This window comes from Quercus robur, chromosome 8 (assembly GCF_932294415.1).
Source record: "Quercus robur chromosome 8, dhQueRobu3.1, whole genome shotgun sequence".
In the NCBI taxonomy this organism is placed as follows: Eukaryota; Viridiplantae; Streptophyta; class Magnoliopsida; order Fagales; family Fagaceae; genus Quercus; species Quercus robur.
In genome coordinates, this window is record NC_065541.1 from 22,574,324 (window position 1) to 22,635,271 (window position 60,948).

Consider the following 60,948-nt stretch of genomic DNA (forward strand, 5'->3'; position numbering starts at 1 on the left):
ATTTGTGTGATTGTACTTGATAAAATGTGTTTTCACATGATCAATCTTTGTTAATTCAAGCACAAAAAGATTTTTGAGTATTTTAGGTGTTTTTGGAAAGTATTTTTATTTGAAAATTCTGAAAATTTCAAAAATCTTGTTTTGCCCTGTTTTGGCGGCTCAGTCGCGGGTATGTCAAGTCGCGAGACTCAGTCGCTTCTTCGCTGGTCATTTTTGGCGACTTGTTCGCGAGTGGAAGGTCCAGTCGCGAGGTTTACTCAGAGATTTTCGCGGCTCAGCTCGCGACTCACTCGCGGGTAGACCTTCCAGTCGCGAAAAACACTTAGAAAATTTTTCAACTTTTTGTTCTTCAGTGTTTTGGCGGCTTGCTCTGGCGACTTTTTGGCGACTCGTTCCAGTCGCGAAAATCGCGTGTTTTGGATAAATAGGGGCAGTTTTTAAACTTTTCATTTTTCCCTCGATCTTTTTGTGACTGTTCATTGTCTTTCTCATTTGCTCTTACACTGTATCACCGTGCCTCCATTTTCGATCTCCCATACTTGTCTCTTTTCAGCTCAAAATCGTCGCCTAACAGGTATGGTTTTCTGTCCTGCACTCTATTTTACTTGTTCTTTTGGTTTTCCCTCTGGCTCTTTCACATTTGTTTGTGATTTTGTGATGGGTTTTTGGCTCAACTATTATTCTTTGTTCTAGCTTCGCTTGGGTGCTTATGTTTCTGTGTTTGAGCTAGTTTATGTTGGTGGTTGTGTTCTTCATCCTGTGCTTAGCTAGGGTTAGCAATTTTTGTCTGATCTGCTGGTGCTATCATGTTTCACTTTGATCCTGTGTGGTATCTTGTTGATGTGGTGTTGATTTTGGTCCTTTTTCAGCTGATTATGTGGTTATATTTGATCTCTCTATACTGTGTAGTTCTAATTTGGGCCTTTGGTGTCCCTCATTGCTACTTTCTGACCATACTCATCCAGCTGTTAGGATTTCTTCATTGTTCCTAAATTTTCACTAACCCACTGCTGATATAGTCTGTTGGATTGTGTTCTGTCATTTCCCTTGTTTATAATACAGACTGGTCATGTCTCCATTCAAAAAGGCTGCTGTGAAAGGAGGTTCTTCCAAAGGGAAGGAACCCGTAATTGATGTTGATGAAGACACACCTCTCCCGAAAGTGACTCGCTCTTCATCACAGCGATTCGATCCCAATAAGTTCAGATCATATGCAGCCTATCAGTCATATGAGAATTTTTTTCTTCATGCCACACCATTACTAGAGAGAGCTGTGGATCTGCCCTCACTTCATAACACTGACATTCCGATATGTTTTGCTCACAAGGATTGGAATTACCTTCTCTCTGATCCGGATATCGTGTATGAAGAGTTGGTTAAAGAATTTTATGTAACGCAATTGTGGAAGGAGATGAACTTAAGTGCTGGGTTCGGCAAAGGAGCTTTTCTGTCTCTCCTACATACCTGGCAGAAATTCTTCACATCAACAGACCCATTTTTCGTCATTCACCGGTTTATGATGATCTATGTCCTGATGAGGAGCTTCTCAAACAAAGTCTTGGTCAAGACTTGGAGTTCTCACCCAATGGCAAATCCATCAGTGTTTCCTCCCTTTCTCCGAAACTGCGAGTGCTTACAATTGTGATGTTTCACAATTTGTACCCTTTATCAAGTACTGGGTATATGAATCTCGGACGTGCTTTGTTTCTTCATGATCTAATCTCTGATGAAGAAATCGACATTTGTGCTCATATCTTTCATGTTCTGCGCAAAACGGTTCTTCGAAGTGAGTCTCGGATATGCATTCCTTTCTGCAGTCTCATTTCACGGATCTTGAAGCTCAAGGGAATTTATCCAACGGCTGATGAGTCTCCTATCCCCAAACCGAGTCCAATCAACATGCGTACATACAATGCAAGTGTTGGACATAGTCGGAAGAGAGCCAAACCAGAAACTTCTGCATCTCACAATGACTCTCAATTCAGCAATCTCTCCCTCGATGAGAAACTTGATCGCATTGTCTCCTCTGTCCACGAGTTGAATACAAAGATGTCTGGACTCACTGCTTCTCTACACCATCAAAGCAACCAATGGGATATGAAGTTTACTTCTCTTCAAACTCAATTGGATCAAATTCAGAGGAAGCTAGAAGAGGATGACTAGCCTATTCCATGACAAAAAGGGGGAGTGATAGGCATAATCAGAGGGGGAGGATATTACCCTAAGGGGGAGTGTCATTATCTATCTAAGGGGGAGTGTCTTTATTTTTTTTCTCTTTAAGTTGATATATTGTGTTTTGTAAAACTGTTATTCAGGTTATTTGTTGTTTTGTACCCATGTGCTTTTGTAAGCTTTTAGGGTTAATGGTTTATGCATAATTTGTAGGCTTTATGGTATGTACCTTGCTTAAGTGCAGCCTTTATGCTATGTTGAAATCAGTACCTTAATCTAAATGTTCTGCATTTTGGTTTATGTACTGTCACACTTGTGCCCTTGTAGGATTGTTCCTAGATGCATATGCCTTGTGTGCTATGCATTGGTTGAGTGTTGAGCATACAAGTGTCTTGCCTTGTGCTTGTTAACTTGTATGTCTTTGTGTTCATTCCAAGTGTGATTGAGCACTGTGATCACTATCTTGTGGTGTTCACTTGGTTGATCAAGCCATGGTTTGTTTATTAACTCCATTTTTGCTTGATCTCATATTGCCTGTTTCATATGCATTTATAATTTTTTTCTTACAATGATCATGGTGTATTGTTGTGTTTCAGGAGTTTATGTTCATATGATTCAAGTGCTTCACAGCTTCTAGAGTTAGGTGTGAGTAAGTTTTGTTCAACTGTTCCCAACTCACATGTTAAGTCTAGAGTCTGTTTTAGGGTTTTGTCACGAAATAGCCAAAGGGGGAGATTGTAAGGTTGAATTTATTCAACCATCTAATTGGCTTTATTCCGTGCCAAATTTGCTTGTAATTCAGCATTTAGTAACCCTGTATTTAGGTGGGTTTGTTGTAAGGGTAGTGAGTGAGATAGAGTGAAGTTTGCTCAAGAGTGTGCAAGAAAACAGAGTGTCGCGGCTGGGACTCGCGGGTGGACTCGCGGCTGCAAGCCGCCAAAAGCTGCACACGTGCCAAGCATGCTGGAAGATGAACAGTCATGCTAGTTGGAGCACTACAGGACAAAACAGGACAACTGGCCATACGGTTATCTCGCGACTGGATCTCGCGACTTGGTCAAGCCGCGAGGTCAAGCCGCGAGCCACCCCTGTTTTGCCAAAACCTGACGTTTCACATTCCTCTCCACTCTAGTATAAATACCCCTTTAACCCACGATTGAAAGAGAGCTTCCAGAGAGAATTTTGAGAGAGAAACCCTAAAGAAAAACAAGATTGTTTCACACACAATCCCTACCTTAGAGTCTAATCAAAATCCCTCACTCTCTTCCTCTCCATTGTCAAAACCTTGAGAGGCATTATACCAAACCTGGTTCTCACCATTATCATCTCTGTGAGACAGTCGTTTGGAGTTCTGGGAAGCAGTTAGGAAGGAGCCAATCTTCATTGGTTGATGCTACGGTGTAGTAGCGGAATCCGGGAAGCTAGAAAAGAAAAAGGTTCGGCGCAACCTCGTTGGAGCAAGAAGCTTGGAGGGCTTAGGTGCACTGGGTAGATTAGGCTTGGAGGGTCTATTGCTGTCCTTGTATCCCAACTGTATTTTCTAGTGGATTGATTACCGCTTGGAGGGCGGCGGAGAGGTTTTTCGCCGAGGTCTTCGGTTTCCTCTTCGATAACACATCGGGTGTTATCTTTGTGTTTGCATCTTCCTTCCTCTCTATCTCTGCCTTTACATTATCTGCTGTGGTTTAATTTTGTTATGGCTTAGATAGTTGTTTAACCAATTTCATATTATAGCATATGTTAAGTTTCCGCACACTAGTTGTTTGACATATTGCTTGTGTTGGTTAAGTTGGTTTTTGGGGGTCTAAACGTTCAAAAGTGTTTTTGTACACGTTTTTGAACTTTCATCATTGGATCAGACAATTCAACCTCCACACCTGTTCAAAAACCAAAGTTGACACACTAAATTATGTACTCTAAATTATATATATATATATAATTTTTAAATGGGTTATGTTAACAGGCGCCCTTAGAACAATGATTAACAATCTATTTTAGGAAATTTTTTACACCACTTTTATAAGAAGTGAAAAAAACTGTCAAAACTTTCATTAAATAGATTATTAACTATTGTCCTAAGAGTATCAGTTAGCATTTCCCTTTTTAAATATACAATAACATCATAGTACCACCATGCCTATTAACTTGTACACTAGTGTTATATGAACTTTTCATTAGAGACTGTTCAACCAATTGACTATTATTAACGTAGAATATGTAATTGCAAGGAGTTCGAAGTTGCCTTGCAAATTATGTGCGAAATGCGAAAATCTTCTGGGTTAAGTTTAAGTTGTATAATAATAATAATAATAATATTAATATTACAAGTATGGGACTCTCCAATTGGTGGTTTAGTGGTTGCCATGTATACAAGTCACATTTCATTATCTTGGATTTCAAGACTGATTGTATGAGGGTCTGTTAGGGGGCATGTTTATTTTGTTGAAATTGAAAACTTTTTTTTTCTGAAAGTACTGTAAATAAATGTAAAAATTAGCTTAAATAATACAGTGAGACCTATGAATAATATCAAAAAGTGCTTTGAGGCCTATAAATAATAGCAAAAATAAGCTAAATAGTGAAATAAGTTGGCAAAAATTATTTTTGCCAAATGGACACTATGTAAAAGTGTTTTTGGCAATGTTAACATTTTTTTAATACTTCACTTGTTTAATAAGTAACCGCAAGTAGTATGAGATTCAGGGGGTTCATAAGTAGGGGTGGCTGTACTTGTAATTCAGGGGTTCATAAGTTATGGGGTAGCGGTGCACTTGTAATTTAAGGGTTCAAATGAACCCTCTAACTTGAAAAAAAAAAAATTTATATATATATATATATATATATATAATTTTATTATTATTATGTATAAATGAGTATGGTTATATGGATCAATAATTAATATAAGGTCAATAATTTATAAAAAGTAATAACAAATATAATGACAACTAAAAATAAAATAAAAATGTATACAAACTTAACAAAATAAAATGGTCACATCTACATTGACAATAGATAATGATGGACGATTTTAAAATATGAAAACTCATAGAAATAAATTGTAAAATTTTATATATTTGTGGTTTTTTGGTTAATTACACTATATTCAAATTCTCATTTTATTAAAATTTGTTTAATTTAAGTTTCTTAACAAACCCTTTCAAGAAAATTCCTTGAGCCACCACTGTTGTGGGGCTGTTTCAAAATTTTCCACCAACCATCACTGATAGTGGTCGATCGTACACCGGTTTAAAGTCCCAGGTTACATTAAACTTTGATCGGAGATCTAGGGCGAAAAATAAAATAAAAGAAGATGAAAGTCAAAGAAGGTGAAAGCTATTGTTTTTGACATCCAACATATTCAACCTCTGAAGCCTCGTCGACTTTTACGCTTGTGTTTGTTTGTTTGGTTATTTATTTATTTTTTTAAATTCAATAATTAGAGAGAAATAAGTATTTTTAAATCTTAAAAACAATAGAAGGCTCTTGAATCTGATTAGTTTGCTCTTTTCATCTTATAAGTGTTGGGTGCACTGCCCCATGGGTCCAGCCCACTTGTAATGGACATGCTCATTTAATGAGCTTGTCTTTCATGTTAATTTTTCTTCATCGATCATGTACAAAAGTCAGCATGAGTTATTGGGATGGTTGGTTTAGGCGTGTTGGACACGCTGAGGAGAGAAAGAGAAAAAGAAAGGGGCTGATGCTGATGCATTAAAGGCTATTCGTCCTAAAGGGAGAGCTGAAGAAAATGGAAATTAGCTGAAGCAAAGTCAAGGCAAATGAGTTGTATTTATTGTGATTTGATATCAAGAGTGTGAAAGGAAGAAAACAAGGGAAAAATGAAGAAATAAAAGGAGAGGTAATTCGACCAGTGAGTAAGAAGAGAAGTCCCAATGAGTGAGACTGAGGACAGTACAGTCTTGAAAAACTGCGTGAGTGAGAGTAAGTAAAAGAGAAGTGAAAAATAGAGAGAGTAAGAGAAAATTGTGAGAGATACACGTTGAGGAAGAGAGTAGTGAGTGAAAGGAAAAAGTGAGTTTTTTCTTTGCTTAAGTTGTATTTTTAAGTGTTGTAATCTTTATTTAATATAGTGAAATTATTCAGAGTTTATCCTGTGGTTTTTCCCTTTAAAAGGAAAGAGTTTTCCACGTAAATCATTGTATTTTTATGTAGTTATATTTTCGTTGTACTTGCTTAGATTTATTCACAATTATATAGAATTTTTCCCAACAATAAGCATGTGTAATCTCCAATGTATATCTGACTGGCCTCGAGACAAATCAGGCGGGTTTGAGCTTTGAAGCTAAGTTATTTTGGTGTATAGGCTATAAAGTATAACTAAACTCGTAAATAAAATAACTGATCACTTAGTGCATGTCTTTTCATCCTTGTCCTGTCCACTGGTACAAATTAGTCTCATTACTATTATTATATTTTCAATTCCTTTACCGTTGGTAATTATAAATAGTAATTAATTTAACCAAAAAACAATTTATATTTGCCACGTACATTATTTCCTTTCAAATTTCATTTCAGGGGCAGTAAATTTCAATGCGTTGACGCTTTTCATTGTACCATACAAAGAACTAAAATAAAATGACTTAGCTTCTTTTTTCTTTTTCTTTTTTTGGTGCTAAAAATAAAATGTCCTAGTTGCTTTAATTGTTTTATTATCACACTTGATTACTTGAAGATCTCATGCATACCCAGCTCAGTTAAAAAGCCCAACAAAAGGAAGAAGTTCGTACATGCCCAGCCCAGCTAAAATGAACCTTCATAGACAAAGCCCAAATCCATTAGCAAAAGATTCACTCATGTATAGAATTCACAAGGGGGCGTGTAAGGTAAGGGTAAAGATGGTGGTAGCGTTGGAGCACAAGCTGCATTAACTGAGACTAAAACTAGCAGAGCAGTATCACTTGAGATCTCTACCTTTGCACATGATCCGTTACCTTTTCCAGCTCTTTGTACGTCTGGTGATCATAATAACGTTGTCAAAAATAAAGCTTAGGCTCAAGCTGCCACAGTTTTTGAAGCAGCAGCTCTTTCACATGCAGATTCTTCTTACTATTGTGGGTGCTCCGAAGGGAGAGCAATTCAGAGGGAAACCATTGGTTCTTCTTGTAGTTCATTTACTAACCATCCCATACCTCTCTAGTCTCTACTACATTCGGCTATTATCCTTCTTACTGCTTCTCCTGTTTACAATTGAGTTTCTTTCAGCCCTTTTTTTTTTTTTCATTAAAAAAAAAAAAAAAAAACGCTGGTATACGGTCTGAAATACATGATAAGAAAGCACAAAAACAAAAAGGAAAAAAACAAAAGAAAAGAAGAAAATAAACAACATTGGAGCTTATGAGAATGAAAGAAATGATGAATTCCACTCAAAAAGACTTCGAAGTAAATATTTCAACTTCATCCCTCTGAGTTCTCGTCCCTCAAAGTATCACACACTGCACTAAAATAAGTCAACTACATCTAGTGTTAATACAACAAAAATAATAAAATGGTATTAGAAACAATATCATGTCTACAAGTTAAAAATCGTTATAATAAAACTTAAAAGTAGTAAATTATTGTATTAACAATAATTTGTTGCAATAACTTATAATCATTGGTTGCAATAAAGGATTTAATACTTTATTGCATTACAAAAAATTGTTGCAATAACATGTGATATTTTGTTGTAATGAATATATAATTGTAATAATTTGATATCAATTATTTTATAATGGGTTGTGTTAATAGTGCTCCTTAACATCCAACTTTATGCCAGTATTTTTGCCAGCCTTATACGCTGCTGTAAGGTCAATTTTCTATAGTGTCCTTTTTTTCTCCTATTTATCCAATTTTATCCTTAACAAGCACCGCACGGTATTTATTAACATTTGCCATTTATTATTTACTTCAATGAAAAACATGAAGTGCATATTGTTGGGTGCAAAACACCCATGCATGGGCAAAGCTCAAATGAGCTTGACTTATCAAACTTCCAAAGTCAACTTTTTGTTTAAGGGTCATGTTAACAAATGCCCTTAATTAGGGCTTGTTAATAAATCATAATAGTAAAGTTTTGACACTACTTTCATGGAAAATATAAAAAGTTGTCAACAATATTTATTATTTTATCATTCTTCCAATAAAATGTTTCTAAAAATAGTTCTTAGGCATTGGTTAACCTTTTCCATTATTTAATGCAAAGTTGAGCAAACATGTTGGACACGCTAAAAAAAAAAAAAAAAAAAAAAAAAAGCCATTCGGCCTTTGGAGAAGCTGAAGCAAAAAGGGTCATTTTTGGCCACTTTGGTGAGGAGAAGTTCCAATGAGTGTTTGAGAGAAACACACAGAGAGCTTCAGTGAGGTGCACCCGTGATAGAGAGAAAATACGGTGAGTATGTTTGAGTGAAAAAGATAAAGAAGGCATTTTAATTTCTTTGCTTAAGCTACACAGACAAGAAGATAAATTGGTGTAGTAATCTTGGAGATTTGAGTGCTACAACCACAAAGTGTTGGAGTGTTTAGAGGAAGATCTTTGCTACTGGTTTTGTGGTGAAATTGTATTTACTCCTTGAGATTAATTTGTTGTATATCGAATTATTGTGAATTCAAGTTTGGCAAAAACTTGAGAGTTGTAGTCTCTATTTTCATAGAAAATATTTTTCGGAGCTGCCTCGTGGTTTTTCTCTCTACACTTGAGGGTTTTCTACGTAAAATTTGGTGTTTTTGTGATTGTGTTTCTATTGGTACTTGCTGAAATTTTTGTTTCCATATATATTGCTATTGCTTGGTAGTCATTTATTTTTGATTCACACGTAGACATTGAGGGGTTTAGGATTCTTTCCAAACAAATATATTATTACAATAACTTGATATCAATTATTTTACAATCTATTACAATGACAAATATGAAACAATCATTAATTCCAATGAATATATCATTGTAATAACTTAACCCGAATTATTTTCAATCTAAATTTGTGAAGTAATAGTCTATTGCTATAAGATATTTGAAATAGTAAATTTTTTATTGCAACAACATTTATATCATTGTATCAAAATTGTCATTAAAATATCTAGAGTTTATTGCAATGAAATTTTTTGTTGTCCAATCTATTACCTCAAATTTTATTGCAACACCTTGCATCAACTATTGCAATGACATAGTTTATTGCAACGATTTTTTTCGTTGTAATAAACATTTTTTCTTGTAGTAATATCATGCGCATGGTGCGTGTATAAATTTTCAAATTAAAATATAGTAGGGATGGAATCGGGATTTAAACCTAGGTGGCTAAGGTATAAAAAAAAAATTTTCCTATGAAAATCTAAGCTAGCATGTATTTAATATTAAAAATTTTAAAAAAAAAAGGAAAGAAAATTATCATTTTGTAATACCTTAAAAGATAGAACTCGATATTCTTTTAAATCACAAAATCACCTAGGATTTATTGTGCACTAAATTTTGATCATGAAATCAAAGATGAAAATCTCTAAATGAATTAATTAGGAGGTTTCATCCTATTTGAATAATTATGTTGATTTGATTACAATTCTAATAGGTTCTTGATTTGTAAGGACATGAGACTTTTTTTTCAATGAATAAAGACATGATACTTTATCTTATAAAAACCTAATGTTTATAATATTACATTCCATTATTTGTTTAATATTTTCAGATACTTCATCATTTCCATATCTTATAATTTTATTGAAATTAAATAGAATATATAGGGGGAAAAGAGGGATTAAAGAAAAACATATACTATTGTAAAAGTTCAACAAAAAAAAAAAAACATAAGTAATGCTACAGAGATAAACTATTTTACAATATTTTTAGAAACTGCTGATGTGGGTTTAGAATTTACCACCTCAGTAGTTTGTGTCTGTAGCGTTATTCAAAAAACATATACTAATATGGTAATAGATGTAATTGGTTCTATTTCAACACAAAGTAAATAAATATTTTAATTACTATTTTATGATTGACAACACATCAATTTGTAATATTTATTTACTAAAATTTATAGTATTCATAGCGTTACTTTGTATATTTAAAAGATAGAAAATTAAATACAATTTTTACTTAGATTATGTCCATTAATGTTTCGTTTGTTTTGAAGTAAAATATTTTAAAATGTAAAATATTTTACAAATAAAAAATTTTACAGTAAAATATTTTCAGTAAAACATTTTCAAGTGTTTGGATTGTCATAGACTTGAAAATGCAAGTACAAATCAGCCACCACCAACCACCACTTGGGTGCATGCACAAACCAGCAACAACAGTACCAAATCCAGATTGGGAAGAAGGAAAATAAAAGGCCATCACTGCTGCTGCCACCAATCGGCCATCATCAACACCGGAACCCACCCCCGACACCATACCCAGCCGCCAAACTCAAAACAAACCCCAGCAAAACCTTACCCAGCCACCAAAACCATACCCATACCCAGCCACCACAACAAACCATTAATCACCCAACACCATACCCAGCCGCCAAACTCAAAACAAAACCCAGCAAAACCATACCCAACCACCACGACAAACCATCGATCACCCAACACCATACCCAGCCGCCAAATCAAAACAAAACCCAGCCACCAAAACCCAAAACTAAACCCACCTACCAAACTCAAAACCAAACCCACTACCGAGAACCCACCTATCCATATTTGAGAGATGCGGCCTGAAAGATAATAGGAACATGAGGAAGAGTGTAGAAGGGAGGAGAGAGAGACACAGCAACCCAGATTGACGATTGGCACTGCACTTACTGCCGCAACCTCTATGCTGGAGACATCGATGCCGACTGCCTCACCGCTCACCAGTAGGAGTCCCAATGGATTGCCAGAGAGAAAAGAAGAAAGATGAGGGAGAACTTGAGAGTGAGAAGGTATAGTAGTCGTGAGAGAGGGAGAACAAAAACTGAGAGGGATTGAGTTGTGAGGAAGTGAATGTATCGGGTAAGAGGGGGGAGAGCAAATGTAAAATGTTTTACCAAAATTTTAAGTGTAAAATATTTTACACAAATTTGCCTAAATTGATTTGGTTGACTTTTGATTAAATATTTTACTACAAAACAAACATAGTAAAATGGGAAAATATTTTCTTGAAAATATTTTACATCGAAACAAACGGAACGTAAGTTTCCCAATTTCACTATAATAAATATATTTCACTTACTCACTTTAGTTGCTTGGCACTAATTAATTTATTAACACAATTAATTAATTTCACAAAGGCTGGAGGCCCCAAATTAACACTACTTTATTAACACAACACTCAAAATTGGTTAATGCCACTACTTTAGCAAGTTTATATTTCCTTAAAACTACAAATATAAAATAAAAATAAATAAAAAAATTATAGCCTAACTCATTGCACCCAAACTCAATGAGATTAATCAATGACCACACACACAATAGTCACTTGCTACTGACACTTTGACTTGGTTTATGCCAGTCCACCACCAAGCTCAAATTATTCATTTGTTTCACAGTCTAAGTTTTATAAAAAAAAAAAAAAAAAAAGCAGTAGTGAAAGAGAGCCAACATGCCATCGTTGAGCAACTATGTAGTGTGTAGATGCTGAAGTTAGACTTAGAGTCAAGACCAACACCAAGCGGTAAGTGGGTAAAAATTGGGGATTTGTGTTTTATGATTTCAGATTTTTGGTTGTTTTGTATGTCTTTTTTGTTTAGATTGGATTGTTGCTTAATTTGTTGATAATTTTGGTTTGTGTAAAGGTTATTCTTGTTATTTTTGGGACAATTGGGCTTGTTTAGATTGGAAATATGATATGTTTTGCAGGTATTTTTGGTTGGTCCAAAAGTTTTTCTTATTATTCTTGGGACAATAGACAAAAGGGTTGGGTCAATTTGTAAATTTCAGTAGGAGGGGGGCCAATAATATATATTTTGGGGAAATTTTCAATTTTCTATGTGAATATATATACTAAGAATTTTCAAAGAAAATTTGAGGGGAGGAGAGCCATGGCCCCCATCAGCCCTAACCTAGTTCCGTCACTGAAACATTGTTTGATGACACTCAGTGAATTTACAAGAAAATTTTTTTTGTGGTGTTTAAAAAAAAAATTGTGGTAATTCACATTTGTTGATTCTGGAAGGTAGAATGGAACTTAACAATCCGAGTCTTAAATTTAGAATGAAATTTTAATTGAGTTGGTATTAAAAAATTTTTAGGACCTTAAATTTGTCTAGAGTTTACTGACTTGGGGGAATTTTCTATAAATTATAAACCTTGTTCTTGCTACAATTTTGCACATTTTCTTAAATTGACTTGGAGAAAAATTTAAACCTTTCCTAGCAAAGCCTCTACACTTTTGTTACTAGAGGAGTGGACCTTGAAACCAGAGGAATGGAGCTTGAAACTTCAAGTTGTGAAATGTTAGATTGACAATTTTAAAATCAATGGGAGGTTGGAAGGATAATCAATTGCATATTCAAAATCCAACTCTTGAATCAGGTAAGAGAATCTCTTATTTGATATTTGGGATGTAAGACGTTATTTAGTTTGGGTATTCCTTTACAATTCCAGTACCAATGGTGGAGACTCATTTTAGTTGTTGATAAAACCTAGATTAACCCAACATATGCTTGATGTAGGACTCAAAACACACTCACACAACACACTCAATATTTAATCAACTTGGAGCATCACACATGGTCTTACAACAATTGGGTAAGGCAGAACATTCAGGAAATAAATATAGGGCTGTAGCTAATGTGGAACCTTGTTTAGTAAAGCTCTTGTCAAACACCTCCCTTTTATAGACTCTAGACCACGAAGGTTAAGGTTAAAATAGTCAAAACATTTTTCTCTTTTACCAAAACAGTAACTTTTTTCAAATTCTTAAATGCAAAATCATGTAAAAAAAAATGGCAAAAGCCTCTGAACATGCACTTTTCTTGTGTAAGGAGGCTAGTTTTTATTATCATCCTCATCTTGCAAGGGAATTCCACCATCTATCAATATTGTGTCTCGCTCTCCTCTCAGAGTTTTGAAAAAATAACCAAAGACATAAAGTGCTATGATTTCAACTTCATGGTTCTTAAAATAGTTAGGCATCAAATCATTTGTAACATTAAGAAATGATGAGAAACCATTAAGATTCTCTAAAATCTATTTTCCAAGAGACCAGAATCTGGATTGATTGGGTAGAGATCAGCAGCAGATGAAGAAGTAGCAGTACACGGGCCATCCATTGACATTGTTCGCCTCGTGCTCTCACTCATATTGCTTTCCTCATTGATTTGATAATACTTTTGCAGTTCCTTCGCTTTCATTTCATCACGTAATAAACTCATATCTGAAACCAAATCCGGAACAATAATGTTGCCTTCGAGCATGCTCACAATTGAAGACATGGTGGGTCTAGCTGCTGAAGAAACATTAGTGCATAGGAGAGCCACATGGATCATGACCATCGCCTCTTCTTTGCTATAGTCTGAGCCCAACCTTGGATCAACTAGCTTAATTAAATTCCCTTCCTCTTTCAAAAGATGTGCCTAGAGACAGGAACATAAAAACAAAGAATTTTAAATCTTGCCACCTTAGAGTTCAACTTTCAAAATTTTATTTTAATAAATTCAATAATTTATAATGGAGGATGAAGATTAAATCCTAAATGTCTCTGTTAGAAACACAAAGAGATGTCAATTGAGCTACAAGGCTCTTGGTAGAGACACATCTAAACTTGCTACTAGTCAACAACCTACACCCACATTGGGAATAAAGACATATTGACATATATTTAGCCAGTATATAAATAAGAAAGAAGAATTTAGGAATAAGTGAGTAAAATAAAAAGTTAAATTTCTTAACATTGACTATAAAACTTTTTATCAACATGGAATTAGCCTTAAATGAAAATGTGACCATCAAAATTTTAGATTGTCAACTGAGCCCTTAGAGTATGGGTACATTTAGATTTTCTCCCTAATGTTTAAAAATTTAGATTTGAACCTTTAATGTTATTTAATGTTTTGATATAAGCCCTTTCATCCATGCCCTTCGATAATGTCACTGTTAAATACCACTTATACTTGTCACGTGAAACTAATTGGTCCAACAAAATCATGACATGTCATTTTAATTATTTCACATAAATTAAATAGCCTAACAAAAAAATTAAAAATATTTTTGAAGAAAATAAATACATAAAAACTAAAAAATCAAAAAGAAAAGAAAAGAATTCAAATCCTAACGTTTCTAGGCATCTAAATAGAGTGAAATTCAAATAGCTAAAGCCTATTGTGTTTTTTGAATTCGACTTCAAGGCTCTCAATTTAGGCAGTGCAAAGAGATTATGGGTCGATCATGTAGAGAGGCTCTTCAGGATTTTGAGATTAGGTGGTTTGATCGGCTAAGTGTTGTAATCATGGTCATCATGATTAGTGACGTCACTTCGACTCAGTTAACCCAAATTGAGAGCTAGAGGGGATTCAAACTAAACAATGGTTTTAAAAACTAGAATAGAGAAAGAATTGAAAAGGGGACTGGTTCCCAATTCTCTAGTCCAACAGAGGTCGAACCGGTAACATCATAAATAATTTAATAAATAATTATTAAATTAACCAAATAAATTATATATTTATAATAACTAAGAATATTTACTAGAAAATATTTTAGATAATTAAAAAAAATGGAAGCCATATTATGTTCTAAATGTTTTAACAAAGAAAATCTAAAAATAAAAAAGATCTTTTAGGAGTAATTGAACCAAAAGAAAAATATAAAACAATAAAATTATTGTCACAATTATGGGATAATAATATAATATCATATGGGAGAAGAACCAAATAGTTTTCACTTTCTTCTTCTTCTTCTTCTTCTTCTTTCTTTCTTTCTTTCTATTTTTATTTTTTATTTTTACGAGATTAATTCCAATAACCTACTCTGAGGTTTGGGCTAATACCAAACAAGTCCAAAACATTTCAAAACTAACCGATTAAACCCAATTTGGTCCCTAATGGTCAGTTTTGATTAAGGGGGAGAGAGGGAGAGTAGAGTAGAGTTGGCCGGAAATAGGCCTAATATCCAGCCAACTTTACTCTACTTCCCCTTACTCCCTCTCCCTCTCCCTCTCCTCTCAATCGAAACAAGCCATAAGAGAGAAGAAAAAAATTACTAACATGCCTAATAGTGTTTAGAGACTAAGTTAGGTTTAGAGACCAAATTGATCAATTTTGAAATATCTTAAACTTAGTTAGTATTAACCTAAATCTCAGGATAAGTTAATGGAATTTAGGCATTTTTTTATTATGATTATAACTTGTACCGTGTATTGCAAGTTGAAAGAGAGCCATACAAATGATGAAAAAAAAGAAGCCACACAATAAAAATATTCTATAGAGCCATCTAAAGCTTGAAGTCTATAATCTAACGAATAAGTTGCAAAGAATAATACTAGCAACTATACCACTCGCATCGCAAACTTCAAATCCAAGTCTTGAGATTCCTTTCCAGCGAAATTGTTTACAGTTATTGTTCGTTTAGATCCAAGATCTATCTTCTCCTATTCTCTACATTCTCCTTAACCACTTCAGTCATTCAAATCGTTGACCAAATATCTGATCAGACCTGAAAAATCTCTCTTCACTCAGAACCAATTCAACCATCCCAGTTGCCAATTCCAACAATTAAACCACTGGTTCTCCGATTTTGAGCAGACTTTTTATGCATTACCGGTTTTTGTGAAAATCCTAAGCAGTATTAGCACTGGTTCACTATTGAATCAATTGAACCAACCAGTCTAGTCCTTTTTTAAAACCATGCTATAAGCTTCTTGGTTAAAAGTGCTAAGACCTACTTGTAGAGCTACAAGGCTATTTGCAAGAAAATAATAAAAAAATTAAATTGGATATGGACTTTTTTTCTTGACTTAGACAAAATGACATAGTTTTGGTGCATTAAAATTGTCTTTTTGAGCTTAAGTTTCAGTAATGAATATAGGCGGAAGGGCTTGAATCAAACCAATATCTAATAGTAGGGCTTTAAATCCAAAATGTTAAACATATATGGCATAAATCAAAATGACCTTAAACATCTATAAACTCGTGTATATATAAAACATCTCCTAATTTGCGTTTTCTCAAAAACATAAAGAGCCGAAATAAAACTTAAACAAGAACAATAAAAAGCAATAAAAGGAAAAGAGTAAAAGATCAAACTTACCCAATCAAGAAGATTAAAAGGTTCCTTCTTTGACTAACAATTTCCAAGGAAACAACTCCAAAACTATAAACATCTGCTTTATCAGTCAAATAACCCCGCATTGCGTACTCAGGTGCCATATATCCACTGCAATAACATAAAATTATGCACAACTTTTTCAGAAGAATATTTCAATGTTTTCCCCCTTATTTTATAGGTAGATGAATGCTTATTATAGCAATATTTCAACAGAGTTGAATTGCAAGATACTCAAAACATTTTTCTTGCATTAAGCTAAATATTAAAATTTTACTACAAACATTTGTTTTTTTTTCCCCTTTTGTTTCCTCACCCATTTCCTTCAAACCAAACTAAGTGTAAAAATTCCCTTGATTTTCTCTCCTTTTCTTCCTTGATTAACAAATAGTTTCCCTGAATGCCTTCTATTCTAGATGTGTTTCCTCAATACTTTCCTTCAAACAATCAAAATTCTTGTGAGTTTGATGTCATGTAATGAAGCATTTGTGAATTCATCAATGAAGTTCCTAAGTAAAAGCCTGTGTAAAAGTAAGATGAAAATAGTCTCCATAGGTTGAAGATCAAGAAGAAATGCTTCGAAAAACCAACAAAACCTTCATGGACCACATTCATGGTGCCATAAGCCATAGTCCAGCCACCTCTAGAGTTGCAACCTTTACAAATATTAAATTAAAATTTCCTAAATAAAGATAATTTTCTCAGTGAGATGTTGACATCGATAGCAGCATGCTGTTGGTTTTGTTGATGTAGTAGCAAATTAGCAATGGAACAAATTCTTCAATACGTCTCGAGACTATGTGAAAAGAAATGAAGGATTTTCTTTCAGATTGTTTTTGGCTATAATGATACAGGACAATGTGGGATTTCTTAGACTAGCTTGAGTGTTTACTTGTTGACCACATATACAACATAGAAACATCCATTGGTTGATGTTATAGATATTCATGAACATGGCATTGTCCATATCTTTTTGGTATAAAGATAAGTTAAGCTGATAAGTAACCCAAAATTGTGACCTATATGACTTTTAGAAGGTTAATTGTTACTACTCTATCACGCTAAGAAAACAATCTAAAAGGAATTTTTTTCATATATGATGCAATCTAAAGGGAATTTGTAAGAAAACAACCAAACCAAAATTGAATAGCAAGAGGGGGAATGAAAGAAAAGTTGTAGTCATGATGTAGGTTTTTTAGGAATTCAACACGAAATTGGATTTCTTGATGAGCTTTTGAAAGGTTCTTGAATTAGGATTGATATTGATGGATGTTTGGTGTTAAAATTGTGAATAAAACAAGATTTAAAGAAAGGTAAACCCTAGCCAATCACACTAAGTAGGAGAAGGCAATCACACTCTCAAAGATTAAAATAAGTTGTGGGAAACTTATTAGAATCAGTTTCATTATGAATATTATTGACTACAATAAAATCTTAATATAGGCCACTATCAAAACCTTTTCTAGATGGACTAGGACTCCTAAATAACCTAATTCTATAAAGACTAGGATTAATAACAAAGAACACTTAGAACTTCAAAACCAAATAGGAAAAGAATTCAAAACACAAAATAAGACTCATGGGCCTTTCCAATAGCCAATGACAACCCATTCTAGAAAATCTATAAATTACCAAGTTGCCCTTATATACTTAATTAAAACTAAACCAACAACTTTCTAACCTAAAAACTTCAAAGACTTAAGGATAACTAAGGTAACCAATGAAATGTGGCAAGAAGGCCCTGCATCAAAACTAGACCAATTCTTATTGATTGTCTATATCAATGGACCATTTTTGATGCAAGAAAATGAATACTTGCATTTTCTAGAGAGAGGGGCAAGTTGAGAAAGATAGTGTGTTTGGGTGCATCAATCATAGTCAACATTTGGGTTTAAGTGGGGATTCAAAATTCAATATTTACAAATTCTGGGGCTGGAATTCAAAATTTCCACTTGGATTTTAACCTAGGATTTGAGGAGGGCAAATCCTAGCTCTAAATCCTCACAAAACCGATGGAATTTTCCAATTCCATAATAACCACCGATGCACAATTTCTTCTCTTTGTGTGCTAATAACCCCAACTTCATAGCCAATAAAAAAAATCAAATGAGGTCGGTTTCAAGTAAACCACCACCACCTTCCTTAATTTTAGAGGGCAGCTTTCAACAGTGAAATCATGCTTCCAGTGACCAGATATCGGCTAGGGAGACCTAAGTCATGAACATCCAACTCACCCTCTTGGCAGACCGCATGCTTTCCATCTCCAATATAACAAAAGGATAAAGGTTTTTTTTAGAAAGGATTAAGCTAGTAGGTGGAGAGGTCTAACGAATACATAAATCCATAAACAAACTTAAACTAAACTAATATGGGATTCCTTAACACCTCCTTACAACCAGTCAACATGTTATAAAATTTGAGGCACAGCACTATAGTGTCATAAGCTATAACACATAGAACTCTCTAACTCTCTCTATGTGTCTTCTATTTCAAACGTGACTTTGGTCTTTAATCACAGATCCCTTATGCTTATTACGTTAGGTTTTTGGCAAACACACAATATGTTGATGGTTGATGACTATAATCAACTACACCAAAATGATTAATATGTGATACTACTGACATTTATGAGAACATGTCAATAAACTTTGAAGGTTGTGCTTGTTGTGTGTAGGACATAAAACAACCAGGAAAAAACTTAGATACAGTACATTAAGTATAGTTCCTTAGGTACCTTTTTAAAATTACTTAACCAAAACACTAAACAATGTAAACACCATCCGACTTTTGTTTCCCGGTAAGATTTAAAAAAAAAAAAAAAAAAAAAAACCAATTCCATGAGAGAAATTCAACTCCTTCCCATTAAAATGATTCCTCTTTCAATTCCTCTCTTCTCTCTTAGCTAGTAACAAATCAAGCACTCATACCTTCTTGAACAGGAATCAAGCACCTTTTGGTAGGGTTTCCCTAATAGGAGTGGTAGTGGTTGGATCTCAAATTAGAGGTGGAACTCAAAGGATTTAGTTGGTGATCAAAATTGGAAGGGGAGCTAGAAATCAAGTCATCAAGGTAAGTTCGGTTTCCCTCCTCTATTTCATATCCACCCCTTCTCTCATTATAGGGTCTATTATATGCAGTTGGGGAATGGGGACAATCTCTAGAGTTGTTGACAAATTGAAATTCAAAGTCTTTTGTGGATGACATTATTTTCCCCATAAAATATAAGTTTTTTTAATCGGTTATCGGCTCTCCAATGTAAGTTCAATGCCTGCAATGCTTGTTCTGGGGTTGGGCACATGACTTCTTTATGTGTTCCATAAAGTTTAGCTATGTTAAAATTTTAAAGTGGTTGACGTGGGCACTTACAAAAGCAGGAGAGAAAGATGCGAGCAAAGCTTGATTTCTTCAAAAACTTAGAAGTTAGTGATTTGAGGGTGAGAACTAAGAAGTCAAGAGAGATTAGGGTTCTAGGGTGTCTCTCATGTTTTTGTGCATATGGTGTTAACACATACAGGGGAAAACAAAAAAGAAGAAAGAAAGAAATAGATGGCATTAATGCCATATAGTGTTTTGGTTAAATAGACAAATAACTGAATATTAGGAAGGTACCTAAGATACTGTATCTAAGTTTTTTCTGAACAATTATATATCCATTCTCCTGCTACATTTAGAGTTTGTGTGGGTATACTTGATGATAAAAAATGAATGAATTTATTATACAAGACACATATATAGGTGAAAATATCATTTTGGTCTCTACATTTAGGGATTATTGTTAATTTAGTCCCTACATTTTAGTAGCAATCAATTTAGTTTTTATTATTTTCAACATATAGTCAATTTAGTCTCTATGGTCAAATCACTGCTTTTCTTGCATTTTCTTGAACTTTCTTGGCAACCAAATACAAAAACACAAATAAAATTTACCAATTTCCAACTTCATTAGACACATATCAACTCAGCAACTAAAAAAAACCAAAATTTGGACCCATGATGACTACAAATTGAAAATAACACAGACTAAACTAATTGCAAGTTGAAAATAACATGGACTAGATTGGCTGCTACTAAAATATATGGACAAAATTAATAATGAGTAAAAAATGTAGGGTCCAAAATGGGATTTTCACCCATATAATTCGATCATTGCGTATCTCATTCTGATTATTACAACGAACATGATACATGACAACAGTAGTCTATGCTTTAACCACATAAATGGTGCAACTATTATATAATCAAATTTACAAACGTGATTATTATATGATCATGGTAGCAAAAATGAGACCATGTCAATAAACTTGGAAGACAGTGCTTGTGTGTAGAATGTAGAATCAACGTACATCCATGCTTTAGCTACAAGTACAGTTTATGTGGGTTTAGTTGATATTGAAGAAGGTATGAATTTATTATACAAGAGACACAGAATATGATCATTGTGTATCTCATTCTTATTAAAGAATAGGTATATCTTTAGAATCAGTTTCCCATAATTTCATAAAGATGAAAAGAATGAAGAGAATACGAATGCATTGTGGATGAAGTAGAGAAGGGCATAAGGAGCAATAGTAAAATAGTTAAAGGAAAATTTTTGTAAGAGTAGTTATGCTCTATGGTACTGAATGTGCAATTGTTTTTTTTTTTTTTTTTTTTTTTTTTAGGTACAAATTTTGAGTAGTTGAGAAGCAACATGTTCATAAAATTAGCATAACTAAAATGAGGGTGTTAATATAAATAAGTGCATATATAATGAAAGACAGGATTGTTCCTATTAATGAAATGGACATGTCAATTAAGGAGGTAACAATGAATATGACTTCAAATAGTATAGGATGGTAAAAAAGAATGCATTTGGCCAACTCTAACTACTCTAATGAGGATCTATAGCCAACCCTTATATTTTGAGATTAAGAATTGGTTGTTATTGTTGTTACTATTGTTGTCCTAATGTCACATAACCATTATCCTTCTGAAATTCTCTTACCAAAAAAAACCTATTTTTCCCTTATATAAATAAAATTTTATAATCAGAACCTTTTTATAATATTCATAAAAGAGAAATTAACAAAGATAGTAACTCACTAAGTTCCAGCGATGCGGGTGCTTATGTGTGTATTATCTTCTTCATCAAGCTTGGCCAAACCAAAGTCAGATATCTTAGGATTAAGATATTTATCAAGCAGAACATTAGTAGCCTTGATGTCTCTATGAACAATCTTCAATCTTGACTCCTCATGAAGATAAGCCAAACCTCTTGCAATCCCAACACAGATCTTATACCTTGTTGTCCAATCCAACTTCAATTGGCATTCTTCTAAGCCTTAAATTTATCAAATTTAATAGAAATTCGTCAATTATACATATGTACATTATCTTACTTACAGCATGTAAATACAATTACCAAAAACATCTATTGTACAAAGTAAATGTTTACCAAACAAAGCTCGAGCAAGGCTGTTGTTTTCCATATACTCATATACTAGCAATAGTTGATTTCCTTCAATGCAACATCCATAGAGCTTAACAAGATGAGGGTGTTGAAGAGCAGAAATCATGCCTATCTCATTCATAAACTCGCGATTTCCTTGCTTTGATTTGGAAGAAAGCTGCTTTACTGCAATCGTTGTACCATCTGATAGGAGGCCCTGTGAGAACAAAATTTCTAACATCTATTAGAAGGAAGAAACTGCAACTAGGATAGATTTATTTTTGAGTCAAAACTCAATAATGAAAGTTCAAATAGAATATATCAATGGTAAATTTAGTGTTAAATACCTTATAAACAGAACCAAAACCACCTTCTCCAACTTTATTGGAAACATCAAAGTTGTTGGTGGCAGCTCTGATTTGCCTCAAGGTAAACGAACCAGTTTGCAAGTCTAAACCCTTTAGATCTGTAGAAGAATCAAATTAAAATATGAATTATATCTAGGAAAATTGAAAATTTGTACACTTTTTTAAGAATTTGACAAAACATTTGAGCAGATGATATAAATCAAAAGTTCTAAAACACCCATATGCAGTCAATTCCTACGACAGGCATTCAGGCAAAATGATGTATCGTAGCAGCATAAAATAGTAAATATTTAATCATTTTTATCATGTTTTGAATAGTTCAAGTCATTCTACAAGCATGCGAATCAGGGACATATATACACATGCAAAAAAGCTCCAATGCAAAATCCAATTCACTGAACATATAAGTTTTCCTTAGGAACAGATCAATATTCATTTACAATACTAAATACCTTGTCCCATTCTGCTCTTCTGTCCTAGACAGCCTTTCCACCAGAGGATACCCAGAACCAGAAATAGAACAAATGCTCCTACAGCCACTATTCCAACTACTACTCTTACTGATACACCGCTGCCATTTGTAGAGTCTATTTGAAGAAATAGTTCAAAAGATATAATATTAGATTTCAGAAAGGGGGTAAAATCATTATCCAGCCAATCATGTAATGCATAAAGGAACACAAAAAACCATCAAAACCATTACAACCACTTCGATGAAGAAATAATCAAGACTCACTATTTTCTCAAATTCTAAATTTAAATGAACATGACTGTTTTTCAAAACACAAGGACAATTATCAGCTTAATTTGTCCTGAATCCAGTAGAGATTTTATGAAACAAAATAAAAATAAAATCCACTCCATCTGAATTCTGTGGCATTTGTACCCACATACTGATGAAGGAATGCATTACTAATTTAGACACATTCTAGGGTCCTTTATATCAAACTAATAAAATTTGACCCAAAAAAAAAAAAAAAAAAAAAAAAAAAAATTCCTGATTGAAAAGCCAAAACCCAAAAGACTTTAGTCACATAGTTAAATAAATGAGTAGATTGTAGATCCTAGGGCATTACCCTAAAAGAATTTCTTGACAATGTTGAATTTATAGAATGAAGATAAACATGGATTTGCAAGTTAATATATGGTCTATTACCTAGAGTCCAAAATTGATTACAAGAAGCTAATGCAAGGTCTAAACCTACCAGGATGAACAGAAATTGCCGAAATAAGAGGACCATAGACTCCTCTATCAGGGATGCTAGTTGTACCCTTCCCGGCCCAATAAAAACGGATCTCTAAGGTGTTATTATTCACAACTGCAAGATAATGTTTTATGACTTCCATGCCAACTCCACCAGCTTCACCTGCAATATTGAAATCCTTCTCCACTAGCTCTCCCTTCAATATTCTAAACATGTTAGTGACCAGCTAGTAACAAGCTATAAACATAAGAACTTTGGTTGATGAAGGTCAGATCATAATGTCATTAGATACCTGAATATAAATATCAAATACACGCCTTCCCAAGCTGCTATATGTAGTATCATTGGTGAACTTTATCTCCGCAAAATGGAGGTTTATTTTGTAAGTTCCAGCTCCCAAACAAAAAGCATAATAAGTAAGAGACAGAGGAGAAAGGCGTGCATTCATGTATAGTTCAGGATTAGCCATAGAGAGTTTGGAGGAATTTTCCAAAATATATTTGTCTGTTGTTTGGCCATCATCCATGAAGTTACCAGTGCTGCTATATGCCCAATTTCTTTTCTTGAGGAATTTTGAAGCTCCAACTGGTTCTGTAGTATCATCATCATATGTATTTCCATTTATAGTTACTTCTGGTCCACCACAATTTATACGGAGGAAGTTGACAACCGGGGAAATAGGAAAAATGGATTAGTAACAGCTGAACATTTTAAACATATTTAAATTAATATTAATGCAAATTATGTAAGGAAAAATATTATTTTTCCTTTTTTGGGGGGCGGGGGGTGATGGGGGGAGGAGTGTGCGATGGGACAGTTTCATTTGGTGCAGAATCAAGCCAAATGAGACAGTCATTCACGGACACTGCTCATTCTTGTGTTTATTACTATTAGGAGGGTGCCCTCATGTGTTAATATATCCAATGAGACTTATGGCACTGTTTAGATAGCCCGACAACTACATAAAGGCTACAAATGGATCCAAACAACAAAAGTTCGATCCCAGTGCAATAGCATTATTCTGCAGACTTCAGAAAGATCAAATTTGGAAGATTTATTAAAAATTAATACGATTAGTAAGACATAAATTAGATGAGAAAGATTCATAAATTTGGAAGCATTTACAATAAATTTCCAATCTTGGGGGCCACAAGCAAGGGAGGGGCCCTCAATTCCAAACACAAAAAAATTAAAACACGGTTAGTGCCCAGTCACGTTAAAGACTGCACGTCTGTAAGAAAGACTTGAAACTGTAAAATGATTTAACAACCGCAAAATTGTGTAGCATACTAGAATTTTAAAATTTAGATGTAAAGTAGGATCTCTTAAAACAGATTCATTAATTAGTACGGTTACAAAGCGTGAGAAAAATCCCTTCAGGATATATTTGGGGAACCGGTACAGATCTGAACCAAAGCAAACATGACCATAACAATCTTGAAGAATTTTATACTAAATCAATTTTATACAAGAACTTACTTTCTGGACAAGAGCTTCTCAGACACGAAATATCTCCACTGATAAGGCAATCCAGGTACCAAAGCAAGTCAGCAATATTACATTGTGATTAAATATATGTTACATGAATCAAGACAATATTACATTGAAGATTATCAACCCAAAAAAAAAAAAAAGAATCAAGACAATATACCAGAAAGTTAATATCAAAAAAACTTTGTAATACATGCTTTCAAAGGTGAACTTAAAAACTTACGTGTCACTCCCATTTGAAGAGGCTGTAAACAAGTTCCTACATAAAATATCACCAAGTCCAAAGCTTAGCTAGTAAATAAAAGATCACACTCACACAGACAAAAGCATTCTTACACGTCTTGACTGTTGCAAACTAAGCTTCCATTGGAAAAGTTGTTATATGAAAGGTCACTGCACATAAAAGTTATGATATAATTCATTATCTAAAAAAATGAAGCATGAATAATAAACTTTTATTTACACAGGATAATTGATAACATGTATGGAAGGGGTAATATATTTCATTTTTAATACTGTGAAACCCAATCCTACATATTTTAGGAGATAAAGCTTTCATCCAAACTCCCACATATAAGCTAAACCACTCTTATATGGGAAAGATGCTTGCCATTACATTACCTAAGCCCAATATACCTTTGTGTTTTTTAATAATGTAGATAACCAACCCCATATGCAAATATCGAGATCATAAGAGCTAACCTAAAATAAGGAGATTCTTTCCTTCATGTTAAACTATGAACTATACAAAGATACTAAAATTTAAAATTTGAAGTTAAAAAGGATATATAATACGATAGCTGGAGATTAGTGATACGGCTCATCAAGTTAGATTCTTGGATGATGAATGGGCGGATTGCGTGGCATTAGATAATTTATGTGCGTCAGTGCAAAGGATAAGATCACATAGAAGTAGAAGATTAGGCTTTTGAAGTGATAGGCTCCTCAAGCGATTAAGTGATTAAAATTTTATCGAATATATGATTCTTTTTTTTTTTTTTTTTTTTTGAATGAATATACGATAGCTGAAGACTATGGAGAGTAGGAAACATTTAGAAACTTTTGGAATCCCCACAATACTTTTATGAGTTCTGCAAAATGCTAGGGAAGTGTATAGGTATAGGCAACATGTTTCCTATGAACTCTCCACTATTTAATATATTTTTATGCTGCAATTGATTAACTATAACACCCCATGATTTTATTCTAATTTATTTCATATACATATAAATAAAAGATGAGGCCCATAATTAAATGGATTTAATTGATTTGGGTCTAAGATATTTAAATAAGATAATTATTGTGGAACAAGAGGCCCAAGAGAAATAGCATAAGTAAATATATGAGCCTTGATAAGCTTAAAAGCCCTAACCTTTTATCCTTGAGCTTTGTGTACATAAATAAGAGGTTTCCCCTCTTTTAGCAACACCACACGATTTATGTTATTTTCTTCTGGAATTTCAAGTAATCCCCTCAATGTTTGGTTTTGTTTCTACCGTAATCTTGGAAAGTTGGAATTATTCAAGGTCTAATAGTATTCTTGTCCCCACGATTATAGAAGACTTGGGTCTGTACATTTATCATTTTGGTAGCTAATAGAGAAATAGGCATTGGCTTTATCAATCTAATCTTGTAAGTATGTTAAAGGGAAAATGTGTCCTATGATTGTTATTAGGACAAAGTCTAGCTACAAAATTGGTTGTAACTTAAATTTACAATATTACTTAATAAAATAAACATTACTAAATAGTTTAAAAATCCAACCGTTAAATTGCATGTTCTTTACGTTCTCAATACACATATCAAATTTTGTGTCAATTAAATATTCTTTACTATATGATCTATAATCTTATATTTTATGCATAATTTTAAATTACAAAAACTTGTAATTTAAACAATTTATTAATAACATAGTTATTGATCTTTAATTTTCTAGAAATTTTGCAATCATAGAGGATATAAGAAGATGTAATCCAATGATGAATTTATCAAAATTCATCTCCAATAAAAAGATATTAAGTAAGGTTGTAACTTAAAGCTATAACCAATTTTGTAGCTAAATTTTATCTTTGTTATTATATTAGACTTGACAAAGTGTATATAGCCATATGTCATTGAATGGTCCTCCATAGGCTATTAGATTGATCAATTACGAACATACTATAAGGAATAGTAGTAGATTATATGATGGCTAGACACATAATGACATGCTAGAGTTCCATAGAGTTGCTGTACATTCACACCAATTGATAGATAGTGAAAATTTGTGAAATAGAACAACTAGATCAAAGCTGAAAGTGAACTGGACAGTAAGTAAATAAATGAAAATTTTTGGAATTTTGGAAATATTAGTGTTGTCTAGAGTTATACTATTTAAGCATGAAAACAGGTTTTTAAGTGGTAAATTTGTGTAAATTGATGGACCGGTGTTGCTAGGTTCTAAAAAATTCTATGGATTTATAGTTACTTAAGGGTGGTTGATTTCATTTTGCAAATAAAGAGGTAAGTGTTGTTTACTAATTTGGGGGTTTCCCCAAAAATAGTTTTGACTATCAAACTATTTTTATAACAAAGAAATATTTGTTACATTCTATAAATATTTGATGTGGATATTGTATGAAAACTTTGACATATTTAAATATGTACATATAGATAAGGCAAATGATATTTTAAGTTTATATGATGAGAAGCTTATTTGTTGTGAGCACTTTGAAAATTGATTTGAACCAAATGTGATTAAAAGCTCAGTATTGTATTTAGTCCTTAGCAAGAGATAATCATACTGTAGCTAATCCATAGCAAGAGACGGTCCTAGAAAAGGGACAATGCACTTTTGGTAGCTCCTTAGCAAGACAGTAAACCATTGAGGATATTAAAAAAAAAAAAAAAAAAAAAAAAAAAAAAAAAAAAGCTCCTTAACAAGAGAGTGCACTTTTAGGTTCCAAAGGAATCGCCCAGAAAGGGGATGAAAAGGGTGTTCTAGTCCCAAAAAATGGATCACACAACCTTGTCACAGGACGTAAACATTGACCACAAAAAAAGGCAAGAGGATTGTTTATATGATAGTGTTGGTATATCATGATGATTCACAATATAATAATATTTTTATATGAGATATTTAATGCTAAAATATAGATGGTTTGCAATCTATAACTTTGTTGTATGGATTATTCATTTAAAAGGTTCATTCACATACCCCAATGTTAGTGAATTTCACTTATTGAGTTGCCTCACCCGCCCCACCCCTACAGAAACATTAGAGGCATCATTGGAGTAGAGGTTCTTGGAAGACAACAATTACAATTTATTTTGTGCAACTGAGAATTTTGTTATTATTATTTTTAATGGTATTAAATATTGTAATTGAGAATTATTTTTGAGGATGTTTTATTTTTTATGGGATTAAAGCTCCAACAATTGTGATGAGATTTTAGATTGCTGGTTGCATTTGTTTAATATTTTCATGGATTATTTAGATTGAATAGATTTTTATTATTTTTGATTTGGGGCATTACATTAACTATCCAAGATGGTTTTGTAAATTAACCTTTAAAGAAACATTCCCTCAAAAAAGAAAAAACCTTTAAAGAAACAATATTCATTGCAAAATAATTTCCTTTATATATAACCATCCACAACAAATGAGATGGAAGAAATTATATCCAAACATGCAAATAACTACTTAATACCAGTGGTCATCAAAAGATGTTGAGAGTACAGTAAAACCTAGATTGCCTACATTATACAAGACATTCTCCACAAGAGTTAGCAAAGTAAAGGGGAACAAATAATGCATGCATTTTAATGATTTACCCTTTAACGAATTAATGCATATGATACAAACTCGTTCACATTAATTTGGATGGGAAGCTTACATGCTTATGTGTTTCTTTAGCAATATCCAAAGAGGTACTGATCCACTTAGCAGGTTTCCAGTTAGATACCTGAACAAATTCAATCTAAAAGATTCAGAACAACTTATGTAGTTTTGTGCATTACACGGCACATTGATATGACTTGCTAGTGACACAAATTTTGAGCTCAGTGAAATGGCTAACTTGAAATACAAACACACGCATGTACACGTTCTCATGCTTTTGGAACATATATTAACAGCTGTGAATTGGAGGAAAAAGAAAAGGGGACCCCACCTCTATTCAATAGAAGTAGGACTGACTGTCAATTACATCCACTATATGACAGAGGAACTCTGACTCAGAAGACAATAAAGAGGGTCTACATTTAATTTTTTTATTTTATTTTATATAGGTAGATGATAGTGGGAAAATGGGGAGGGGGTCTAACCCATGGACATAAGGCACCATAAAGGATGTCATTACTATTAGGCTATCACTTGAACCTCAAGAATGGTTTACATTTAACTTCAATAATCCTTTCTCACCAAAAAAAAAAAAAAAAAAAAAACCCTTCAATAATCATTTATGGATGGCCAGATTTTACTCTAAAGGCTTTTTGATAACTCTATTCTTCAAGCATATTTGATTAGGCACACACTAGCCAACTTTAGGCCTAAAATTCATCTTGCATTTTAATTTAATGCAAAAAAGGTTATCATTACTTGACTTGTTTAGCTTACTCGAGATGTTTTAAGGCCAAAATTTTGGATTTGTTCAATTAATCAAATTGATATAGTGGCTTGTAATGTTGACAAGTTGATCTGCCTATTGGATTAGTCCTTTGTTATTATTAACCGTAGCTACTTGGTATGTTCAGAATGGAACAAAATCAAACATTTTCACATAACCCCTTAGACAGCTGCGTTTACTTCGGTGCAAGGAAATCTACATCTGCAGTCAAAATGCTTACATGAAATCCAACTTTGTTAGAAGATCATAGCTTTCTGGAATTCCTCCAGTTAGTTTGTTAAAGCTGAGGTCTCTGCAAGAGAACTTATATATAATCAAATTTTAGTGAAACAGAAAACTCTCCCAAAATAGGAAAAAAAAAAAAGATCCAAATCATTTACTCAAAAAATTGTAATATGCAAATAACATAAGTTTGCAATGCAAAGAAACGTTAAAAAAAAAAATTAAAAACACACACTAAAAGACTATTTATTAATTTAACATAACTATCTCATAAACAAATATCTACTGGAGACTTGTACTTGATTAGGTTATTAAATAAATGAACATAAACATTTTTATCTCTCTTTTTTCTTTTTCTTTTTTCAAGCAAGCTGGGTGGAGGGTGGAATCCTACCATAGACTTGAGCATGATTTGGTTTTTAAATAAATGAGAACAAAAAATTCTTCTTTTTTCTTTCAAGGAAGCCGAAAATAAAAATGAACTTGATTTATGTGCAGTGGTAACTTTGAGCCAAAATGGCTTTTCAAAATTTTCATTTTCCTCCTCATGCATATCATTTCACAAAATATGTACCAACAATATCTATTGAGTAAACATACTTGTATCAAGCATCTAATTCATTTGAAATGGAATGAGACACAAAACATGCACTTCACTTACACACACACAGAAAACCGTGCGCTTGTGTTCCACATGGGCATTCGCCATTCAGATATCATTTGCTTACATGGCAATGCTCCAGAAGTAAAGGAAACTGAAAAGTTTTAAGATACAACTCTTTTTCTTTTTTTAATATTAAGTTAAAGAAAAATTTTATTTCAATTCTCAAGGATGTCACTTCTTGTGGGTTCCTGATATAATTTTACCACAGAAGCCTTTCTCTTCATTTTCATAACCTCTGAGTCCTGACTGGTTAATCACCAGATTCACTTTTTCCTTATTCTTCTAAAAAATTAGTACTCTTTTCTGAGAAGGAATAAAAAGGAAAAAGACATTTGGATTTAATGATTTATAGTCCATCAGCGTATATATAGATGTCTTGGTACTTATGCTACCATACATTCATGTATATCCATGATTGGTAGTTAAAACTTAAAACTGTCTGCAAGTGTGCGAGCACACATGCACACACACATGTAAACTTTTGGATAATTGCTACCATCAGACAGCCAAAATGCAGAATCAATAATTTGATTTAGCCATAACTGTAACACCCCAATCCAATTTTTTATAATTAAACTATATGTTTAAGTGGTTAAGTATGATTAATATTTTAAGCCACTTACTTACAAAGTGTTTAATGAACATATTATTTTATAATGTTATTGAATAAGAATTTGTAAAGATTATAAATAATTGAAATGACTATTTGTATTATAAAATATATTTAGCATGTACAAAACTATATTAGGTGGTTAAGTTGTGAGATATATATATATATATATATATATGCAAAGTGATATTATTTTTGTAGAAAAGTAAGTGTGAATGCAAGGAATTATTTTGGTAGAAAAGTAAGCGTGAATGCAAAGATTTTATATATATATATATAAGTGTGAATGCAAGAAAATTGGAAAAAATGGGTGAGATATTTGTTTTTCCCTAGCCATACACGTATCCAAGCCCCAAAAGTCTTCTTACTTTTCTGATTTTCTTGGCTGCTCCTGAAGTCCAGCAGCTGCTTTTCTTCTTTCTCTATTTCCCCTTTCTTTGTTCTTTCTTCTTCCCTCCTTACACGGCAACATCTCTCCCTTCCTTCCTTACCAAAAAATTCTAGTTTCTTTAAAGAAGAAATTAAACAATTAGCCTTAAGGTTTCATCATCAAAGTGTGTGGGTAAGTAATTAAACTTCATCTGATTTTGTGTATTTGGATAGTATAATTGTTTGCTTACTTTCCCTCTTTGTTCTCTGCTCTGTTTTTGGAAGTTGAATTGGTGATTCTGTTTTAGTGATTTGAAGGTTTGATGATATTATGGTTTATTTAATGTTTAATAACATATTTTAGTATGCTAATTATAGGTATAAAAATACCCAAGTGAAATTAAGGACTATTGCTATTTGTTGATGATTTTGTAAGAATATGTATTGAAGCTGTCACTGTGACAGATTCTGTGTTCATGCATGTTAAATTATGTATTAAATTGTATATAGTGAATTTGGACGCTAGGGATAATTCCTATGAAACCTAAGACACTTGTGGTTGTTATCGAATTGGTCTCACAGCATTTGGATTAATATAAAAATAATGGTTTAATTTATAAGTTGCAAGAAATTCTGTCAGGGCAGATTTGAGTATGCCGCCTTGTGTGATTTTTAGTAAATCATGGGTATATGCTTTGACTCCGAAATTTTTATGGTTTATACTGGACATACAGAGGAGTAGTTATGTAAAATTTCATGACAATTGGATATGTTTGAGTAGCCCGTTTGTATTTTACAAATGGAGCCTATGCTGCTGGAATAGAACAGTGAATAGTAAGGGACATGCCTAACTTTGTGGATTTAATTATCAAGTTAGGGTGAATGTTTTGAGCTATTATTTGATATGCTCATCTTTTGGTATGTTTCGATCATAGATTAATTTTGTGTAACTTGTTTTGAGGTTTAGTACCCAAAGGAAGGGGTTGTAAACCATGGGATAGTTGTATGTATGAAGTTGTTTTGCCCGACGTGTTGTATGTTATCATATGAATCTATATAGTTACATGATCATGCTTAAAAGATTTTATATTTATGCATGCATTATTGCCTTAACCTTAAAGCACCTTTTGAAATAAAGTTAGCTCTTTTAGAGATATGGGATTAATATAAGAATGTTGGTTTCTCTAGGATTTTGTACTTGTTGATGAATGTATTTTTTGTTTGTGGGAACCTCGTTGAGGTGAGATTAGGATTTCCTTAATTCTAAGAAATAGGCTTTGAGATGAATGTGAAGTTTATGGTAAAGAATTATGGATAGTAATAAGTTTTGATTTATGGTTTAGGTGTTACCAGTATCCAAGTTTAAGCTCCGTCGACTGTAGGCTCTCGGTTCCTCTGCTTTCAGGTAAGGGATAAGTTATATGGGCATTTGATAAGTCATGAGGTTATTTTAAAGTATATTATGCATTAAAATGTTTTTGATTAGAGATATAGCATGTAATCATTATTCTGACAAAGATATGTTCGTGAGCTTTCGAAAAACTTACGTATATGATTTAAGCATATTGATGCTATTATTGATTCCACGAACATAATGTTTAATGAAAAGAATGGAAATGCTATTATTATGAAATGTTATGCAAAATAAGAAATTTCAGTATGATGTAGAGTATGAAATGTTTTCGGGTTATGTCCTCTGATAATTTGAACTCAGCCAGTAGGGGTTAATTATTGGCTTTCCATGGAAATATGTTATCTGTTTGGCCAATTAAAGTAGAGGAAATGGGGCTGCCCGTAACTCTAGGCCATTTAAAGTAGAGGAAATGGGGTTGCCCGTAACTCTAATCTGACTAAGGCCTTCTCCCCAATGTGTACGGACGGCGGGGAGGAACAAAACCTGGAGGGGATGTGCCATCAGGCCTCCCAAAGGGGACAATATCATACACATGGGGGCACCCAAATGTGATGAGGCCTTCTCTGTACAGCTTATCAGATATGGACTAACCAATATGATATGAACAGCTATGTTATGTTATTAATCATGAGAGAATTATTTTGTTTAAATGCATTGTGAAAAGTGAAAGCTCTCATGGCAAGAAGAAGTTTCTAATGAAAAGAAAAGCTGTTCATTAAAGATAAAAGTTTCTGAAGTTCCGTTATGCTATAAAAGTAAAGTTTCTGATAAAAGTACAAGTTTATGTTTAAAAGTATCAGATATCTGTTTTTATGAAACGCTAAGTTTTCTGATCATGAAAGTTATAGTATTCTATGAGAAGAGGTTTATAAAGAAAGGTTTTCTTATTGGGTCAAGATGTTTCTAGTTTAATACAAAGTTGCCGAATAATTGATTTACGTTAAAATGATTATTTTGTAATGAGAATATATGTGGTGACTTTGTAGAAAATGATAGAAGTTTAATCCGAAAGGTTTTGGTAATATCAATCTGATAAGCAAAAGGAGAACAATTATTTTCCTACGAAGAGCGTATAAGCTATTATCATAAATAGTATAAAATACTAAACATGAAAAGATGTTCTCCTATCTGAATAATCATAAAATGAAATGATTTACATGCATCCTTATTGAATTCTCATATATCTTACCTTTACTGAGCTGTGTAGCTCACCCCTTCCACTCTTTCAGTTAGCAGGTTTTTATTTTGGAGCAGAGGGAGCCTTAGTCGAGTTTTGGAAGGAGCTGGTTTTAGTTTGATATGTATAAATCCTAAATTAGCAATTTTATGTTTAGCTTTGTAGTATTGTGTATTTTAGGATCAAATGAAAGTTGTGTATACCTTAAAGTATCAAGCTATGTATTATGTAAAAGTATGGAAATTAAATGATTGGTGGATTATGTTATTCTTTGGAGTACGATGTAGATGCTCTGAATGTCAAGTCAAAGGTTATATAATTTAAGTAAAGAAACAAGGATTGAAAAGAAAAGGAAAGCTTTCGGTAAAAGTTTTGTAAAAGTTTAAGTTGGTTCTTGTTAATATCAGGTTTAGGCTTGATATTAGCATGTCGGTCATGGTCACAAATCTGAGTATCGGGTTTGGGGCGTGACAATAACCCTTAACTTAGTAGGAAAAACGATGTAGAACATGGTTTAATATTTAATATTTGTAATTATTTAACTTTAGTATTTTTATGTAAATTTTGTTATTTTAGGTTTAGGTAATTTTTTTTCTTGTTTTAAGTGTTTTTAGTGTTTTTTTAGTCAAATCAGAGTTTTATATGTTTTTGTAGCCGTCTTAGGGTTTGCAAGCCACCTTAGGGTTTCTAGCCACCCTAGGTTTTCTATTTGTTATTCAAACGCATTGTAGCCTCCAAAGGCAATTCAGTTTTTCAGATTATTATCAATAAAATATAGACTTTTGTCAAATTCTTTCTTTGGTGGATTCTAATCATCTCCTTGTGGATTCAGGAAAACCCCTCGTAAATTCGAGGTTTACTATCAAAAACTAACAGTTTAGTTTCTATTCCATTTAAGAAAGCATCATGTGAGCTTTCTTCAAGTTTCCGCGACATCAGTTGGTATTAAAGCCTTGACATACCCTAGTCTAATGGCTAACCGGCGAGACGGTGACCACCACAACATTGACAGCGATGACAACATCAACAACCCAGTCCTCACTAGTCACTAGGATTGAGTTCCTCGAGTTTCATAAAGAGGCTCGTTATGAGAATAATAAATTTCGTGAAAAGAGTCAGCAAGTTATAGGCGAAATCAAGCAAATGATTGCTACTCTTCTTGCTAGGAAATCATATCTGAACAACAATGATCGATATATTCAACAACACACTCCTAACTACAAGGAAATTCCATTCTTTGATGGAGAAATGTATAAGTTGGATTTCATTGACTGGCTTCTTAATTTGGAAGAGTATTTTAATTTTTGGAAGATTTGTGATAAAGAAAAGGTGAAGCTAGCCTCTAATAAATTGGACAATAAAGCAGAGGAATGGTGGGAAGGTATTCAAATCTATAGAAAGCGACGAAGTAAGCATCCAATCTGCTCTTGGCAAAGAATGCAAAGGGTATTAATTGATTTATGGTTTCCTAATGACTATTATGATATCCTAGATTATACGAGTGTTGATTATAAATTAGTATATTCATATGAAACGCAATATGTTCAAAACATGGAAGGTCAACCACAAAACTAAAATTATCACAGTCAAGTCCATGTGTCAAGTAAAGGAAAGGGTTTGAGGGTTGAGAAGAAGCAACCTATTTCTAAATAAAATTTTGAAATGGTTAAAAAAGATCAAGAATTGCAACAAGTTATTAAATTGAAGATTGAAGATTAAAGATACCACTTACCAAAAACTTGATGAAGAGGTCAAAGAAAAGAAGGTTGAGCGGATTGTGGATAATGACAGAAATCAAGAGATGGAAATTGTTGAGAACATTGTGGAAGATCCAATTGAGGTTAAATATAAGGATGAGTCCACAACTCACAATCCTCAGGTTTCGGTTGATTTGTTGAAGATGACTACACAATATGTTGATTTTCTTGGAGTAGAAAATTTTAATTTTATTATTACTCCTTTGTTAATTGATGTTGCAGATAATTGAAGGTAGATGAGAATAAATTTTATGCTACACTTTATGAAGAATTCAAGTTTCAAAACCGAATCAAGTCATTAAAGCATTTAAAGTATTTGTTTATTTGGAGCGGAAGATTACAAATTTCAACCATCAACTTGAGGACGAGTTTGTTTCAAGTGGAGGGGTTTGATGTAGGACACGGTTTAATATTTAATATTTGTAATTATTTAACTTTAGTTTTTTTATGTAATTTTTGTTATTTTAGGTTTAGGTAATTTATTTTCTTGTTTTAGATGTTTTTAATGATTTTTTTAGTCAAATTAGGGTTTTATATGCTTTCGTAGCCATCATAGGTTTTCTATTTGTTATTTAAACACATTGTAGCCTCCAAAGAAGATAATTCAGTTTTTCAGATTAATATCAATAAAATACAAACTTTTGTCAAATTATTTCTATAGTAGATTCCAGTTATCTCCTTGTGAATTCAGGGAAACCGTTAGTGGATTCGAGGTTTACTACCAAAAACTAACAATTTAGTTTCTATTCCATTAAAGAGAGTATCATGTGTGCTTTCTTTAAACTTTCGTGACATCAAAAAAAAATGTACAGCAAACCAGAAAGTAAAAAAGAATTATATACTGACAAGGTTTCCAGATTAATCATCTTCTCAAGGTTAGGTAGTTGCCCAGTAATATTGCAACTCCTTAGTATCCTGAAACAAAACCAAATATTTTATATTGAGTTGCAAAATAATAACAATAATAAAATCATACTTTTAATTGAAGTATCTAACTCACAGATTGTTCATCTTTGTCATATCATGAATTGGCGGAAAATTTGCTTCGGGTCCTCTCAAGTCACTAATTCTCCTAGATATCGAAATTCGAATAGGAGTAAAAAGTATATAAAAAAAAAAATGCAGTTGCCTATAAAACAATTAATAGCTACAGAATTATAAAGCCACACTGACAAGTCTTTTAAGTTTTCCAAAAAAGAAATTTGGAAAGGAATCGGCCCGTTCAAACCACTTGCTTGAATCGCCCTGTTGTTAAGAAAATTTTGATTTAATAAGTAAATAATACATCATGTTCAATTCTTTTCTTAAAAAATAAAAAAATAAAAAAGAGAAGTCAAATTCTCACAGTCTTTCAAGCTTTGTCCAATTCTTAATAAAATCGGGTATCTTTCCAGAAAAATTATTATCACCAATCCGACTGCATTATTGGGGGGAGGAGCAATATGTGAATTTAGAAGGTAAAATAGACGCATAAAATCTTCAAGATAGTTTTTTTTTTTTTTTTTTTTTTAAAAAAAAAAAGGTTATCTCGAAGCTTACAATTCTTTCATTGTCATCAGCTCTGCAAACTTTTCAGGTACCTCCCCAGTAAAAGAGTTTGAAGTAAGGTGTCTATGACAATAACAACACCAATTGATAAAAGCCATTATGTCAAAAAAAAAAAAAAATGCATCAATACAATATATACAAGTAAAAAAAGATTAATGTAAATCAATTTTGCTTGATCATAATGACATTTTTACATCTTACTACAGGGAGGGAGGCCAACCAAAAGAAAAAAAGAAAGTATAATGCAATAAGTTTTAAAATATAGTAATTCAAATGAAGGGTCTTAGCCTTTCTATATTGATTAGGTTCCCAAGCTCTTTAGGAAGACTTCCAGAAAGCATATTGAACTCAAGGACCCTGTTGATAACAAATTGGAATTCCTTTATAACAAAATATACAAGGAAAATGCTGGCCACATTTGCGATATACTTTAAAAGGACTAGTTAGTATATGCCTGAAATGAGGAGAAATTTTGTCAAACAATACTTTTTAAATATTATTTATTTAAATTGGTACCGTTTTGGAGTTATTTGAGAATCTAGCCTCTAATATAAAATCAAGTTTTAGAGAAACAATTTCAACACTTAAAATTGTGTCTTCAAAACACGATTTCAGCTGACTTGACTGAATTTTAAGCTATTGTGTTTTTCAACACTTCAGAATCAGGTTTTGCTAAATACCCAAATGATTTCAAAACAGTACCAATTTAAATCATTATTATCAAAATAATATTATTTGGCAAAATTTGCCCCAACATGGGATTTATCACACATCCACACTACACCCACTCAACTAATTCAATATCAATAAGGGGGCATCATACATTGTATAGAAACAGAGTGAAATGGTGGAGGAGTGCAGTAAGAGTAAGAACTCACAAACTTTTGAGAGTGGAGATATTTCCAAGCTCTATGGGAATGGAACCGGTCAACCGGTTTCCAAGAAGAGAACTGCAATACAAGAGAAGCCATGAATAACAATATGAAAGTCACAAAAAAAACACACACACACAGGGACAGAGAGAGAGATAGTACATGTTGAGAAGCCTTGTGAAGGAGCCCCATTGTTGAGGGATTGTGCCGCTAAGGTAGTTAAGGGTCAGGTCACTGTATAAGGAGATGCCATAAATTATAAATAAGAGATGAAAATCACAAAAACACAGGCAAGTTAATTATTTATTATATTGACTAGTACTTACATTTGTTCAAGATACGGCAAGTTCACCAGTTCTGGTGGCAGAGTGCCCGTGAGATTTTGTCCTTTCAGAACTCTGTATTTCCAGCAGTAGAAAAATGTGTTTTTCCTTTTAATTTTTATTTTTTTCCTTAAAAAAATTAAATTAAAAATTCATACCAATTAAAGAAGACACAAATAAATATGGTTGGTTTTAGTCATACCGGTACTCTTTTTTTTGGATAGGAAGTCGTACCAATACATTGGTTCCTTCCTTTTTCTTTTTTCTTTTTTGAGTAAAAAAGAAAAAAAAGAAAAAAAAAAGGGCCATATCATTATTTACATATTTTAATAATGATGCGGTCCATATAGGATCACTACCAATTTTTCTCTTTACTTTTTTTTTTAAAAAGAGTTTTAACCTATGGCGTCCGCTCTAATGATAGTTTTTTATTACCAGACCAAAACACCAATCAGTTTTTGGTGTAGGCGGAGATTGAACCTCAAATGTCTTATACAACCATCAGAGATCTTACTAATTGAGCTAACTGGAAGTCACAAACAAACTCCACTACTAACCAAACACCACTTTATATTTAGTTATATTCTAAAAATAAATAAATAAATTTAAGTGGGCCACGTATTGTCTTTTGTCATCTATCATTTAATGTAAAGTTATGAAACATATTAGTCATTTCTCATTCATAACAGTTACGAAACAAGTCTTTTTTTAGTTCTTCACCATCTCATAGATGTAAAAATTCTATTTTGAACAATTGTACTTATAGACAAGTAAGAATGAATGGATGGGTTTAATAATGTAAAGTTGTAATTTAAACGGTGGCTAATCATAGGTGGGACCAAAAACATGATAAAAATGAGTATGCTATTTTCTTATTTTTTTTGTTTACTTGATTTCTAGATATTTAAGCATTTCATAATGTAATTTTGCTGATCTCAAGCTCAAAAGCTTGATTTGAGTTTGAGTTTGATATTAAACTTGAACTTGGCTTGACTAATTAATTAAGTCAAGCTAAGCCAAGCTGAAACTCCTTGGCTTTTCCAAGAGTTAAAGCTCAAACATTATTTTTGGCTTATCTCAAGCTTGAGCCAAGTTTGAACTTTTGACTTTTACTATTGAGCTAGTTTCAAACATGCATAACTTGGCAGAGCACTGCTCGTTTATAGCCCTACCTAAGGGGAAAAATATTTTCCCCCCTTTAACATCCGTTTAACCAAACTTTGTTAAGTTAATGTTGAAAATATTGTATACTAACATGCCATTTACTTAGAGGCAGGTTTCCAAACTATCTTCCCTAAATTAAAATCCATTGTTTTAAAATTTTAATTAAAGTGTATTTTAAAATATTAAATACGAGTTTTGCTTCATTTTTTTTTCCAATGGGTGTGGGAGAATTTTGCTTTTTTATTCTAAATTTATTGGCAATATTTATACTAACTATGGTTAAACTTTTGAAAAGAGAATTTTACAGAAATTTGAAAAGAAGTTAAGAAATAGTTTACACTTTACCACCCTAAACTATACTCTATATTACATTTTACACCCTAAACTTTTCGAAAGCATGTTTTGCTCCCTAAATTATGATCCTTGTAACACTTTGCACCCTGTCGTTAAGATTTCTATTAACTTGGATGAAAATTCAAAATTTAGGATACAAAGTGTAATCAAGAATATAGTTTAGAGTGGTAAGATGTAATTTATTTATTGTTTTTAAAGCATTGAGAAGAATGACGATTAGTTCTTTTTATGTGATGCCATATTTTTTCATCCAAGTTAACAGAAAATTTAACGTCAGGGGTGAAAAATGTAACAAGAGCCATAGTTTAGAGTGTAAAACGTGTATTTGAAAAATTTAGGGTACAAAGTGTAATCAAGAGTATAATTTAGGGTAGTAAAGTGTAATTTTCACCTTCTTTTATTTAGCTTTGTGTAAAAAAACAACTCATTATGCCAAGCTTAATAAGGAAAGTAAAATGATATTTTCCTAACTCATTTTAAGAATGCTACCAAACATAGAAAAATGAGATAGTTTTTTAGAATAAAAAAACTTTTTTTTAAATTATTCATTTTCCAAAAACTATTAATGTCAAAACAAACAGCACCTACTGTTTTCTTTTATTGTTAACATAGGTGTTCATAACTTTTCAAGGCTTTGATTATTCTGTCATATATGTGTAATCTCCCACCCCACCTACGCTAGGTAACTATAAGGAGGTATTTATTGGGGTGGTCCCAAGATGCCACCTACCACCAAGGGCAATACCAAAAAGGGACAAGGGGGTTGGAATTTTATAATATTTTTAAGGGTTGATAACAATTTACCAGCTTGTGGTTATTGGTTAGGACTAATTTTATGTTGTCTCTTTGTAGTTTTAAAAGTATTATTTTAATCACCTATGGTTAGTTTTGTTATGCGGTCGTTACTCAACTCATCAATTTCACCGGTAAAATACCACAAAACCTCCAAACTTATAGAAATATTCTTAAAAATCTCCAAAATAATACAAATACCCTCAAAACCCCCAATTGACTACAATGAGGCCTTTAAAATAACCAAAACACCTCTAAAACCCTCAAAATGGCAAAATATCCACCAATATTTCCAAAATAATCGAAATACCATCATTACATCCAAAATGCCACTCAACTTTCAAAATGATCAAAATCCTCTATAATGACTAGAATACTTTGGAAACATCTATAATGACAAATATACACTTAAAATTAGGGGTGTACATTAAACTCACCAACCTAAAAAAACTGACCAAGCTCGAGGCCTTGACTTGGTTTTCATAGGTTAGTAGGTTGGGTTAGGTTTGAATTCTATTTTGAGTCTTAGGTTGGGTAGGGTTCAGGTGGATAGTTTTTTAACCCATTTAATCCACTATTTATATAAGTTTATTTTAATATCATTATTTTAAATTTATAGTTTTTGGTATTATAAGAATTAATTTTGATGAATTTGATATAATCTAAGTATATTATATGAATAGTAACAATTTATTAAAAAAAGAGTTTAAATAATTAAGAAAGACTAATTTTTTACAAGGCATGAAATATATAAAATATATATACACAACCTACTGACCCAACCTAATTGAACCCGACCCATGTTGGCTGGGTTGGTTTCCACACATGTAATGAATTGGTTAAGAATTTCTCAACTCAACCAATGCACTCCCCAACAAAATGACTAAATATCTTTAAAATCTTGAATGTGACATAAATGCCCCTAAAATGACAAAAAAATGAAACCATGGAAATGACCAAGATATCCCAGGAAAACTTCAAAGCAATCACAATATGACTTAAAACTTTGGCAATTGCTACCAAATTTTTTTAAGTCATGCAAAAACATTTTCAAGCGTTCCTTTGAACGTTTCAAGTGTTTTGTAATTATGCAAGCAAAAGTGTAATTCGGTGAATGCATAGTTTGGATCTCACCTAAAATTAAAAGTTGATAGCAGTTTGTAAGCTAAAATGCAAATTGCACTGTCTAAGTTTGGTTGCAATTCATTTTAGTTTTCTAACTTTACTTTCGCTCAATTGAGTCCTCTAAAATTTAAATTGATTTAATTTAGGCCTTCTGTCAATTTTGTTAAAAAATTTCCCTTAAAAAATATTTTTTTTCACATAAAAATATAAAATATTTATAAAAATATTTTATAGATTTTTTACGTAAGAACTTTTTTTCAAATTTTTTTTTCATTAGTTAATTGCATACTTAATGACAAATTTGTTAAACTAAATTGGATAAAAGGCCTAAATTAAATAACTTTGAGACTTAGAAGACTCAATTGAACGAAAGTAAAGTTAGAGAACTGAAATATATTTCAGTAAAACTTAGAGGATGCACTTTGTATTTTAGCATATTTTGTATATATATATGTATATATATAAAGAAGTTTAATTGATAGTTTTTATTAATTTTATTATTTTATTATTGCACTCTTATTTTGATTGTACGTACTTGTTAGTGTAATTTTAAATTATTTCATTTTGATTTTCATATTTTTAGGATGATTTTATATGTTAGGTATTAATATTTTAAAGTGGTGAATCAAAGTTGTAATTTAATATCATATAAAAAATATATAGAAAGTTTTTTGGTTTTTCGTACAAGCCAATTATCGGATTTGTGTTCCAAAACATTCTTATGAACATAGCCAAACACTAGAAAATAAACAGTTTTTCCCAAAAATGTTTTCTACTAAAAATCATTTTGAGTACTTGAAATTTGTGCTAGGATTTTTTCTTCAAATGGGAGATCATAGAAAAGAAGATATGTTGGAATATGGTCAAATCCACTAAATTGTTGTGTGATTTGCCAATCAAGACAACCCACTTTTCAAGAATTGATGGTGTTTTTGCCATTGGAGATGATAAAAAAATGAATGTATAGGATGGAAGTGGGCAGCCTTATTGGTGCCTGTGATTGGTTGAGATTGTGGGTCATATTTGCTAATTTACAAATATGACCAAGAAAACCATAAACAGTTTTGTATAATTTTCCCTCGTCTCTTTCTAAAACAAAATTATAACTCATACCCATTTTCCCAAGGAAAGTGGTCTGTGTATGATTACAAAAAGAAGAGGGTTCAAACGATAATCCAGTAGTAATAACATCCTTTGCCACCACCCGTATCTATGATTCGAACTCCATCTCCCCCTCCTCTCCTCTCCCCCCCCCCCCCCCCCAAAAAAAAGAGGAAGAAGAAGAAGACACTCATATACCTTTTTTATTCTATTTCTCTCTCTAACTTAAAAAATTATTTCCATTATTTAAAAAAAAATCTTCACTTAGTTCCATCAAACATCTCTCTCTCTCTCTCTCCAACCAGTCACCAACAAACTATCACTCTTTTATTGTCTCACATGCCACATTCAAGGTAAATAAGTTTATTTTATTTCTATGATTAATTAATAAGAAAAATTCTATTTATTAATTGGATTTGAAATGAAAAGTTGATGCAATTAAATGATTCTATTAGGTAAAGTTATGATTGGCCAAGAGTTTTGTAGCTCAGCTTGTTGGTGCTACCAATGGTGATTGGTGAATTTGAAGTGGAAAGTAAAAAAATTTTAAATGATTCTATCATTAAGTAAAGTTATTATTGGCTAAACCTTATAACTCAACTAGCTATGTTACCAACACTAATCAATGGTTGATCCAAGTGGCGAAATTGTGGGTTTTTTTCATATACAAAGTTGCAAATTATGTCTCCACCTATAGTTAGTATTGTATGATACTCATTGTATGGTGTATATAAGATTTTGTATTGTAATTGAAGTGCTCATGAATCATATGATAAATAAGTACATATCGTATGAATTTTATCGTATCAATAATTGTTTATATCGTACAATACATTGACATATGGGTTTAAAATAAGTTTTTTTGTTAATTCCCCCCTCTTCTCTTTCTCCTACAAAATTCGAGTTATATACTTGACACTTCACTTTCATATTTACAAATTTCTTTTCTATGCTATGAATAATGTATTAAATTAATAAAAATTTATTATTATTGTTATAAGTCTAAGAAGCAAGAATGCCAAGAAGAAATATAAAGGAAAAAAATAGAATAAAAGAGCAAGAAAAGAGATAGTAAATGTTGATGATGATGAAAAAGATGTTAATGAATAAATAGTTTGGCAAGATGATGAGCATGACAATAACATTGACTTAGATGGAGTTGATTAGGCAAGATGATGAAAAGTAATGATTATTTTGACTCATATATAACATTTATTATTATTTTTGAGTTTAATCCATTTGAATGTATATGTTATAAACATATGTTAATTTGATTAATTTAGTTGATTTTCTTAAATATTATTACATGAGTGATTATTAAATTGATTATTAGTTGAATATATTTTGAATTTATAATAAACATACATTTTATATGTAATATTATGTATATCTATATTTTTAAAAAATATATATAAAGTGTTTGTGTGTTTTACTATACATGATACGATATAATATACTATACAAAAAATTAAAAAGCGATTCATAATATTAATTCAATTTTGACAACTATATACACATATTTTTGACAACTATGTAGGCACATATAATTTTTTTTTTTTTGGAGAAAAAGGCATATATAATTGAGTAGCACTATTCTATTTGTTTTTCCTTCTAATAACTAGCTAAGAGCATTAGCATCTAGGAATGTAAGAACCTACTTTATCTATTTTACCATTCTATTTTGCAACTCACCCAATATCTCAATTTCTATTTTTGCATACAACTCATTAGTATAATATAAACTATACCAACAAATAATATAAACAAATCAATTCTCTCCCATCTCTTTCTTCCCTCAATTCCTCTCTTCCTCTCTCACTCCATTAAAATGTGTTTTTTTTTTTTTTTTTTTTACAATCCATGAACAGTAGGATTATATATATACAACCTTAGAGCACTAGCATTGAGGGTGTAAAAACCCCCCAAGTTGCTATTTTAGCAACCAACAGGGCAAAAAGAAGCTACATCTGGGGATGGGTTTTAAATTTTTTTTACCATCTGTGAACAATTAGTTCTCATATATGAGAACCAACTGTAGCTTAGGATGTAAAATATATATATATATTATTCACAAATATCTCATCTTTCTCTCTCTTCATCATGTTTATGCCTCTCCTCATCGCTCACACACTCTCTCTCTCTTCCTCTGACTTTCAAACTCCTTTCTCTTCTTTCTTTTCTCCTCTCTTCCTCTCACGGTAACACTTGCCTCTCTCTATCTCTCCCAAGATTTTGGTTGGCTATTTAGGGTGGCTTCAGATCGGTTTGGGTGGGTGGGCTTTGAATTGACCTTGGGTGGGTAGTTGTAGATTGGCCTTGGCAGCGGAAGGTTTTAGGTTGTGGGTTGCCTGTGGGCGTGGGGTCGTGTTGGGCGTGGTCTGTGGTGGGACTTGGGAATGGGTTATGGATGTATGGGTTTGGGTTTTGGTGGGTCATGAGGTGGTGGAGTCCGATCTGTGTGGTGGTAGATTACAGTGGTGGGTTTAACAGTGGTGGTTGTTGTGTTTTTTGTGGTTGGTGGTTGTGCATTGTGGTTTTGATTTGGTTTTAGTTTTAGTTTTTGTTTTAATATTATTTGGGTTTGTGGGTATGGATTTGGCAGTGGTTGTTGAATTTTAGGTGGTGGTGGGCTATGTGGGTGGTGGTTGTTGTGCTGTGATTTTGTTTTGTTTTTTTCTATGGGATTGATTTTTGGATGGATACTAATTGTGGTGGCAATGGAGGTTGGATTTGGTTGTGGTGGAGGTGGCTAATTTTGATTGTGGGTGTGGTGGTTGGTTATATTTGTGGTTAGAGTGTGATGTTTGTGATTGTGGATGAAGAGAAACGGAGACTAGGAGGAAAGAGAGAGAGAGAGAGAGTACTTTTTATTATTTTATTGTGTTATATGTAAAAATAAAAAACTGGGATGTATGATGAGTTGTGAAATAAGTAGGTAAAATAAATAAAGTGGTGTTTAAAGATGTGAATTTTTTTTTTTTTTTTTTTGCATCCCTGGATGCTAGTGCTCTTAGGGCATGTTTGATAGACTGTAATGGTAATTACTATTCATTTGTTTGGTGACAACACAATAATAAAACGTAGAAGACAATGGAATGAACATATTTTAAATCAAACTTAAGATATATTTTAAGAAATATCTTACTCATATAATTAAATATCCTAAAAAGTATTTTTTTTTTTTAAATTTGAAAGAGAGATTATTTATTTTTTAATGATTTTTTATTTTCATAATTGTTATGTGCATATGAAAAGTTTGTTTATTTAGAAATATATTAATTTTTAGAAATTAATACACCTACTAAGGAATAACTATTACAAGTCTTTTAGAGATGAATAACTATTCCTTATCTATATATATATATATATATATATATATAACCGAAACCTCTAAAACTCTAATAATTTTCCACGTCAGCACAATATTTAAATAAATTTATTATTTTTAGTTCAAACTTAACCGGGAGTAAAACTCTATCTCCCTAATAAATCCAACTTAAACTCAAACTCATTATTATTATTATTATTATTATATAAAATTATTTTTGTTTAATCAAAACTTAGCAAGGAGTAAAACTTTATCTCTCTAACAAGTCCAACTTAAACTCAAACTTAAACGTTGATAATCTATATAAAAACAAAAATTATGATAGGACTCAAAAGAAAAAAAAAAAGCCTAACATTGAAAAAAAAAGAGACTCAAGTTGATAATCATGGGTTTGGTTTTTGGGTTAAAATTTCTATTAATTATTTTTTTATATTGTACATGGCAAATAAAACCTCTCTATTTTTTTTGGAGAAAAATTAAAGATGCAACCAATGTCTTCCAATCTAGGGAACAAAAATTTTTATTTGGTATGTTATATATAAATTTGCTGAATTTAGTTTGGTTCTGAAGTAGAATTTGAGGATTCTATAAATTTTAAAGTTTTAAGTTTTGGGGTTTTTGGTATTTGCATTTCAGTAGGTTGATCTCAATTCTTCACCTTAAATGCTTTTTATTTAGGTTCATGTGATTTTTTGTTTTCTTATTAAAAACTATATTTTTGGTTGATTAATTATTTATTTGGATTAATTTCAATTAATTAATTATTATTTTTTTTTTTCAGAATGTCTATTTACTTATTGTTGGATTTTTTTTCAGGGTCAATAGTTTTTCCGTACATCACATGGGTTAGCGACTAGTTTTAAAGAATAGCTATTTATAACGAATGACTATTTCCTTTAATAAAAATATAACTAAACTACTAAATAGTTAAACCATAGGAATAACTATTACATTACAACCAAGGGAGTCAATATTGTACCAAAGGTTGTACTGGTTTGGCCAGCGGTACAATATATTTTGGATACCGGTCAATACCGGTGTACTGTTTTGGGTTTACCGCTATTTTTTATATTTATAAATAAATAAATAAATAAATATATATATATATATATATATGTATGTATGTGTGTGTATATTATAATAAATATAAAAGTTTACCATAAAACATTTCCTCAATTCAGAACTAATTATTCATGGTTTTAGACTTTAGTATCAATTAAAAGAAAAAAAAAAAACTCAATATAAAAAATAGAAAGCTTAAAAGTTACCATTGCATACTAAGAAAAGAAATAATACTAATAAATTAATGTAAATAAGTTACCATTCTGCCATAACAAAAATTCAAAAATTACAAAACTTAAAAAAAAAAAAAAAAAAAAACTTTTTTCTGTACCGGCCAGTATGGCCGGTATTTAAATTGGTACGAAACATTGATGTTTCAATACCGTATACATACCGGTACGGTACATATCAGCCGGTATGCTTGATTACAACACCTATTATAATCTATCAAATGTAGTCTTATTGTTTACGGATGCTGAAAAAAACTTACACCCTAATGCTTTTTTTATATATATTTTTTTGAGAAACAACTTACGCCCTAATGCTAATGCTTAAAGATATATTGCAAGTTGCAATAGTTGATAGAGACAACAAACCGGCCAACACGGTCGTATACCTTTAATTTCGGAGAAATAAAGTCTTCGTCAAATAATGAATTCTTTTAGGGGGCAATTGCACGACGCGTTAGAAAAAAGAGACCAGGTCTAACAACTTTTAACTTATGACTCAATTGACAATCATCATCATACTGTTCAATTATTGCGGAATAATAATTGCAGAAACGAAGACCAGGTCTAACAATTCAATATCAGTTTTTTGACCTTTTCCCTCAAGAAGTAAAATATGTTTCCGTTTTCGGCTTTTCCTTTTGCTAAGCAAGCTTTGTGTAATTTGTGAAAGGATATAAAGTTTGTCCACAGACCCATTTTTTTAGAAGACTTTATTGAAACTAATCACCACAACTCAATTCAGTTTTTTTTTTTTAAATTTTTTTTTATTGAATGTAAATTTGGCAAAGTCCAAACCCCTGATTAGAGTGGTGAAAGAGTATGTTACTTATGAATATCAGGCTATTTTGTTGAATAAATCTTGGTGCAACAAAATGATTCACAATTTATTTTACATCGGTTAAGATGGCGTAGGGGTGGATCCACTAGGAAGGGTGGAGAAGCATGGTCTTCCCAAACTTTTCTAATTTTATAAAATTACCACTAAATTTAAGAAATTTTTTCAAAAAATATATGGTTGGCCCCCCAAACTTCTTAAATATTATATTTTTAGCCCTAAATTTACCTAAATTTTTCAAAAGAAATATGATAACCCCCATTTCTTCATATTTTTTGTATGCTACTAATAAATTAGTTCAATTTTATATTTATTATTATTTTGCCCTCCATTCATAAAATTCTAGTTCCGCTCCAGAGATGGTATACATATAATTTACACACACACACACACAAAAAAAAAAAAAAAAAAAAACAAAAGAAGAAAAGAAAAGAAAGAAAAGAGAGTAGAGTAGCAATGAGTAACTATATAAAAATAAGGTTGGTACCCATCATATTGTCATTTCAACAAGTTTTTATTTTATTTTTTATAAATTATGTTCTTAAAATTGGTTGTACATTATTTTAGCTTTGAAACTTTTTTTTTTTTTTTTTTCCTTTTTGATATGAAGAACTTTGCAACTTAGTAAGACAATAAGTTATAACTCACGTAACATCTTTTTTACATGGTATCACTAATAACACTATTTTTATCCAATGCTATGAATTTTGTTCCGTTTTGGCCGAAATGGATGAAAAATACCATACCGGTAAAAAACCGGAATGGTAAACCCCCCAACCCCCCCTCCATTTCACCTTGGAGAAAATTCCAAGCCATCTTGAATCGTTTTGGGTGTTTCGGTAAATACCGGCCAAAATGCAAGATTTGATTAGCATGAAGTTTGGACCAAAAAAAAAAAATCTTAAAACCTAAACAAATCTATGCACATAAAAAAAAGGCTGACGATGAGACCATAATGCATTGCAAGTTGCTAATGAGGAAACTGAGAGCGAAAAATGAGGTACAGGTATTGCCTGGTACAAGTACTGGCCTGGGTTGGGGATTAACATAAAGAAAACCAAAACATTAAATGAAAGAAATGATGTAGATGAGAAGATATTCAACAATGAGAAGTGGATAAGTAGAAGGGTAAGAGACTTGGAAGATGTGTGTGGAGGAGAAAAAAAAAAAAAAAATATGATAAAAAAATGAAACAGGTAGGTGGGGGGAAAAATGTGTTAGAGATGGAGTTGGCTTGGGTAGCATGCTAGCTGAAATATTAAAACCACCGCAGTCTTATTTCAGTTGTTTCATTGTTGCATAAGCTTAATTAGTACTTTAATTAAAATAATAAAAATTTAAATGAATTGACTAGGCCAATTTTAAAATAATAATTTTTATAAATGTATTAAAAATAATAACTTTTATGAATTTTTTTCTATAGTAATAAGATATGAAATATTATATATATATATATATATACATATATTTGTATTGCCCAAAACGATATGTCAAAGATTGGTACCGAAATAAAATGCTTAATTGTTAAAAATCACATTTATTTATTTATTTATTTTGGATGAGGTTAAAAATCACATTTTTATATGCATAGTTCTATTTTTGGACAAAATAAATTCATCCGACCACGCTCGCAACTCTAATGGTTTGGCAATAACACAGTAATTCAATGGTTTGGCAGATAAATAAATGTTTGGTGCACGTACGTATGAGAAAGAGAGAGAGAAAGAGAGCATACATTCTGACAACATGGCAGCCGGTGGTATTGGGTATACTGCAATTGCAGTGAACAGCATTATCTTTATTTTTGACCCATACAGATTGTGCACTGCATGGATCTACTCTGAAATTGCAGTCCGTCTTTCTCAAAGTCTTCGCTATATCACGTAAAGCTTGTACTGTGCAGCGTTATCATCACCCAAAAAAAAAAAAAAAAAAAAGTAAGGTTAAAAAGAAAATCAAATCAATTATACTAGTGAATATTTTCTACCAAATTTGAGTTCCATTCTATACACATGGAAACAATAATTTTATAGAAAATAGAAAAGAAAAGAAAAAGAAAAAAAAAGAAACTCAAGCTATCATATGCACAACTGTGTGCGCGTGAGAGAGAGTGAGAACATACTTTCATCATCTACCAATACAGTGGCTCCAAAGACAAAACTTGTGAAGCAAAAGGTGACGGCTGAAGCAAGGAGAAGTCGAATGAAGAACATCTTGAATTCTTTGGATAAACAAACCTAACTTTTGAAGGCAAAAATATACGGTGTCCAAAATGGTGTAAAATCGTTACATATGCAAGAGAGAGATTATGCTAGAGAGAGATTATGGGAGATAAAAGTAGTAAGACAATAAAGTTAAGAATATATATATATATATATATATATATATATAAAATTCTTCAAAAGAGGGTGTGAAATGGGAGACCCTTAAGACACTTGGAGGTCAACTATTAAGTCAAGCTATTCCCACCCGATTGATTCAATAATTGCAATATTGCAAATTATGATGAAAATAATAAATTCTATTGAAAATTTTGAAATTGTAAAGTACCAATTTCGCATTTAACCTAAAATATTTCTTGTTTAATTTTTCAAATTCATCTAACGGTATTCATGGCTACTCAAAGCTATTTCATGCTAACTTCTAAGTTCGACGTTGTCTCCCTTTGTAAATTAGTGACTGAAAGACATTCTGTTTATAAATGCGGAAGTTTGAAAATTTGTGTATTAAATTATAAGTAATAAAGTATAAGGTTCTTATCTTAAATATATAGGTAGATAATGTGTGATGTACAAATAACCTGCAACTATAGATCTAAGTCTATTGGAATTATATTCCAACAATATTTAAACAATAGGCGTTGGGAACATGCTTTAAAGCCTTTTAACACCACACCCCCACACCCCCTTTTCCCTTTTCCAAATAAGGCAACATCAAACACAGCGGTGTCATTTGCTAGCCTAAGAATAATTTAGATTTTGCACTTGCCAACCAAACTCAGACAATAATTGCGGTTTATCCAATGATCCCTCCAACAAAGAATCTCTCTTTAGCTTGCTTTAGGGCTTCATTGGACCTACACTTGATATTAGCCCAAAGGCTGAGAAAAGGTGTGGCTTCCCTAGACCCAATATCCCCCAATTAAACGTGTAGATAATAACATACATGCACAGACTCACACTGCCACTCATAAAGGGGTCTTCAATAATAATACAAAGAAACATAAGCCAATACTGTCCAAATTATATGATCACATACGGGAAGAAAATTGTAAGATAGACATTCGAATAACAAGTATATATATCGGTAAGTACATGTTCTAAGTATAACCGAAGTCTGAACTTACAGCTGCATCTGATAACTACACAGGAGGAATTAATATGACTAATTATGGGAGCAATGTATCCAAACTTGGGACATCAGAAGCTAAAAGAAAAGGAACAAACACTAGAAACAGCTTATTTATTCCAGTAAAGGCGTTTTTTAGTCTTTAGTCTTTACTTACATCCTCTAAAAGAATTTCTCTACGCTGGTAGTCTGGGTAAATTTGGGAACAGCACCAATAATTTTATTTATTTACTAGCATTTAACCTGTGCAATGCGCAAGGAACATTTTACACATTTAAAATACCATCAATTTGACATAACAATATAATAAATACAACAGTTAATATGTTTATTAATTAAAGGATTTGTTTTATTAATAATGCCAATCAATTCAAAAAACAAAAATGACAATTGTGGGATATAGAGTTAGGTTCAATAACATTGTCAAAAGTCCAAAATTCCCCATAGCAGAAATTAAAGTTTAAGAACTCATTAAACCAAAAAAACATTTAGTGAGCTAAGCCATATTCTAGCCCTGATGAACTGTAAGTGCCAGCTCTGTTTCACTTGGATGAATTGGGCCATCATCATTCACCTGCAAAAACTATAGCACAATAGCACTTGGAAAATAAAATGATGACAACTACATATCTTCTCACATGCATTATTTTTATTTTGTCCATCTTGAACATGCCAACTACAAAGGTATACACAATAAGAACAAAATGGATTCTTTGGTGTGCTAAATGGATGATTGTTGTCCAACCAGAGGCAATAGCATAATGAAGACCTATTTAAATGTAACCTCTGAAATGATAGAAGCAAAAATACAACCTTTTGAGCTCCACATTTCAAAAAAAATTTTCTTTAGTAGAAGTGCACTTCTATCCATAATCCACTCAAACTATTTTTGCTAATCTATAACAATCACAAAAACTAAGGAGAACATATTCAGTAATAATATATGGTAAAATTTCAATGTATAAATACAAAGAAACAATATTTTAATATCTATTGGAAGAAACACTATTTAATCTATGAAAAGTTGAAAACCACAAAACAACCTAAAACAAAATTGGAAAAGAAAAATAAATTCATATTTTTTCTCTGCCAAGTTACACTTTGCTCAATCTTTTGTAGTCTGAATTCTAAGAATGCATCTTATAATCCTAGCCACCAAATCTCCTCCATGGAAGTTTCAAGCGTGTAATGGTCATAGGCACTATAGTGTCAAGAAATTTTTTATTAATAATTAAAAGCACATAATTCTTGTAATTCAAATAGTTTTCTTTTTTTTGATAAGTTGTAATTCAAATGGTTCTTTAGAAATTTTTTACTAAACTGATGTCCAAAGTTGAAGCACATACATGCTGGAGGAATTGCATCTAAAATCTCATCTTTAACAAATTTAAACACATCAAGTAGTTTGGATATTTTTGTTTTCTTAACCTTTTACATAAGAGAACAGAGGTAAAATTCCTTCTTTTCACGAAGTATAGACATTTCCTTCACTTCAAATGGACTATTATTTCTGGTTTAATTTCTTGGTTCTTTTTTTTTTTAGGCAGGGAAAAAAACTTCTAGTGTATGAACGATTCAACATAGTTCTCCAAATTTACCTAAGACACTATACACACACCATGCCCTCTGTTCTTTAGTTTATTTCTTTCTTTTTGACCCTTTCCCACAAAAAAATAAAAAATTTAGAATGCATAGTAGAAAGCAACAATACCTGAATCACCTTCTAAAATATAAGCCTTTTTCTGTTCTTCATGAGCAAAATTCCAACAATGCAAAATAACTACCAGAAATAATAATCTCAGACCATAACATCAATAGAAAGAGGGTAAACCCATAATTATACAGTCTAAACTTTCAGATTTTAAACCATCCAAGTTGAAATTTGGCATATTCATGAATTATTAAGTTTCATACTTGACAGGAAAAACTCAGCAAATTTGAATTTCAACAAAAAGTGAAAGGGTAAGAGGGTTTTTTAAAATGGCAGGAAATAATCATAAAACCATATCAAATAAATAATCTCTTGATATGAAGTAACAGTTATTTAACAAAATCTTTGCTATTTCTTTGTTTGTTCCTACTTCCAATTTCACTTTGAAAAAAATTGTCAATAAATCTACACTCTAAGCTTGGGCTATACTCCCAATGCTATCAAAACAAAAAAGTAGAGATGTTAATTTGAGACCAAAGTAACCAAATTAAAATACTAAACCTATCTATATTTCAATAGGGGTGAAAGAAGAATCCTAGACATGGTAAAGGGAAAAAAATTTTAGCATCTGATTTAAGAGTCAAAAAGTACATATTTAATAATCTTTCTTTTTTTGTTCAACATTTTTTCTAATCAAACATTAACAAATGATAAAGAGACAAATTTAAATAAAAGTAAAAAAGGTGAAATTAAGTTGTCCTGACCTTTCAACTCAATCCAGGAGCTTTTCTTGAATAGTTACCAACAGTCTTATTAGCCAGAGCAGAGATGATAAATCTACATTAGCATGAGTAAAAAAATGTCATTGAAAATACAAAATTACTGACAAACGGCAATGTAAATGAAGCTCTAAAAACTGAGATCCTATAAAATATGTGTTGCATGCTAGGTAATTAACTCTAATTATCTAAAATCCATGGAAAAACATGGCAGGTTTACTTGAAATAAACAGCAAGAAAATAGAGCGTTTGTTAAAGCCAAACTCAAGTTCAATAACAAAATAATTCTATGCTCTATTTCATATATAAGTATTCAATAAAATAGAACATGTTGGATTTAGGTATTCTGCTACTATCGCAACTGAATTCTTACAGTCCTGAGATCACAAACCATATGAAAGAGCTCTATTTTGAATATCGAAACTTTTATCCGGAGAATCATCACTAACTGCAACTGAAATTCCCTTAAGAAAAAATGTAAGTTTTGAAGTAGACTAAAATGCAAATTTAAAAGCCTCAAAAAAAATTTTATTTAATTTTTAAAACATTTAAACCAAAGAAAACTCTAACAAACTGACATTTTTTTTACAAAGCAAAACCAATACAAAAAAGTTTGTAAGGAAGTTGATAACAGTGTCTAACAATCTGTTGGAAGGTGTATAACAATTTGTTAGTTATTAATCTATTTATTTATTTTTCAAAAATGCAGTAGTTAACCAAAAATCCCATAATTTTTCTCTTAAGAAAATTATAAATTACTATACACTTTGAACTTTCAGATTTTAAACCATCCAAGTTGAAATTTGGCGTATTCAGCAAAAAGTGAAAGGGTAAGAAGGTTTTTTAAAATGACAGAATAATCATTCAACCATATAAAATAAATAATCCTTTAATATGCAGTAACACTATTTGTTTTAAAAAATCTGATAACCTAATATTGTCCATTAGAGAGATTAAGTCCTTCATATACTGAATGCGATAGGCAAAGAATGGTCATTAGTTTAGATGACTATAATAATGATTAAACTGGACATTAGAAAAATGTTATCTTTTAGCTTCAATGACTAATACAATTCAAAGAACATGAATTTGAAGAGAACAACAATAAACCCCCAAAAAATAAATCATACCAATAACATGTCTATAAGACATTTATCAAACAGGTATGATGTACAAAGTACAAACCCTCTTTTTTTTCTGTTTAGTGATGATGCGCAGACTCTCCAACATAAACACTACCTTACTGGATATCTGAAACCATATTATATTTAAACTGGTATTATACTGTAGGAGGCATCATTAACAGAAGCCTAACTCAAATAACGAAATCTAAACCAATCCAATCAAGAAATTCAAACCCAAATCATATTCAATCCCTAGATTTGTAAAACCAAAACAAAAAAAGAAAATACTTTACTAGTTATGGGGATACAGCCCATCTCTCTTTGCCTGCGGTTCCGACAAACCTTAACTGAACAATAGACCTAAATAAGATTAAAAAAGAAAAGCAAATATCAGCACAACATTCAATCCTACACTTATTTGATCCCCAGGATTTCGTTAAGATTAGTTACAGAAAACTGTTTTTACTTTGAAAAAAATTGTCAAAATGTCTAAACAATAAACCTATCTATTGTGACCAAAGCATCCAAATTAAATTACTAAACCCAGTTCCAAAGCAATAAATTCAACTTGTCACCATTTAGAGAGAATTGCGATTCCAAAGGAGCTTCAATTAGAAAGAAAAAATAGAATAGGAAATATTTCCAAATTAAAAAATCCAGGCCCAATTGTCCACTGCCCTTTGCTCTTTGCCCTTTGCATCGTATGTGTGGGTTTTGAGTTTGATTTGTGGTGATAGAATCCTAAACCAAAACACGATGCAATTCCACAATAGTACACCCACCAATTAGCACTGTTTCTGGCAGGGGGAAAAAAAATCCAAGGGAAAAAAACAAAAACAATAAAGCCATCTATTTTTTAATAAGGGTGAAAGAAGAACCCTATACAATTCAGAAGGGGAAATTTCTTTTAAAATATATACAGACGGCTTTAAATTCAATTTTGAATTATTAAAAGAACCTCCCTACAGAAAATTTTAAAACGTTGCAATTACCTACATGAATAATTATGTGTTCAACCTACATGAATAATTATGTGTTTTTCTAAGCATCGATAAGAAGTTCCAGGGAAAAATCACTAAACCCCTAAAATCACCAAACCAAAAGCCGGATTATTGTAAATCTAGAGGAAAAATCAAAATAAAAGCAATTAACAAAATGTGACCAAAGAACCCTAGCCAATGAAATAAAAACAAAATTCTAGAACCATGGTACCTTCCCCGTCTTTGCAAATGTTCACAAACACTTTTACCTTAGGTCTTAAACTTCCATTTGAAGTTTTATCCTGAGAATCAATATAGGCAGCATTAAAGCTTTTAATATAAGAGTAGTGAACACCTAGAACATAACAGTCTATGTAAAGTGATTCATTTTCGTTTTTTAATGGTAAACGTGGCAGAAATTTAGAGAGGTACTTTTCCTACATGTCAAAACTACCTTAATTGTAGGAAAAGGCTTAAAACCAAGAGACACAAACCATGAAGTTGACTTAAACTAATGTAAGAGTATAACTATTGAATTATCAAAAAAGAAAAAATGCAAAAGTGAGTAAGACATTTTGTCAAACACATGTTGTATACCAGCTATGTTTTGCAATTAAAATGACTCACTATAAGCCAAAGTAAACTTACAGAATTGAGAATCCATAGGAAGAGTATGATTTGAGATACCTTGAAATTCATGGGTGACTGTTCCATTGACTCCTCGAAAAAGAATGGGGTAGTGGCTCTGTAATGTTCACATCATTATATTATACTAAGAAAACAATGAACTTCTATTTCATGCTGCAGAAAGCCAAATGAAATTATTTTTCAAGATCAACACATATATGCAAACATAAAACCAAAAGATGAAAAGGATGAGTTAAGAACCTCCAAACGTATTGCCATGTAGTTTGCATTCAAGGTTGCTATCTTTGAGGCTTCAGTGAGTCCCTTAGAACCCATCATGGCTATGTATGTATATGAAATTGGCAAAATAAGTGCAGAACCCCAAGGAGCAGCAGAGATGGTACCAAGAGGTTGAGCCCTTTTTGGATTTTGGTCCTGGAATACCAACTACTGGAACTGAAAGTTCAAAAACGTGTACAAAACACCTTTGAACGTTTAGACCCCCAAATTACAACTTAACCAATACAAGCAATATGTCAAACAACTAGTGTGCGGAAACTTAACACATGCTATAATACGAAATTGGTTAAAGACTATCTAAGCCATAACAAAATAAAACCACAGCAGATAATAAAAAGGCAAAGATAGAGAGGAAGGAAGATGCAAACACAAAGACAACACGCGATGTGTTATCGAAGAGGAAACCGAAGTCCTCGGCGAAAAACCTCTCCGCCGCCCTCCAAGCGGTAAACAATCCACTAGAAAATACAGTTGGGATACAAGGACAGCAATAGACCCTCCAAGCCTAATCTACCCAGTGCACCTAAGCCCTCCAAGCTTCTTGCTCCAACGAGGTTGCGCCGAACCTTTTTCTTTTCTAGCTTCCCGGATTCCGCTACTAGACCGTAGCATCAACCAATGAAGATTGGTTCCTTCCTAACTGCTTCCCAGAAATCCAAACAACTGTCTCACAGTGATGATGATGGTGAGAACCAGGTTTGGTATAATGCCTCTCAAGAATTTGACAATGGAGAGGAAGAGAGTTGAGGAATTTGAAGAGACTCTAAGGTAGAGATTGTGGGTGAAACAATCTGGTTTTTCTTTAGGGTTTCTCTCTCAAAATTCTCTCTGGAAGCTCTCTTTCAATCGTGGGTAAAAGGGGTATTTATACTGGAGTGGGAGAGGAATGTGAAACGTCAGGTTTTACAAAACAGGGGTGGCTCGCGGCTTGACCTCGCGGCTTGACTAAGTCGCGAGATCCAGTCGCGAGTTAACCGTATGGCCAGTTGTCCTGTTTTGTCCTGTAGTGCTCCAGCTAGCATGACTGTTCATCTTCCAGCATGCTTGGCACGTGTGCTACTTCTGGCGGCTTGCAGCCGCGAGTCACCCGCGAGTCCCAGCCGCGAGTCCCAGCCGCGAGTCTCTGTTTTCTTGCACACTCTTGAGCAAACTTCACTCTATCTCACTCACTACCCTTACAACAAACCCACCTAAATACAGGGTTACTAAATGCTGAATTACAAGCAAATTTGGCACGGAATAAAGCCAATTAGATGGTTGAATAAATTCAACCTTACAATCTCCCCCTTTGGCTATTCCGTGACAAAACCCTAAAACAAACTCTAGACTTAACATGTGAGTTGGGAACAGTTGAACAAAACTCACTCACACCTAACTCTAGAAGCTGTGAAGCACTTGAATCATATGAACATAATACTCCTGAAACACAACAATACACCATGATCATTGTAAGCAGAAAATTATAAATGCATATGAAACAGGCAATATGTGATCAAGCAAAGATGGAGTTAATAAACAAACCATGGCTTGATCAACCAAGTGAACACCATAAGGTAGTGATCACAGTGCTCATTCACACTTGGAATGAACACAAGGACATACAAGTTAACAAGCACAAGGCAAGACACTTGTATGCACAACACTCAACCAATGCATAACACACTAAGTATATGCATCTAGGAAAAATCCTACAAGGGCACAAGAGTGACAGTACATAAACCAAAATGCAGAACATTTAGATTAAAGTACTGATTTCAACATAGCATAAAGGCTGCATTAAGCAAGGTACATACCATAAAGCCTACAAACTATGCATAAAACATTAACCCTAAAAGCTTACAAAAGCACATGGGTACAAACACAAAAACATCCTGAATAACATCATCAAAATATATTAAAGTTTAAACCAAGAGTATAAGAAATGAGTTAGGAATAGCTATACACCAAAACACAGTGTATCAAAACCATAAAAACACTAAAAGTACCCAAAACATAAACATATATAAACAAAGTCTCTGATTTTGACAACTCCCCCTCAACTCATTACTCCCCCTTAAGAGCTGCTTTTCTGCTTCTCAATCATCAATGACATTATCAACAGAAAGAAACTTCTCCCCCTTTTTGACAGGAATGGCCAAAGGGTCACTGTTCAGGCTGAGTGGTGAAGCTGTCAAGTTTTGCAGACAAGACATCAATCTGGTCCTACATGGCTCTCATCCGCTCAGAGTGCTCAGTCTGGACTTCCCTGATCCCATCAAGTCTTTCCAGAATGATTTGGAAAGCATCTGGAGGCGTATCTGAAGAAGTTGAAGCTCTAGACCTTTTGCCACTCCTCCTGGGTGTTGAGGTTGATGCATGCCCTGCAGCCTCTGCTTCAGTCTCCATTGGGACACCCTCTCCTTCATCACCTTCATCTTCTTCTCCTAGAAGCCTAACACTTATCCTTTTGCAGGTAAGCTTGTTAATTGCAGAGGGTGTGGACATGGGACTGATGTCTTGAGGGATTGGAACACCCTTCCTTCTAAAAATCCTCATTAGCAGACTGGGAAAGATCAATTTAGGCCTGGAGGTTGTTCTTGTCTCATCCACAATGGTGTCATATATGTGGGAACTTATGTCTATGAAATTCTTTTCTTTGAGATCCATCAGAAAAACTGCTCTAGCACAATTGATTGTAGTCAATTTCTTAATGGGATAGAGGTTAAACATCATGATTATTGTTAGACACCTCATGTCCACTAGAAAGGCAGTGGTATTCAAACATTTCCCTTCTCTCTGCCCACCTATCCTTTGTTGAACTGTTTTAATAGAAACACTCCTATCCTTGTAATTGATAAATTCCTCATCTTCTAATCCTTCAAGTCCTAGTACATCATCTATGACATGTGCATCCAAAATGAATTCTTTACCTCTAACCTAGCAACTTAACTCATTCTCCTTTATCACAGCATTTGAGTAAAATTCCCTAATCAGGGGTTCACACACAACAGGGAAATCACTCAGAAGCTTTTCTCATCCTCTTCCTTCAAAACAGCTGGGGATAAAGGTTTGTCTTAAGTCCTCCAAATCTACAAATCTTTCTTGAATAATTCCTGCATTCAAGAAGTTATCCTTGTATCTCTCAAAGTGATGAACTGACCTAAACAGTTTAGAATCCATTTTCAATCTTTTGTCAGCCTTCTTTGCAGTAGATTTCTTCTTCGGAGGTGAGGGAGCCATCTGTGAACAATCAGAAAAGGCCACAACAGCATAGAACAATATATGTGCAGAACCAGTCAGTACCATGTAATTAACAAAGAGATATCATCCATACAAATGAACTTTGAACACTTAAACAATAAGCTACTTAGATCAATCACATGGATAAACCAAGCCTAAGATAGGAAACACATATAAAAGCAACAGAAATAGAAACTATCCTAAAGGCAGATATATGTCAATGAGACAGATAATGAAAAATGATATGGCTCACATATGCTCCCAAAAGATTTACACAATAGAGCATGCATATTTAGCACAGTAAAACTCACAGCCTCAAAAGGAACAATTTGAAACAACTCAACAGCTCAAAATTCAGATAAAATAGAAGAATCACTTAGCTAAGCACAGGATGAAGAGCAATAAGGAAACAACTAAGATCAAATCAAATTCTAGCAGCAGCATTTGCAAGCTAAGCATGAACAAGGAGCAAAATCCGAAACACAAACCCA

General features: G+C 32.5%; 1 long non-coding RNA gene and 1 pseudogene across 1 annotated transcript; one reads left to right on the top strand and one right to left on the bottom strand.

Annotated features, from left to right (window-relative positions):
* Positions 1–13,063: 13,063 nt before the first annotated feature.
* On the bottom strand, positions 13,064–50,733 carry LOC126695007 (probable leucine-rich repeat receptor-like serine/threonine-protein kinase At3g14840; annotated as a pseudogene).
* On the top strand, positions 31,265–34,205 carry LOC126695009 (uncharacterized). Its single transcript, XR_007645947.1, has 2 exons — positions 31,265–31,540; positions 32,691–34,205. It is a non-coding gene; the product is annotated as an uncharacterized LOC126695009 (long non-coding RNA).
* Positions 50,734–60,948: the final 10,215 nt, after the last annotated feature.